At 37.0% G+C, this 60,948-nt stretch overlaps 2 protein-coding genes across 2 annotated transcripts; one reads left to right on the top strand and one right to left on the bottom strand.

Annotated features, from left to right (window-relative positions):
- The first annotated feature begins 37,315 nt into the window (after positions 1 to 37,315).
- On the top strand, positions 37,316 to 41,738 carry LOC149837310 (4-coumarate--CoA ligase 1-like). The gene is made up of 5 exons (XM_090005952.1): positions 37,316 to 38,417; positions 38,809 to 39,007; positions 39,657 to 39,870; positions 40,627 to 40,729; positions 41,283 to 41,738. The coding sequence occupies exons 1-5, from the start codon at positions 37,428 to 37,430 to the stop codon at positions 41,400 to 41,402; spliced, it is 1,626 nt and encodes a 541-aa protein (XP_089862078.1). The 5' UTR covers positions 37,316 to 37,427; the 3' UTR covers positions 41,403 to 41,738.
- A 10,748-nt stretch (positions 41,739 to 52,486) lies between these two features.
- On the bottom strand, positions 52,487 to 58,423 carry LOC149837311 (4-coumarate--CoA ligase 1-like). The gene is made up of 5 exons (XM_090005953.1): positions 57,303 to 58,423; positions 55,719 to 55,914; positions 54,507 to 54,720; positions 53,486 to 53,588; positions 52,487 to 52,755 (listed from the first exon to the last, which is right to left on the bottom strand). The coding sequence occupies exons 1-5, from the start codon at positions 58,323 to 58,325 to the stop codon at positions 52,636 to 52,638; spliced, it is 1,656 nt and encodes a 551-aa protein (XP_089862079.1). The 5' UTR covers positions 58,326 to 58,423; the 3' UTR covers positions 52,487 to 52,635.
- Positions 58,424 to 60,948: the final 2,525 nt, after the last annotated feature.

Consider the following 60,948-nt stretch of genomic DNA (forward strand, 5'->3'; position numbering starts at 1 on the left):
ATTTTTACTTGCTTTCACAAGAAAATAAAGTGCACTCTTAAAGTCCTCGGTTACTACTTGATGCATTATAGGCCAATTAAGACACTGCTAATGGATGACATGATGATGAATCCAAGAGAATAACAGAGTTTTTCTTAGAAAATTGTGCTTTATTTAATTATTTATGTAGGTCTATTGATCTCAAGTTCTTACAGTCTTAACTAGTGTTGGTAACCTCTTGTGGCCCACAGGCCCACCATCTCACCAAGCATGCATGGTTGTGCAATTTGTTTTCTAACATGCATGGTTGGCCAAGGTATTATTTTCCATTTCTTTTTTTTTTCTTTATTTTTCTTGAGTCTATATGGGTTGGTTTTAGAATTAAGAAATGTTAACATGCATACAGACATAATTGTTTTTTTCTTTCTTTCAAGATGTAGTTCTGCTCCAAAAGGAGCATGGGGGGTCACTTCTTCTCTTAATCTTGTAGTGACTTAGTTTCCATCTTATACATAACTCAGCCTTTTGGTAGTCTTGTGTTTAAGTGTTGAGATTCTCCAATAGCTACATTTATTAGTTTGCGTCTGTGCCCAAAATTATAAGCCTTCAAGAAGATGGCAAATGTGATGATCTTTTCTAAAACAAAAACAAAAAAGCTAAAAATTTGTATCATTCTCATGAATTTGAATCTCTTGCCAACACCTATTCTCTTCTGTATGTGTCTTTAATAATTTGAAACAGCTATCCAAGTTGTACACTTGGCCAATTTGTTGATTTTTTGCATTGGTACCAGATCACTTCAAGGGAAGAGATTGAGTGGAGACATCCCATCTGTGATTGGCTTGATGCAAGCTCTTGCTATTCTATGAACACCTCTGTTAGAAACTTGTGAAATTTTTACTTGCTTGATAAGATAGCATGCAACTCATATAGAGGATAGCCTTCATAGTTTTCAATTAAAGGCATGAAAGATTAAGTTTTCAGTCGTTAAATGTTTACTATTTTGAGTACAAGAAAGTACAACCTCATATATCAAATGTCATTTTTTTAGTGAAACTTTGTTGTGTTGAAATGTTCTTTCTTTTTTACTTTTATTTTCATGCCTTGATTATATGATGGATGACAGCCTTGAAATAACTTGTTTTTTTTGTTTCAGAGACTTGAGTTGCAACCTTTTGACTGGTCCTATACCCCCACTATTGGGAAATTTGACTTACACAGAGAAACTGTAAGTTGATGTTTCTAATCAGAGTCAGACTTTGCATCCTATTTTAGATTTAGATTGATTGTTATTGTCTAGAGGGTAATCAAGGCTACATTCTTTTTATTTTTATTTTTGCTTCAAAAATTTATATATTTTTGTTGCCAATAGAGAGGTATTATGCTTAGTGTACCTTAAGAATTTTCATGGAATTGAGAATGAGCTTCTTGGACATTTTGTTTGCCTTTTCTTTATGACAATTCCCATTTTGAAGTGGAGCAACAACAGGTGAAGGGCATATTCTTGAATTTCTTTGGGTTCAATGGAACTGCTGGTGTTTGGAGAAGAAAGGCCTTGGAAGAGTCTGGTGGATGCCTTTAGAGGACCACCGTAGAGGACTCGTGATGACTTATGGTGCCTGATTCAGAGTTTTTTTTCTTACAGGAGGGGGTTCCCCTCGGCACGGGTCCCTTACGGTGGAGGACCCGATTTCTTGGGCTTATGTTGAGACCCGATTTCTTATGAATCATACCCAAATTTTTATTAGCAGCTTAGTTAAAATTGCGTAAAAAAAACTTAATTTTTGCTCAAATGAGGACTTTGACCCTCATTTGATTAAAAAATTCAAGGCGTATGAGGCGCACGCCTCGGGGCTCTTTTTTTAAATTTTTTTAAAAATTTTGTGACAGATTAGCGACAGATAATATTCGTCGATAATATTCAATGATGAATTTTGGATGGTTTGCGACAGATTATATTATGTCATTATTTTAGCGACGAAATATAATCTGCTTCAAACCCAAATAAGTGCTTATTTAGCAACAGATCATGTTCATCGTTAATTCATCGCACATTAGCGACGGAAGTAGCGATGGATAAATTCTATCGCTAATTAGGGACTAGGATTATGCGACAAACACTATCCATCGCTAAATTGTTTAGCGACGGATAGCGTCCGTCGCTAATCCACATTTTTCTTGTAGTCTCTCTCTCTCTCTCTCTCTCTCTCTCTCTCTCTCTCTCTCTCTCTCTCTATATATATATATATATATATATATATATATATATATATATATATATATATATTGAGATGAGCGGCTGCAAGCTGCACATCAAACAAAATCAAGAATATGGGTTTTTGCAGCGGTTCTAGACCATTGCTAAAAACTGAAACTCTGAAATTTTTGTGTGCTGCTGATCGTGTGCACTATCAGTGGCGCAAAAGGCATCTGGTTTGCGTTGAACAACAGAACTGTTTGACGATACACGTTACTATATATATATGTGGTGGTTCTGTACTATAATACCCTACGGTGATACACACTTGTTTTAGTAGATCTAACCATCAAATGGTAGATCTAACCATGCTGATGAATTTAACATGGTTTGTTTACTATGTTAGAAGGTTTTATCACTTTTGACACACCATAAAATCTAATTTTCAAGATGGTGAAAAACCAATGGCTCACGATTCATCAAAATAGGTGTGGTTGAAAAACGACATAAAACAACATATTTCAGTTAACTTTAACACGTGAATATAGTAAAAAGGACATGCTAAGCATGATCCAAAGGTTAAAGTTTGCATTTTGAGCTAAGAATATAAAAATCAAGTGTGTACCTCCATATGCTATGGTAATACAGTACCACCATAGAAGAACCTCTATATATATATATGGTTTATATTTGGTACAAATGATTGTACGTAGTTTGAATCCCATGATGTTTGTTGTTTGACACAATCTAACCTCAAAGATGTGTTCATCATGCTTGATTTAGTAGGAATCGACTCTTGGATCATGTTTCTTCAACCAAAAAACATGTTTTTATTAGTTTGATGCCTTCATAGTTATTGATTTTTGGATCACTGAAAAAAACTGTATATAGGTTGGATTCTGGCAATCCAAAATGTGGTTCCCACTGAACAAAACATGTAGTTTATCTATGGTGTTAGATGTAAGAAAAAACTCAAACAAGGGGGGTTTTCTTCATTTGCTAGGTCATTTGCACCTACAAAAGATTGAAGCAAATATATATATATATATATATATATATATATATATATATATATATATATATATATATATATATAGGGAATTGGAAACCTACAAAATGGTCACGGTGCTGAATGTTCTGATCATACAAATGTGATCTATACATTTGTTTTTATAGTAATCACTTCTTGAAGCATTTGAATCTGATAAATGGATAGCTTTTAGAACATTTAAAATTCAACAACATACGATTTTCACAACTTTTTATTCTCTAAATACCATTTTTTTCATCCAAAAATGCATGATCCAAGTTCGAATTCTAGTAAATCAATCATGTTGAACACATCTATGGGGTTGGAATTTCGAAAAAAAATAGCAGAAATCCAATATCATATTTCATTTAACACTGTACCCATTTTGTAGGATTCAATTTTTCTATATATATATATATATATATATATATATATAAGCATAGCATTTGCTACTCTCAAGGGTAAGGAACCTCTAACTAGAACTCATACGGGAGGTTATTTTGACCAAATCTAGCCTCATGGATGTGTTCAGCATGGTCAAAATATTAGGAATCTGCCTTGGATCATAGTTTGTTGATGTAAAAATATGTTTTCTTTATGTTTAAATATTTACTACATTATAGGCCATTGATTTTTCAACCCTCATAAAATCTAACACATGTCAAAAAAACATGATCCAAAGGTCAATTTCTACTAAATTTAATATGTAGATCACATCTAGAGGGTCAGCTATAAAAATAAATGCTGAAAACGTAAAAATATTATAATTTTTCACTAAGGGGTTGCTTACCCACAATGTTAGCAAGCTTACAATATATATATATATATATATATATATATATATATATATATATATATATATATATATATATATATATATATATATATATATATGTGTGTGTGTGTGTGTGTGTGTGTGTGTGTGTGTTCTAAAAGAAACATGTTAAATGGGTTTTTTTGGGTTTTTTCAACTTATTTCAAAATTTTGACTATACAAATGTGATCTATGTACTTGATTTTAGAGGGATTAGCGCCTAAAGTATTTGATTCTGACACATGGGTGGGTTTTTTAAGGTTCAAAAATCTTTGTAAATTTTTTATGCTCCAAATATCATTTTTTTATCAAAAACAATTATCCAAGTATGGATTCCTAGTAAATTGACTGTGCCCAACACATTTATGGAGTTAGAACTACAAAAAAATACTGAAAAAAAACTGAAAAACTCATTTGTCATGTTTCATTTTAGCATATTATATTTAGCACGAATGTATTACCCTTTTAAAAAAACATATATTTGTTTTAGTTTAATATAAATCCAAAGATGTGATCTTTATACTTTATTTAATAGAAAAAATGTATTAGTTTAAACATTTTTTATGTTTAGATGTGTTTGCAGCTCAACAAAAAAATCAATGATTCATATTGCACCAACAACTTGATTAACTAAAAAATAAAATTCTTGTTAATTGATTTGATCAAAGATATAATTTTTAGTGAATAAGTAATGTTAAACACCTCTACAAGTTTTTTTTTTTTTTTTGGGGGGGGGGGGGATTTATAACCCGAAGAAACCTCATCTAGCATGAAGTCCTGGTCGTGCTGGCTCAACCTGCCATACGTATGGTTGTTGCACCTGAAGCATAAAACTCCATGGCAGCAACATTGCCTTAGAGGAGATTTTGGATCTCTTTTACGTTCTTTCGGTATTTCAGGAATTCTTTTTGGGGTTTAAGTTTTTGTTCGATGTTCGTTATTTTATTCTTCATATTCATAATAATGTACAGGATTTCTGTAATGCTCCAAAATTTCAACATAAAAATACAAGTAAATTTTTTTTAATATATAAAAATGCAACGGCTTTACCAACGGATATGTTTCAATCGCACCAAGTACTAGATAGCCCGCTTAAGTGCAAGCACGAGTATGTCTTATCCTCCTAGTATCAGATCCAATACGAAACCACTATTAACAAACTTATTGAACACATTACATACAAGGATCATTAACTCAAATGATTCATCAATAGCATTGCCTTAACTGAATTAAGCTCTAAAGAATATGCATGTGCATGCACTTGCATTTAATAGATTCTTAGAACAAAGTTTAAAAAATATATATCCAATTGACAAAAACTCATTTTTACTTATATTGAAAAAAACAACGAAAAATACTAATTTGAAATCAGTTAAACATTCTAGATTTTTTATTAAACATCTCGGATGGGTTACATTTATTAAGCACATACATTCAACCATTCAGAAAAGAAATTAGTTTGAATATTAAATGAATTAACATAATTATCAAACCATTCACATATATGTCTAAAATGTTGGAATTTAAAACATCAAATAATATTTAAATAAAGTTTGATAGATAGCCCTTTGCGATCTCAAAATTATCAGTCTCGCACACCACCCCCGCAACAACCTGCATCCGCTTTAATGGATCACATATTACCTGAAAATATTTTATTTTGAAAATGTGAGACTTTGAAGGGTCTCAATAAAATTCACACAGGTAATGCAATTATATTATACATTAAGCTTGCATACACATGCATCACTTTCAATGAACAAAAATTAGCATTAAATATTATACTGAATACTAAACACGAAAACATAAGAATTCATATTATCCGGATAAGTCACAACCATAATATCTTATCTCAGGCATACACAACAACAAGAAATTTCAAAATCAAGTCTTATTATATGTGGGCATCACATAAACGTATGAATAGATATAAGATTGCATAAACATAAAGTGAGCAGTTATTTTAATATTTCACGTGTTTACCAAATGCTTATTGGGAATAGGTAGGCCCTACGAAACAGACTAGACCACGCGGGTGTTTATTATGCTATGTATTTTCATTATTTGAGTGACTGATTGAGTCATCCCCCAGAAGTGATCCTAGATTGAGAGAGAGTTCTCTTGAGGCATGGCTTCAAGTCATAACAGATCGATAATTAACTTCTATAGAAGACTCCTAGATATACCGACGTAGGACAAATATTTGGTAGTCTTGGCCCCCTAACATATCTGGGTTTGGGACCACCAAGATATTGTCCCTCGAAGCAACAAAAAGGGTCTAGAGTGTTTATATTGCCTACTCTCTCTAAGGTAGACATGAAACCATTTTGTTTGAGCACACTTTGGTAAAGGCATTCCTAGAATCCCGCAATATGGTTATCTTTATTAAGTCATGGGACAATGCAGTTACCATTGAAGAATAGCTCATTGTAATATTCAGATCACGGTCTTCTTTAGAACTCTAGATCAAGATTTAAATTTGTTTAAACATCAATGTTCATGTAGCCTATAAGTATATATTTTCTTGTATTCACTTCATACTTATATATTGAGTGATATAGCATTGCATGCATTCATTATGACACATGTATAACATAATTATGTTATTCATCAATTAAACATATAGTATAATATAATCATCTTGAATACAATTTCTTAGAAACAGAGCATCTCTATACCGGATCTGATGATCATAAGTTAAGATTTATTATTGATTTTATCTCAATCATATACATTTACATCAGATCTAATATCATATACAAAATAGATTTAAGAAAACAAAAAACATAAATAAAGGTCATGTGAATCAATTTTTCTGAGAAATGCTCCCATAAACCCTAATCGAATTAATCCATATGAGCCAAAATTAATCCACATGAGCCAAATTATATATTGGGTTTCAACCATGTCAAATCTCCTCAAATCTAATATAAATATAAATATAAATGAATTCAGTCTAAACCATCAAACAAAATTAAACAATCACATAAATAAAATTATATAAGTTATTTTCCCGAAAAATGCTCTCATAAACCTTAATCGGGAGACTTACACAAGTTTATTTATGATTTCAATTTCAGCCAAGTATATACACTATAAACCCACATAATATACCTCAGTTTGTGTTGTACATGAACACAAAAAAACAGAATCTAATAGCATGTGCATCATAATTTATTTTCCAAAAAGTGACTCCAAAATCCTAAACCAATTTTTGTTTTTGGGGAAATTAGGATTTTGTTCCCCTTTTGAAAACCCATTCAATTTTTGTATCTCAAACATCCATATTCACAAGTTTAACATGAACAACATGTTGATCATAAGCGTTACATGCTGAAATTAACAAATATCAAATTAAACAAAGAAACAACACAATTTATGCTGAGTTTCCAAAAGAGACCTCAAAAATTCTAAGAACAATTTTGTAGTTTAGGTTTACCTTCCTCAATCAATTAGATAACCCAAAAAACATGATAATAATTCATAGCATAATGTTCATGACCAATTAAAACCATAAATAAAAAATTAAAAACATCTATCATGGATTTCAACATAAAAATTTAGATTATTAGGGTTTTTCTCAAACTGATTTTTGTAAAAACCTTTTTAAGGCTTTACCAAAAATCCCAGAACTTATATGGTTATAGTATGATTTTAGGAATGTTCTCAAGCCCTAATAACTTTTGGAAACATAGTAAATTCTTTTAGTATTATTTTCTTTAAGAACATGATTTATTTTTGAGGTTTTCTCAAAAAAGTTTCTTGTAAAAAACCTTTCAAGGTTTTAAATCATAAAAATCATATTATATGTGTTCCATTGAGGTCTAAGGACTGATTTCATAAGATAAAACATCTAAGAAACAACCCTAAACAGATCTATCATGATTTCCAAAACAAAAACCTCTATTTTGAGGTTTTCTTCAAAATCGTTTTTGGAAAGAAACCCTAAAAGTCTTTCTAAAATATTTTAAATCATATGGGATCAATTTCTAAATGATTTGGGGCTGATTCATACCTGATACCACATCTGGAATAGTTTCAGCATGAATATGCATGCTCAAGGCATGTAAAAAGTGAAAACTCCGTGTAAATTTTACCTTAGAAAAAACGGCTAGCTCGAAAACTCAAAAAAAAATGGTGTATTGGATGCTCTTCCTCCTCTTCTTTCTAAACTCTCTCAAAACGCAGGTATGATGGCTACAGGTCCTCCAAAACATTAATAGGGAAGAAAGAAGATAAAACCCAAAAATTATGGAAAAGGAGAGAAAGGAAGAGGGAGAGAGTTAGGAGAATTGGGCGTGTGGGAGGCTTTAAAAAACCTCTTACACCTCTTTCCTACTTGGAATGAGACTTTCTCTCCTAAAACCGTGTGGTTTGGGAGAGAGCTCAAAAAGTTTAAAAAAACTTGTTTTTTTTTTAACTCTTTCCACTAACCAATTAACAATTATTTAAGTTGAGTTAGGATTTTGAGAGGTGGAGGACCTCCCACCCTCTTTGAGCTTTTAATTAATTAAGTTTTCTAATTACCTCTTAATTAATTGGTTTCAAGTAGGGCCCACATAGGCCATCCCATATGAGGGTCCAATTCAATGATATTGGATCAACTCAAATGTCTATATCTAATATTTTATTAAATGGATCTCTAAAAATATTTAGTAAAATATCTAGATTCATTTTATCACAATCGGATCCCTTCATATTAGGTCTTTGTAAAAATTATCCAAGACCCAAATTAATTACATATTTAATTGCATATTATCAAATAACTTATTATTTATTTTACAATTATTTTCTAAATAATGTATCATTTATTTTCTCACTAAAATGCATAATTTAATTTAAATGAGATCCAAGTTTAAAGAAATAGGACATGCATATTCAAAACATCTAATTTTTTATTTTAGTCTTTAAATTTAAATTTTTATAATTTTTTGAATAATGTTATTCATACATTGAGACTAAATTTTACACTAATTCAAAAATCAAGAAAATCAAGAATATCAAGAAAATCAAGAATATCATGAATATTAAGAATATCAAGAATATTGAGAGTATCAAGAAAATCATGAATATTAAGAAAATTGAGAATTGTACTCGAGTCTTAAATGCACATCATTTCCTCTTTATTCAATATAATATCAAAGAAAAATATTGGGTTTTATAATTTCTATATTATTCAGCATGTTTAGGATTTAGTGTAGGTTGATCCATGCATGTAATCAAGTTCCTGCAATTCGATTTAGGTAGATTTTATTTTAGAAACCCTATTTCACTTTTATAATATTTGTTTTAATTCGTAGAAGGAATTTAACCCATTTTTTTAGTGAAAAACTATTTAGATTTGTGTTTAAATGCATGTTATCAGTTAGAGTTGATGTTTACAACATTTTAGATATATTTATGCCTAGATTTAATATGGTTTTAATGGATTGAAAATTTATTTGAAGGTTTTATAGACCAACGATCATTTTTCATGAATCAGTTTTGGGAAAACATATTATCTTATGTAAATGTGTTGAATATTATGTTTGATTCATGTTATGCATTAGATCTTTGTATTTACATCATGTTTTGGATGTGTGTATGTTTGTTTACTATCTATGGCTGATGAATAAAAATTATTGGATGCATGTTCTTGGTATTTTCAATGAAATATGTAAAAATTTTAAAGCATTTTTTTGAAAATAATATTTTGTCCTGTATTTTTATTCTGACCAAACTTAAAGCAAATTATGATCTTCAAAAAGGTGAACCTATAAATCTTAAAAGTTTAGAGTGATGTTTCAGACATATAGGAGCAATCCTAAAAAAAATTATGTTCATTTGAGTTCCTAATTGGGAGATATGACCTCGGCAAGTTGACACGAGATTTTTGTAATAACTGAAATTCTGTGCAGACTACATATTTTTGTAAAATTCTTAGCCCCCAATATATTAATGATTTATTATTAAAAAAATTATGTGTGTTATTTTGTATATTGAAGAACACATGATAAAAATCTTACATAGTGATTCATTACAGTTTTCGAACTAAAAATAATGCAATATCATTCCAGAATCTATAATTTTTTTAAAGTAGTCCGCCAAAGAACAGAAATAGACTACAGTGTATGACTTTTAATTCTCTATTGGCAAGAAGTTTAGTTATACTTTATTTAGAGCTTATGTTTGACACACCAAGCTAACTATAATAAAAATTATAGAATTTATTTTATTCTTTAAAATTGTTGGTTGATGTTTCTTTAGAAAATATGAACCAAGCAAGATTATTTTATGAACAAAAAACATTTGATGGTTCCGAAATTTTTATTTCCTGATTGGAATGAGTTTAGGTCAGGGTTTCTTTTTGTAGACAGCTAACATGTATATTTAACCACAATAAAAATTCTAAAATTTATTTTATTTGGTATGATGCATGACAAAATTTATATTGATAGACAAAAATTATATTTTACAGTTTTGTATATAAACTGTTTTGGCATAATTGCATATGATATGTTGAATTGCATTCATGTGATGGTTCTAGATTTGAACCATGTGTATTATGCGCAGCATGTTAATAATGTATAGTATGATATGATGACTTATGTGTTCATGATGACCATGTCCAACATGTTGTCATATTATATAACTTATAAGCATGATATGCCACATAATGTGAAATGCTTATTTGAATGCATGATACGGTTCGACGGGTGAATCAAATTGTATTGTGGCTTATGAGTAAGCTATGTATGGGTCAAATGATGGCAATGTGCTAGTGCAGTATAGATGTATGAATCGTTTAAATGCATTATTTATATTATATTATAATGCATATGATTAATTATACTTATTGGCACTCAATGATACAATGTTATAACCAAGCGGGGTGGTAGCCTAATCGAATGATGTGTTATGAGGTGCCTGTTGTGGATGTGTGAATCCATTTTGTTCTTATGGTAAGAACGTATGATAATTTAAAAAAGGTAAAAAGACTTGAACAGTATAGTCATTTTATTCCTTGGTTACCTGCTTATAATAGTGGGTCCTTGGATGGCAGTCATGGAAGACCATGAGGATACTGAATGTCATATGCATTATTTACCCCAAGAACCCAATAAAGAGGTTCATGTTCCTAGCTACGGTTATAGAGAACTTTTCACTATTCTATCTGAGGATGGTGAGGTTGGCTCAATTGTAGCTTATTGGTATAACAAAAAAGTGGTGTCAAAGGGTGAAGATGTCCTTGTCGTCTCAACATTGGGTAAGTATACCCATGTCGTACCAGCATTGGATGAGAATGCCTGATATTCTGATCTATGGTAAGGATGTTAGACGACAATCGAGAGATATGTGTCAGATAACAGTTAATAATAAAATATAATTATGTGTAATTAAGATACAATTGGGTTCTACCTTAGACCTTGGGGTTTACCCATTTCAGTATTCTTGAGAACTCATCGAGATGAGAACTTAAATTGGTTGGCATTAAAACATATACATGTATTCAAAAGCAATTGTCAATAAAGTAGTTAAAAGTTATTCAGGCATTATACATTAGTTCATAAATTATGTATGCATTGGTACATGCATGGTATATGCATTGATTCGTGTATCATGTGATATTGCAATAATCTTTAAAGTGGGTTATGTTGCAATCTTATCTGAATTATTATTTATGCATAAATATTTTTTAAACTTGATGTTTGGTTGACATGTTTTATTCTTTACTGTTGGATAATATGAGATTTCATAATGAAAGTATGAGTTTTCACCCATTAATTTAACATTTTTCTTATGGCGAAGCTTTAGCTTAACTGAGCTACATGATGGCAAAACTGGCATGCTGGAGATGGTGTGATTTATGATTGGTTGCTAAGTTCTACACATTGAGATTGATTTAAACTTTGTGAACTTAATGTTAGAGTTTATTAAGTTTAATCATGGTTTGAATTATTTCATTTTAAATATGGTTAGATATGAATGGTTAGTGTGTTGAAAAGTAATACTATAATGAACCTTAGATCTGTGGGATGTTTTTTGTATTAAAAAAAGTTGTATTTTGTTTTTGTTTTGATAAAGGGGTCATGTCTTTGGTATATCTTACTTGAACTTAGTTCTAGTGGGCTAATATACGCTTATGCTTCACTCAGGTAGGCCCTCTAGTGCTTAGTCCAGTTAGAACAGGATCATAAATCAGTCCAGCATCATTCACTTCCTTTAAAAAAAATATGTATTTTTTTTGGTGAATTTTGGATCATTACATAGTTGATATCAAAGCAAGTTTAGAACCAACAACATAAATCATAATTTTGTGATCCAGAAATAGTCGCAGCATCACCGACAAGAATTATTTTATGATTAGAATTATTTTCTTATGCTTGAAATTGTGTGTTTATTGATATGTTATATATAATATAATTTATTCATTGATTCAATGAGTATTGATGATGGAATTAAGCCTAATAGGGTAGGTTTGACTTAAAGGTATATTGTAATAGAATTTTTGTTGAGTTGATTTATAGATGTCTCGATGTATGAATAAGTGGGAACATCAGAGGAGTTTTGTTATGTATGTCCTTAACAATATATCTCAAGCCATGAACACCCATATTCAGAACTAGAATGGTCAACACTTGCCCACATGTGTTAACCATAATTAGGGTGTAGTGACCTATGAGAAGTTCCTAAAACTTGACCCGCTGACATTTTTTGGGAAGGTCGACCCTGAAGTCGTGCAAAGCTGGATCAAGGTGATTAAGCATACTTTCTGAGTGTTTCCCGTACTTGAGGAGAGGTAGACTGATTTTGGCACCTATTGCCTGAAAGGTGATGCCAAGAAGTGGTGAGATACAATCTGGGAGGTGAGATTCATTGGGCTTGTCCACATACCTTGGAAAACCTTTTAAGAAGTATTCTTGGAGATGTGTTTTCCTCTCTATGTCTGAGTGAGGGAGCAGTACGAGTTCCTAGAGTTGGTCCATGAGAATATTAGTCAGATGGATTATACCACCAAGTTTTGGAGTCTCAAGTGCTACTGTCTGAACCTGTTTGCTAACAACAAAGCAAGGCCATTGAAGTACATTCAGAGACTCAAGGATGGACTATGGATTCGTGTGATGACTAGCTGCTCATTGGAATTCAACGAGGCTATTGAGTCAGCTTATGTTTTGAATAAAGAATGAGAGAGGTTCAAAGTGGACCAATCCAAGAAGTCAGGCAATAGTGGTAGTGGTGAAATTCGAAAGCAATCATTCGTAGGTGTCAAGGTGCAGTGAACACAATCCAAGAAGTAGAAGACTCAGCAGGAGAACTTCCAATCCCGTCGGCAGCAGTAGAGATAGCTGGAGTAACCGAACGCCTAGTAGCACTATAGATGGTGCAATAGGGACCATCCTATCAGTGCTTGCCCTCTTTTTACGAGCAGATGTTTCAAATATGGGCAATAGAGACATGTCGGTCTAAATTGCCCTACTAACCAAGGAGCTCAGAGCAACCAGCAACAGCAACAACATAGACCTCCATAGCAGGCACATTGGAGGAACAACAGGCGTGTGTACACTACTACAGTCGCAAAGTTGAATGGTCATAACAGATTAATCGAAGGTATTATTGTTGTCGATGATCACTTTACATGAGTCATGTTTGATTTTGGTGCTACACATTCTTTTATCTCTACGTGATTCGCTAGATTTCTTGGTGTATTATAGTCTAAGCTAGAGATTGGGCTTAAAGTTATGTCTTTCTTGCGTATATCATCTTGATGTTTAGAGTATCTTTACTGGATTAAGGTAGTGATTAGTGGACATAAATTGTTTATTGATCTTATCCTAATCGATATAGTTGTCTACAAAATTATTTTGGGTATGGATTGGCTATCTCGGCATGATGTAATCCTTTAATGCTAGGGAAAGATAGTAATTTTAGAGTAACACAACTAATCAGTGTTGGAATTCTATGTGACAAAGCCTTTTGGTGAGGTAAAGACAGTGTCATCTATGAAGATTGCAAAGTACTGCATGTGGGGCTGTGTAATGTTCTTGGTGAGTGTGACGACTATCAATAGATATGTCTTGATGTAGAATGGTAAGGTGATTGCTTATGCGCTCAGACAACTGAAGGTGCAAGAGAGAAACTACCTGACACACGACTTAGAGTTGGCAGTAGTCATGTTTATATTGAAGATCTGGCATCATTATCTATATGATGAATAATTTAAGGTTTTCTCTAACCATAAGAGCTTCAAATACATCTTCTCGCAGAAGGGGTTAAACTTGAGATTGTGTAGGTGGCTGGAGTTCTTCAAGGACTACGAGCTTTCCATCTCTTACCATATGGGTAAGGAGAATATAGTGGCAGATACGCTTAGCAGAAAGACATCAGTTATAACTGCCTATTTGATTTATCATAATTAGAATCTACAAGAAGAGTTCATTGAATGGAAGTCATTTGCAGATGAGGATAAACAAATTTATTGCACAGGAATGAGTGCTCAACCCGAGTTCATGTAACATGTAGAGCAATAACAACGAGAGGATCCAAAGTTCCAAAAGATGTGTGAGATCGCACAAATGCCGAATGCACAGTTCTGACATGTAGAGGTTGAATCCATCAAGTTCAAGAAGAGATAGTGGGTTTCTAAATCCCTTACGGAGGAGTTGCTTGGTCAAGCCCATAGGTCTAAGTATTTCATTCATCTAGGAAGCACTAAGATGTTCAGGGACTTGCAGAGAACTTTATGGTGAAATAAGATGAAACGAGTTGTGGTAGATTTTATGGCCAAATGTCTTACCTGCCAGCAGGTTAAGTTTGAGCATCAGAGGTCAGGAAGACTGCTACAACCATTGAAGATTCTTGAGTAAAAGTATAATGACATCACAATGGACTTTATCATGAAACTACCGAAGACTCGTTGCTAGCATAATGCTATTTGGGTGGTAGTGGACTCTTTGAGAATGAGTGCACACTTTTTGTCGATCAGAACAAATTAGACTTTGGAGAGCCTGTCAAAATTGTATATTGATGAGATTGCATGGTGTACCACTTTCGATTATGTCCGATCAAGGTTCATGTTTTATGTCACATTTTTTAAACCAGTTATAGAAGGGTTTGGATATCAAGCTAAAGTTCAGCACAACATTCCATCCGCAGACTGATGGGCACTCTGAGAGAACTATTGAGACTCTTGAGGATATGCTTAGATCAATCGTGCTGGATTGGGTAAGAGAACGAGATAGACATGTGAAGCTTATAGAGTTCTCTTACAACAATAGCTATCAAGTCAGTATCGGTATATCAATGTAGATCTTCTGTGTGTTGAGATGATATTGGTGCTAGGATAGTGGATTCCCCAAAGGTAGTGCAACATTACTTGGATTAGGTGTGATTGATTCGCCAGCGTTTGATCGCAGCACAGAGCTGGCAGAAGAGTTACGCAGATCAGAGGCATAGAGACTTTGGTTTTGTAGTGGGAGATCATGTTGTCATTCAGATATCGCCAACAAAGAGTTTTTTAGGTTTGAGAAGAAGAGAATGTGTAGTCCTCGAGACCTTTTGTGATCTTCGAGCAAATTGGTTAGTCACATATTGAGTGGCACTTCCACCTCCGTTTTCTCACATTCATAATGTCTTTTATGTCTCGATGTTAAGAAAATATGTAGTAGATCCCCCGCATATAATTTAGTACAAGGTGGTCGATCTACAGGAGGACTTGACAGTAGATGAGAGGTCGGTGAAAATTGTAGATCGTCGAGAGAAGGTGCTTTGTGGTAAGACAATTTCGTTGGTGAAGGTACGTTAGCAACATCACGAATTTGAGAAGTGCACTTCGGAACCTGAGAACAACATGCACGAACGATATCCACATTTATTCGATACATTCTAATTTTATAAACATAATTTTTTTAAGGGAGTAGGAATGTAATACTTTATATTTTTTAAAATTTTAAAATATTAATGTAATTTAATGGTCATTTTTAATAAAAAAATTGTATAATATTTAATTAATTAATATTTTTTAATTAATAATATGGATTAGTGTATCACATTCAATCATTGACCCTTTTAGATAAAATCCATAGTTCATATAGGATTCTATTATTTATTATAATTAATAATTTATGTTTTTAGAAAAAAAAAACCTAATTTAAAATTTAACTAATTAAGATTAATATCATTATACATTGTATAGAGTCTTCTAAAGAGAGAGGGGCAGATGTCCCTTAGGGATCTCTATACAAGAGAGTGGGGCACCACCTAGGATTGAGATGAGAGAGTCCAAACCAATTAGGTAATTGATTTGGGATGCAATTAGGAAAGGTTAGAGGAGACTTAGTTGATTAGGTAAGAGACTCAATTGAAAAATCTTCTAAAGTGGTTTAGATAGAGTTTGAATCCAAGTATAAAATCTCAACGGTAGGACATCCTATAGAGGAATCCTCTAGAAAGGGAGATATAGTTGGATCTTAGTAGTAGACTCAAATCCCCCTCTATAAATAGAGGGTTTAGCCTCCTATCTCCTCACTAAGAGTTTTGAAAACAACATTCAGAGAGGGAGAGAAGAGAGAGAGAGAGAGAGAGAGAGAGAGAGAAGAAATGGAGAACCCCTACATGTTCTTGGAGAAGGAGAAGGAAACATGCCAACTCGATGTAAGTTTCTTCGTTATTTTTTTGGTGACTAACCATAAGAGTTTATCATACCCGTCTGTCCTTTTTTTATGTGTTTTGGTTTGATACAAGGTTTGTACCTTGACCTTGGATAATAACCTTGCCTTAGAGAAGATATTTTGGATCTCTTTTACGTTCTTTTTGTCTTTCGTAAATTCTTCGTAGTGTTTCAGTTTTCATTCATGTGTTCGGTGTTTTATTCTTTATATTTGTAACAAGGTACGAGATTTTATTATTCCGCATGTTTAGGATTTAGTATAGGTCAATCCAAGCATGGAATCATGTTTCTGCAATTCGATTTAGGTAGGTTTTATTTTAGAAGCCTTATTTCGCTTCTATAATATTTATTTTAATTTATAGGAGGAATTTAATCCATTTTCAGTGAAAAACTATTTAGATTTATTTTTAAATACATGTTATCAGTTAGAGTTGATGCTTGAATCATGTTAGATGTGTTCATGTCTAGATTTAATATGATTTTAATGGATTAAAAATTCATTTGAATGTTTTATAGACCTAAAATCCTCTTTCAAAAATTAGTTTTGGAAAAAACATATTATCTATTACTATTTATGATTGATGAATACAAATCATTGGATGCATGTTCTTGGCATTTTCAATGAAATACATAAAGTTTTTTAAGTGTTTTCGTGAAAACTATATTTTATCCTATATTTTTATTCCTACCAGACTTAAATAAAATTGTGGCTCTCCAAAACAATGAACCCATAAATCTTAAAAATTTAAAAGGATGTTTCAAACATATATGAGCAATCCAAAACAAAATGAGCTCATTTGAGTTCTTGGTTGGGAGATAAGATCTCTGCAAATTGATATGGAATTTTTGTCCTAACAAAAATTTTGTGTAGGTTACATGTTTTTGTAAAATTTATAGCTCTCAATATATTAAGAATTTATTAATAAAATTTTTATGTATGTTAGTTTGTATATTTAAGAAAACATGATAAAAATATTGTATATTGATTCATTGTGGTTTACGAATTATAAAACATGTAATATTGTACCAAAATCTATAATGTTTAGAAAGCAGTATGTCAAAGAACAAAAATAACTATTGGTAAGGAGTTTAGTTTTGATTTTTTTTTAGAGATTGTGTTAAGCTAACTATAATACAAATTACAGAATTTATTTCATTCTGCAAAATTTTTGTCTAATGTTTCTTTATAAAATCCAAACCGAGCAAAACTATTTTGTGAAGAGAAAATAGTCGGTGGTTCCAAAAATTTTATTTCTGATTCGAAATGAGTTTAGGTCAGTGTTTCTTTCTATTAATAGCTAACATGTATATATATTTACAGTAAAAAATCCAAAAATTGTTTTATTTAGTGTGATGCATGATAGGATTTACACTGACAGACAATTTTTTTTTTACAGTTTTGCATGTAAATTGTTTTGGCATAATTACATATGATATGTTGAATTGCATACATGTGATGGTGTGTATTATTTACAACATGTTAATAATGTATAGCATGATGTGATGATTTATATATTCATGATGATCATGTATAAAATGTTGTCATAGTATGTCTTGTAAGCATGATATGTCACATAATGTAAAATGCTTATTTGAATGTATGATATGGTTTGAGAGGTGAACTAGATTGTATTTTAGCTTATGAGTAAGATATGTATGGGTTTATTGATGGTTGTGTGCTAGTGCAGTATGGATGTATTAATCATGTGAATGCATTTTTATATTGTGTTATAATATATATGATTAATTACATTTGTTGGTACACAATAATACACTATTATAATCGAGCGGGGTGGTAGCTCAATCGGATGATACATGATAAGGTGCATGTATAAATTCATTTTTTTTATGGTAAGAACGTATGATAATTTAAAAGAGGTAAAAGAGACTTGAACAGTGTATTAATTTAATTATTTGGTTGCTTGCTTAAGATTGTAGGATCCTTTGATTGCAGTTATGGGGGACCATGAGGATATTAAACATCGTGTGCATTGTTTGCTGCAAAAATCCAAAATGGAGGTTTGTATTCTTAGCCATGATTGTAGAAAACTTTTTACCATTTTGTCTGAGGATGTTGAGATTGTCTCAGTTGTAATTTATTGGTATATCAAGAAAGTGGTGTTGGAGGGTGAGGATGCCCATGTTGTACCAGCATTAAGTGAAAATGCTCAATGTTTTGGCCTAGGGTAAAGATGTCGAATAGTGGTCAAGGGATATGTGTAGGATTCCAGTTAATAATAAAATATAATTGTATGTAATTAAGTTATAGCTAGGATCTACCTTGGACCTCGAGGTTTACCCATTTCAGTATTCTCGAGAACTGGTAGAGATGAGAACTTAAATCGGTCGGTATTAAACGTGTACATGTATTCTAAAGCAATTATCAATAAATAAGATAAAAGGCATTCATGCATTATGCATTAGTTCATAAATTATGTATGCATTGGTACATGCATGATATACGCATTGATTCCTATATTATATGATATTGTAATAATGTTTTAATTGAGTTATGTTGCAGGCTTATCTGAATTGTTATGTATGTATAAATGTTTTCTAAACTTGATGTTTTGTTGACTTGTGCTTTATTTTTTATTGTTATATAATGTGAGATCTCATATGGAAACTGTGAGGTCTCACTCTTTAATTTAATATTTTTCATATGATGAGGCTTAGGCTTAACTGAGCAACGTGTAGGCAAAACTGGCTTGTTGAAGATGGCATGATATATGATTGGTTGCATGGTCCTAAACATTGGGATTAATTTAAAATTTGTGAACTTAAAGTTTGAGTTTATTAAGTTTAATTCTGGTTTGGATTATTTTATTTCAAATATGGTTGAATATGAATGGTTAGTATGTTGGAAAATAAATCTGCAATGGACCTTAGATCTGTGGGATATTTTTCGTATTTGAAAAAAGTTGTATTTTTTTTTATTTTGATAGAGAGATCTTGTCTTTGGTGTTTCTTTCTTGAACTTAATTCTAGTGGGTTGATATACGCTCGTGCTTGTACTTAAGTGGATCCCTTAGTGCTTAGTCTGGTTGGAGCAGGACCATAGATCAGTCATCGCATCATTCACTTTTTTTAAATATTTGTATATTTTTTAGGGTGAATTTGAGGTCGTTACATATATATTTCTTCTATGACGGTAATGTACCACTATAGTTTACGGTACAATACAAACTTGATTTATATAGATCTAAGTTTCAAAAGCAAAATCTAACCATTGGATCATGCTTAGCATTTTTTGTTTATTATTTTCATGTGTTAAAATCAACTCAAATGTGATGTTTTATATCATTTTTAAACTACCCTTATTTTCATGAATTGTTGTTTTTTACTATCTCTAAATTGGAATCTTATGGTGTATTAAACATGATAAAGCCTTTTAATGTGCTAAATAAATCGTGCTAAATACATCAATAGGGTTAGATTTACCATTTAATGGCTACATCATGGCAAACAAGAGTGTGTACCACCATATGCCTTCATAGTCTAGAACCATTATATATATATATATATATATAGGGTTAATATTGGGTACTATTGAAGGTGTGGAACTAATGAGATAGAAATCATAAATGAAGGTTGTACAGACTCAATCTAACCACATAGATGTGTTTATCATGGTTTGTTTGTTGTGGATCAAGTCTTGGAATATGCTTTTCTGATATAAAAATGTGATATTTTGAGTTATGAAATTTTGGCACATTGTGGGCCATTGATTTTTGGACTTCTTTAAAAACATAATTACTTGTCATAATCCCATGACTCAAAACAAGTTTCTTATTAAAACAAACCATGTAGATCACGTATGTAATATTTGATCTACAAAAAATTAAAAAAATTTAAAGAAAAAAGTGATTTCTACTCATTAGTTTTGTATCTTCAATAGTAGCTAATATTTTTACTCCTTAGTTTTGTACCTTCATTAGTAGCCAATATTTCTACTCATTAGGTGTGTAGCTACCAATGCAACTTTTTTGGTCGTCCATCATGGCCGGGATGGACGACGAGCAAAAAAATTGTGGAAAAGTGAATTGTTTTGCTTTTTTAGAATTAGCACTTTTTGAGCACCTCTAAAACACTTAAAGGATGTGCTTGTCCATTTTAAAAAGTGTTTTAGGGTGCTAGAAAAGTGTCGCTAATGGTAAAAAATGTTGCTTTCAGCATTTTTTCTGTGCTAACCATCCATAAGGCCATGATGAGCATTTCCATGCTGGGTGACTCAGGAGGTCTTCGACAACCAACAAACTTGCGTTGGCTATCACTTTTTCTATATATAAAGAGAGAGAGTCACTAGAATATGAAAACCAAAAATATAAGAACTAATGTGTGAACCACAATTTTCATGGATGTTTGTTCTTTTCTCTTGAAACCAAAGGTACGGGTGTGATATACATGCTTGATTTTATAAGAAACCACTCTTGAATCATCTGATTTTGATGATAATCTTTATAAATATTCAAGCATTCAAATATTGCATTTTTCATCAAAAATAAACGATGGTTGATTTCTAGCAAATTCACCATGCCAAGCACATCCACATGGTCAGATTTGCAAAAAAAAAATATTAATAATGTTCATATATTTCTAGTTTTCATAGTCTTGTTCTCATATTCTAGTGATTGTATATATGAATCGCTAGAATATGATACCTGAAATATGAGCATTTTCAACATGTTTTTTTGTCAATCCAACCATGTGGATGTACTTGGTATGGTGAATTTGCTAGGAATCAACCCTGTGATCATGTATTTTCAATGAAAAAATATGATTTTTGAATGCTTGAAGATTTATGATGATTATGAGCCATTGGTTTTAAAGCCTTGAAAAATCTCATTTGTTCATCAAAATCAGATTATTCAAGAGCGGGTTCTTATAAAACCAAATATGTAGATCACATCAGTACCGTTAGACCCAAAAGAAAAGAACAAAAAATCTATAAAAATAAGCGTTCACACATTAGTTTTTATATTTTCAATATATATATATATATAATTGAATATTTTGAAGTCAATTTCATCGCCCTCATTGGCATTTAAGTGGAAGCTGACGGATACATAATTTTGATTCTTTTCAAACTAATAGAGGCCTTTAAAAGTTCCGGAAATTTTCTCATCTAATAGAATTCATAGCCGATAGATAATTGGCCAGGTGGTGAACTCTTATTGGACAACTTAGCCATTTCTGGTGGCAGAATACAGCCACAACTAGTAGGACCGATGGTAGGTAAGAAAAAGAACCAAAGTTTGATGTGACTCTATTCATTTAGAGGCCTTATTCATGATGCCTTGACCTTAAGGCTTTTGTCCTCTTTTTTCCACATTGGTTGCACCTAACTCTTTATGAATTTTATATGACATATGGTGCATCACTAAATGGGACTGCTTGACTTGCTTTGAGATGGGAATAAAGGCCTTTGAATTTTTTTTAAAGGCAAGCTGGGGTTAGTTAGACCACAACCAGATAAACAATGATCATCGGGATTCGAACCTACAACGTCCCAACACAATGTGACCTGCACTGTCTGCTCCAACCAGACAAGCTGAGCACCTGTCTCAGCCCCATGTCTTCTACCTTTGACATGGTAGGTTTGAATCGTAGCTGTTGATCACAAACTATGTCACAGTGACATTCCACTTTGTGGATATGCATGCGCGTGGGTGGATGCAGTGGTTCGACTCGGATCTCTAGGACACGAAGTGTCCTAGCAAAGGAGAACCCTTTCGCAAGACATCCACGTCTTGCATTTAATAAAGAATGCCTAGGGTTCCTGTCTAGGCATAATTATCTTCGAGGATCATTGTGTCCTAGGGTTCGTGTCTAGGCATGTACAGATATTATCATATTTTTTAATAGTTTTGGAAATATTTTAATAAAACAAGTAGTTTTATATATTAAAATGTCGAAGGCCAATTTTAATTGATTAAAAATTAAAAATACTGCCTTATGTCATATTTTGTTTATGTATGCACTCATGTCTCAAATTCATGTCAAGTGTCAGGTTGCACCCTTGCATGATCTGTATAGAATCTCAAATATACGAGACGTGGTTGTGTGTTCGGTCCGAACGTTCACACCAGAACGGGGCTGCGTACACACTGGATCCGCTTCGCTATTATAATGGCTAAATAATAACTATTTCTGACAAAACCCACAAAAATAGAAAATGCCTAATCCTCTTTATCTTTCGTTGGTTACATACTTACTCTCTTCACATCACCAAACCCAGCCAATTTTTTCTCTCACTATTTTCTCCCCTCCTGGCCCTTTTAGAAAATGTGGTTAACCAAAACCACTTTCTCACTTATCCATGCAACTCACTCTCTCTCTCATGGTACAACTTAGAGAGAATCGATGCAAGAGAGATAGAGGAAAACGACAAGTCAACAATTTATGTGGTACGATAAGTCAACAATTTATGTGGTTTGGTTAATGGATGACCCTACATTTACATAATAAAGAGCTCATATCACTCTATCTTTATTCAAAAAAGAGATGACAACAAATACAATACAATAGTGAGAAACATTAAAAGAGAGTACTAAAAGAAAAGTCACAATGATTTTATAAGAAGAAACAAAAAAAACAGAATTAAAATCTTTGTATGTTTTAAAAATAAGTAGATTTTTTTTCTTTTCTTCTTTGTTTCCAATACACTTTTCTTTGCATATGCTGATTTATGTCATTTTCATTCATCTCTTGACTTATACTTACCATTGGAAACCCACACGATCTTGAATAGCCTTCATTAGGGGTGGCAAAACCTGACCCGACCGCCAACCCGCCTCTTAGGCGGGTTCAGGTTGGGCTTAAGCCAACCCGTTTAATAAACGGGTTGACCCACTTAACCCGTTTATTAAACAGGTCGGGTTCGGGTTGGGGGTATGCCAACCCGCAAACCCGGCTGACATGTTTAATAAACGGGTTAGGCGGGCGGGTCAACCCGCCAACCCGTCTGCCAACCCGACCCGTCAACCTGCCAATCCGACCCGTCAACCTGACCCACGAACCTGAGAACCTGTTTACCCGACCCAACCCATTTATTAAATGGGTTGGCGGGTCGTGTCGGGTTACCCGTTTATTAAACGGGCCGGATTCATTTTTGCCACAACTGACCCGTTTAATAAACGGGTCAGGTTGGGGTTGAGGTATGCTGACCCGCCAACCCGACACGATTGCCACCCCTAGCCTTGATTCCTTATTGGAAATGATTTTAGATTGTTGCTTATCATAGCTGATACAGATTTGCTTTGCTAATTGCTTGCTTTTTTCACTTACCATAGCCGATTTACTGTAAGTGAATTGTCACTTACCATATATGATATGGATTTCCTTTGTTGATTGCTTGCATTGTCACTTACTACTTGATTAATTGAATTGTCACTCATCATAGACGATATGGATTTTCTTTGTTGATTGCATGCATTGTCACTTACCATAGCTGATATAGATTTGTTGTCTTGTTCGATTGATTGAATTGTCATTTGCCATAATTTGTTCATCACACCATTTTGGATTCCTTTTATGAAAATTGAAATTTTCCTTACTAAAACTTGTGTATTTTTGCAAACTTGGAGGCAAAAGCTAAGTTTATTTTTTAAAGAAGAAAATTGAACTTTGGTAAGTGGTTTAGTAAAAATACATGCAATTTGAAGGTGAGAAGGAACGAATTGAGCAACAAGAGCTTTATGTGTCACCTTTTCTCTAACATAATGAAAATCAATATGAATATGCTTAGTTTTCCTATAAAAAACACGATTAACAGTCATATAAAGAGCACTTATATTATCACAAAATAAGACAAGCAGATTTTTTAAAGGAATCCCAAGATCTCTTAAAATGAAAGAGATCCAAGTGAGTTTCAGTGGTTGTTGAAGCCATTAAATGATATTCAGCTTCAACACTAGACTTGGCTACAGTGTGTTGCATCTTAGCACTCCAAGATATACAATTACTACCAAGAAAGATCTAGAATTTAGTGGTAGATTGTCTGGTAATATTGTAACCTGATCAATCAGCATTAGAAAAGACATACAAATCAAGAGTACTTTTGCATGAATTTTCATCGCAAAATTAGTTGTATCATTCACATATCGTAAAATGCATTTGACAGTTTTATAATGTGCTACAATGTGATCATGCATAAACTGACTAACATAATTTATGCTAAAAGATAATTCAGGTCTCGTTATGGTGAGGCATTTTAATGCACCAACATGGCTTTTATAATATGTGGGATCTTGGAATTTATCACTACTATTTTCTTCTTGAAATCTATTTGAGACCATTGGTGTGGAAATAGATTTATAGTCCTGCACTTTGGCACGTTCAAGAAGATCTTTTGTATATTTGGATTGACAAAGAAAAATATCATCTCTAGTATGATGAACCTCTATTCTCAAAAAATAATAAATGTATCCCAATTCTTTCATAGAAAACTTATGGTTGAGTTTTAAAATAAAACTTTCTATAACCTTAGGATTATTCCTTGTGATAATAATATCATCTACATAAACAAGTAAAATGATAATTTTTTTTTTACGATAAACAAACATCGATGGATCAACAATACTATAATAAAATGTGTACCCTAATAAAAAGATACTAAGTATATCAAACCAAGCTTGTGAAGCTTGCTTAAGTCCATACAAGGCCTTTTTTAAATTACGAACTCAATCTGGATGTTTTTTATCTTTATATCCATGTGATTGTTTCATAAAAACCTTTTCTTTAAGGAAACCATGCAGAAAAGCATTTTTGATGTCTAATTGTCTAATTTCTCATTTTCTGACATTAGCAATACTAAGAACAACTCGAATACTAACCGGTCTAACAAAAAGGAAAAAGGTTTTCCAAAAATATATACCTTCAACTTGATTAAAACCCCTTGCAACTAATTATGCTTTTAAATGATCTAAGTTTCATCGGATTTAAGTTTTGTCATATAGACCCATTTTGACCCAACGATCTTTGTTTTAGGTTCTTTGGAAATGAGTTTCCAAGTGTTATTATCTTTTAGAGCTCTCATCTCTTCATTCATAGCCGCTTTTCACCCTTGGTGAGCAAGAGCAGCCTTTATGGACTTTGGTTCTTTAGGAATAAACCCTTTTTGTTTAAGAATCATAGCATATTTCAGGTTTGGCTTAAATATTTCTTGCATACCTTGTGTGACCATAGATATGTTTTGATCTTAAACTGCATCTTGGGAAGAACCTTGACTTGTAAAGTCATGTTCTTCACTATATGAATTACATACATTAGTATGATTCATGCATGTGTCTTGTTCAGTCTGTATATTTTCAATAATGCATTGTTGTTGTCTCACATGTTTGAGATGTACCTGAATTATTGTCATACATAGTTTCAAGAGAGACTTGTTGTTTTCTTTCATTTTCAGTGCCTCCTATATCATTTTCATGTAATTCACTCATTTCAATAATATTTTATTGTCCATACCTTGCACAAACATTTTCTTGTCCAACATTATTCATAAGAGAGATATCATTATCAAAACACAATGTATTCTATAATCACCACTATTATTTTCTGCACAAATATTCATATGAGAAAAAATATTATCGCTAATTGTTTCTCAATCAGAAAAAGTGATTGATTCAACTTCAACATTATTACTTTTAAATAAGAATGCAGGATTTACAAAAGGTAATGTTTTTTCATAAAAAATAACATGTCATTAAAAATAATTTTTTCTTGTAAGAGGATAGATACATTTATAGCCTTTATGAATCATACTATAACCAAGGAACACACAGGGCAATGACTTAAGATCAAATTTAGATTTACTTTGATCTTGTAAATATGAAAAATAACGAAAACCAAAAATTCTTAAGCATGAATAATCAAGATGCTTTCAGTAAAACTTAAAATAAGGAGATTGCATGTCTTAATATGTTGATGGTAGTCTATTAATTAAAAATATTACAGTAGACAATGTGTCTACCCATAATCTCTTAAAGAACATTAGCATGGATCATTATTGTTAACCCAAGTTCGGCAATGTTTTTATGTTTTCTTTTGGAGATCTTGTTTTGTTCTAGGGTATATGGACATGACACTTGACATTTTATCATAGAGTGATTCAAAAAATTTAAGAAATTTTCATTAAAAAATTCTCCACCTCTTTACTTTGAATTTTTTTAATTTTTTTATTAATTTGGCACTCAATAAATCTATGAAAATGTTTAAAAACTTTAAAAAAATCAAATTCCTTTTTAAAGGGTAAGCATGTGTGATCATCGATGAAGATAACATAAAACTTGAAATTATCCCTTGACAAGGTGGGAGCGGGTCCCCATAGGTCAGAATGAATTTTATAGAAAGGTTCATCAGAAATCTCATTGGAAGAAATAAAAGGCAATCTACATGCCTTCCCCATCTAACAACTAGCACAGATCAAATCTTTATTATGACTAACAATATTAATTAAATTGTTTTATGTAAAAAATCAATAGTTTTTTATTGAGGGTGACCCAATCTAGCATGCTACTTATTTGCAGAAGCTTTTCTAAAATGATTTAAAAAGAAAGCAACTGGTCTTTGATCAAGGGCATATAAGTCTCCATTTGTAGTTCATGTGGCTATTGTCTTGCTTGTCCTTTAATTAACTAATTGATAACGAGTCTTTTTTATGTTTGGCATATACAAAACATTTTTTAAATGTATAGGAGAGGGGAGAGGGCTTTGTCTCAATTTTAGCTTCACTGATAAGAGAAATGTGAAGTCTTTCTCTATTTTCAACCATAATAGAATCTTTCTCAAAATATGGTTTTAAGTTAGATAGTTTACCTGCATCACTAGTCATGTGAGAAGAGGCTTCTGTGTTTGAAAACCATTCTGAATCTTGGGAGTTAGCACCAACACATTTTCAGTATTACTTAATTACGAAAATACTATGATTTCGTTGTCATATTAACAATATAAACACATTTGAATTTTTTATTTTTTATACATTTAACTAAATCTTTAAAGTTTACCATGCAAAAATTTCTTGAAAAAACAAAATTTTTGTTTGCAACGTGATTCTTCCCCAAAGATAAAACCCAAAAAATACCAATACTTGACATTGGTTGGTAGGTAAAAGCAACTTTGCCAAGGGATCTTGGGCTATGAGCGTATGAAGAATGAAAAGAAAAGCCATCATGCATAACGTGTAACGTGAATGGTGTGGACACACTAGCCTTGCTTGCATGCATGCTAGTGCATGTGCATGATCCCCACAAATTGTAAGCCAAATTAAGGAGTTTGGGATGTGTGTGTGTGCATCCCTTGCAAAAGTTGCATGCTAAGCAATGATTTTTGTTTGTCTCCTTTGTGGCTTCCTTTAATCATAGCAATGTTATTAGTATCGGTATGTATCTTTCAATACAAATCATATGGGTCGATACGTATCATGTCAACCAATACGCATCATATCGGTAGAAATTTGATATGCTGCAAGCTTGAATCAGCTATTTTTTAATAAATATAAAAAATACCAAAAATTAAGTTTTAAATATTATTTTAATAGTTTTAACAAATGTCACGTTATGATTGACACGTAATAATTTTTTATTGTTTTTGGCCAATACAAAATGATTCAGTTGAGTATCGATATCGATCGATACAGCTGAATCAGTGGCTAAACAATTCAGGGTTGATACCGATACAGCTGAATCGGTGGCTAAACAATTCAGGGTCGATACCGATACTAACAATATTGCATCATAGTTCTCTAGAACTGGTACATGCCTGGGTTTATGAGGTAGGTCTAGGTTCTAAATTTAAGTAAGTTTACTAGGTTAGAAACAAGGTTAGGTTCTGGTAGGTTTTGAGAAAAAAAATAGTATGCCCAATTTACAGCAGATAAAATGCTTAAAATTTTGGGATAACCTTAGGATCTGTGCAAGTAAGTCTTAGCAATTTTTTTGGGTCAAACTCCACTTGGTTTGGAGTTTATGAGACTGGGATCATGTTGCTAAAAACTAGATTCAAATTAGGTCTGGACTGTGTTTTGGGTTTGGTAAGGTTTAGTAAAAAAATTCGATCTCTCTATTGGGTTAGGATAAAAGCCTGATGTTTGAAGGGTTGGTTAAGGACATGTGGGGGCACCTATAGTTAAAATTATAGCCCTAAATTAGGTCGAGTTTAAGAGATATGACTCAAGAAAGTTGGGTTAAATTCTGTCGTTCATAGCAAACAAAATATGTTGGGTTTCTTTGAATCGGTTTGGATCAAATGGGTGAAGACATGGGTTTGAGCTAAGGTGAGGGCTAATTTGACTTACTAAGACCTAGAGGGCACTCTTGGGATAGTATGCTATAGTGTTGCAGGTCAGAGGGGTCATCTGGGCGTTGGTTCGTTCAACAAAGGTTCGGCCACGTAGAGCTTGAGTCCACTTTCTAGACTTAGCTTAGGCCAAGGTTCTAAGGTCCAAACCTACCAGAGGTTTGAGCTTGGTGTAAGCACAAAATGTAGAGAGGGAGATGAGACAGAGAGAGTGTGTGAATCAATTTCAAGTTCATTCATATGCTTTTCAACACATTACAAGAGCAGTTTATATAGTTGGTAGAGAGAGTATTTATACCTCTACACAGGTTACAAAATAATAACATACTTTAAAATAAGAAAGAAGACTACTTGACCAAAACCTAAAACTAGGTAAACCCTTTCAAGACTTAGTCATTCTTAGGTAACACCTCTCAAGTGCCCAAGAATAGGTAATACCTCTTCCACAATTATGTATTATATATTTGACTTAGCTAGAATTAAAGAGACTCTAATTTCAGCCATTCTTTACTTTTCTCACACAACAACCAAGGCCCCCAATGAAAGGTTGACTTTTAGGTGGGCTCCACTAGCATCAGCTGATCCTTCCATGGTTGCCTTGGATCTAAGTCGTTTCAAGTGAGGTTCGGTTCCTTCTTGCTCCGCTCTATTCAATATCACTTTAGATTGAGGCAGAGCCTGTACCAATCATTGTCAATTCAGATTCGAGTTCAACTCGATCCATATATCAAGAACCTAGTTTTCTAATCTCCAACAAATCACAGGGCATTGGATCCAGCATCGTCATCATCATCACAAATCGTGATTCTTGTTTTCATTTTGTCAGTCAGAAAGTTGAAATCTCAAGAACTAATAGTGTCTTTGGTGGCATTCAATAATAAGAACGCCAAAAATGATCAATAGACAGCACTTTGATTTATATTATTAGCATCCAAACAATTCCTCAAGGGAAATTGCATCCCGCATTGACTCGTTAATCACATGGCTCAACCAAATTCTGTTGTCATATGATATCAGGTGTCAATGAGTCGTGTTTGAGGTGAACCAGACCTTATAGGGTCAGGGTTTGGTGACAAATAAAAAGGTTCGATTAATATATAAAAGCCAGGTATGGTTTTGTGAAATCTCGTACCAAATTCAGACCCTACCCGTGTTCTGACTAAGATCTGTCATTTTTTAATGTAAAAAAGATTTAAAAAAAAGGATATCACTTTTTTGGTTATGGTCAGGGTCTGGTTCATATAATCCTTATAGGATCTGGGTGTGGTTTCTCTTATGGTGGGTCTGATTGAACCTAGGTCCAAACTTAGTATCATCATCTTAAATCAGGTTTGGGTCTGAACCAAATCCGACCCGTTGACACCCCTAGAAAGCACACATTCCAAAGAAATAAGAGTCTTGAATTTCACAAGTATGACAGCAAACCCTCATATTGAGGGCTTTTTTTTCAAATCCCAAAGACTTGGCCGCTCTTATGTTTGAGAAATCCATGGCTTAAAATTTTTGTAAGTTTTGGCGGCTCCAAGTATCTTTTTTTTTTTTTTCAATAATGCTCTAAATATCGATTCCTCTATGCCAAACACTTATGGTGTCAGAATTGTGAAAAAAATACTGAAAACCCCATTTAACATGTTTGACTTATCCCCATGAATGCATTCAGCATGGAATTGAATAAAAAAGCATTTGTTTTTTGGATGACAAAATGATTTTAGGTTCCTAAAATTAGGTCAGGTTATCGGAACTAGAGATTCAGATCCAAACTCTACCAGGGTTGAAAACGCATGACTCAACCAATTTGTATTCGTGTTTGAGTTGTTTGGAAAAGTATTTTCTAGATATAACGTTTTGTATTATAAACATTTCTCTCAAAGACACCAGTTTTTTTTTCCTAAAGATGAATTTTTATTTTATTTTTGAAGTTTTATAAAAAAATATATAATTTTACACAATGTTGCTAACTATATGTCGAGGAGCAGTTTGGTCAGATTGAGTACAACCACCACAGCGCGTAGAAGCATATTTGATTATCATGTGTTGAGACATTGACCAAGAGGTTTGGTAGAGCTCTCGGCCTAACTTACACATGTATTCCAAGGCACGATCACAAGCATGAATCGATGTCTTGAAAATATCGCTCTTTTATTATGACATCTTTTAGAATACGCTAAAAATCACAATTTCCAAAATATTATTTATTCTCAAGGAACTATGTTTTTTTTTATTAACGCAATTTTTGAAATTTTGAAGGTTTTTTCTTCATGTTTTTACATGCTTTCCTAGTCCTTGATAAATCATATATAAGGTGGTAATTTTTTCTGAAACTTTTTGAAAAAAAAAAACATTTATTTCTAGATTTTCCCATAAGCAAAAGATCGCCTTAGTTTCTTTGCAAAGAGAGCGGTACCACTGTAAATTCTTGCACATACTCTAGATCTGATGCCACGACGTCAGCGGGTCGTCACACGCACGGATGATGACCGAGTGGGACATCACGGGCACGAACGAAAAGGACGGAGAAAATATAAAATATATTAAATAAAAAAATAAATAACAAGGAAGACGAGGGAAAAGGAAAGGAGACCGCGTCACGGTCCCAAGTAGTAGGTAGGAAGGTTCCCGGCGACCGGAAAAATTAGTTCGGCCGGTATCGGTGGTAGGTGAGACCGACGTGACGTATGTGGTTGGTGGAATGAGAGGGAACCATGTCATATGCTGGAACAGGGATGGACGAAAGTGCCCTTCCTCTTTCCCTTTGTTTACTTCAGTTGATTAATCGGTGATCAAACTCAATTGTAAGAAAACCAAAGCTGGACGGCTTTAAAAATACGGGCAATGTATACGCTCGTTTTAGGGCTGTTTCTGTTTGGAAACTGATAGCTGGGATGGGAAGTGGCATTGTATTTACACTAAAGCATGGAATTGACAGCTACCACTTCTAGGAGGGCCGATGTCGCAAACCTCGGTTGGTTGGCAGGATTTTTCTAATCTAGGAAAAATCTCGCTGCGATAAATTAAACATTTTGCTTTCTGAAAAAACTTCGTGAAAACATCAAATTTTCTCGAAGGGATTTTCTATTTTCTGGAATTTTCTTGGAAAAGGGAAATGTTGGAATGTATTAAAATTTTTGTTTTTTTGAAAAATAAATCTTGGGAAGATAATAAGCCTGTTTGGTAGAAGCTGTTAGTGCACAAGTTCAAAACCCAATGGTGTGTTTTGTAACTGGTGGGGGTCTGCCTAATTAACCCCTAGCCCCTTTAAAAAAAAAGAAGAAATGATTGACAAGAACAGCAAATGTGAAATATCAAAAAAATATTAATGAAAAAATACTTCATTCGAAAATATCCTAAAATGTTTCGTTGTATTGATATTGTGATATGATCAAAATAAGTGATAGTTTGAAAACATTAATGCGTGACATTGAGAGGTTCTCTGTTTGGTACGTACTATTGTAATTAAGAATGAGGACGTGGTTTTAGTTTTTTTTGTTTTAAGAAACGAAGCCGTGAATATTAGTGAATTAACCTTTATGATTACTGAAAATCACCATGTTAAGTTCCAAAACTGTTACGGTACCTCACCGGTGGTAGAGCCAGAAATTTTTAGTTGGCTAGGCAGACTTCGGGTCTTGGGGACAATGCTATGGTCTTGAAGGACGATCCATTTATTCGGATCATTGGGGGAGCTAAAAAATTTTTGCTGGAGGAACGGTAGTTTGTGAAGAGATAAAACTTAAACAAGCTTTTAAATTAAAATAACAATTATTACAAATACAAACAACTAAATTTATGAACATAATAAGATAAAACCTTAAATTATACTTTTAAACTAAAATAAAGATTATTCACTTAAGAAATAAAAACAACTAAATTCATGAAAATTTTACAACGAGCATCTTCTATTTTTCATATTTTGAAAATAATTCATAATTGCATCATCACTGATAGTATCAAATGTCGCCTTCTCTATATAAGTAACCAAAGCATCATTGATCCATTCATATCCCATTCTATTACGTAGACGACTTTTGATATTGTTCATAGTTGAAAATGCTCTTTTAACACTTATTGTTGTAACTGACAAAGTTAATGACAACTTAATCAATAGATACACATAAGAAAATACAATGTACTTTTGAGTTGCTATCATCATCTCTGCTAGCTCTGTTAAAGATTTTAAACTTGAAAACTGATCACTGTTTCGCATTTCTACAAAATATATATCCAACTAATTTTCAAGTCTAATTATGTTTACTCTAAAAAATTTCTTAGGGTAAAGCTCAACAAGACGAATCAACTTATCTTTATCAAAAGGAAAAAAAGAATTTTTTGGACTCAAGCATGTCATTGAAAGGAAGAGCTTTGTATTTGCTTTAGTGAAACGATCATTCAACTCTTGAAGTTGCAAATCAATAATAGCATAAAACACATCAATACGATAATGATCAATGTGGTGATCTTTTCAACCTTACATCTTGGTCGTCCTTGAGGTATATATGAGTCTCCTAAATCAGGAATCAGAATATCAAATCTCTTACAAAATATAGACACTTTATTTATGAGAGAGTTTCATCCATTGTCTCTCAGACCTTGAAGGCACTATTTTGATGTAGTGACTAAACTCATAGCATTCACAATGTCTTGATCTTTTCGCTGAAGTGCTTGTAACAGGTCATTAGTTATTCTCAAAACTTTATACATCAATTGTAAGCAAAAAACAAATTCAAAATCTTACAACTGATGATATAAAATAATTGCATCTGAACTTTTTCCTGAATATGTATCTTCTGCAATGAAATTTAACACTTGAATAACAGAAGAATACATACTGAGTAAATTAACCAAAGCATCATAATGAGAACCCCACCGAGTATCACCAGGTCATTTGAAACTTATTTCTTGATTTAATCATCATCCTATTTCAAGTTCACCTAATGCAAGTGCTTCAGCAATTTGCATAAATTTTGCTTCTCGAATAAGCTCAGATCCTTTGCATAAAGTGGAGAAAAAAGTTGACAATCTGCCTAATATATTGAAAAACATATCAAGCAATGAATTTTTTTTAGCAACACCAACTAATGCCAATTGAAATTGATGTGCAAAATAATGAATATAATATGCATATGCATTTTCATGTAATATAAGACATTTCAATCCATTAAACTCCCCTCTCATATTACTTGCTCCATCATAATCTTGTCTACACAAACTTGATATGCTTAATTTATTCTTACAAAATGCTTCTTCAACTGCTTGTTTGAGTGACATAGGACTTGTTTCAAGAACATGCACAAGAGTAAGAAATCGTTCAACCACTCGACCTTTTTCATTAACAAACCGTAAAACAATAGTCATTTGTTCTTTAGTTGATACATCACGAGAATCATAAAGTAAAATAGAAAAAAAAATACCTTCAAGTTCCATGATAATAACATTTGTGGTTTGTATAGAAGCAGCCTTGACAATATCCTTTTGTATATCAGAAGATATCAATTTGTTATTTTCTGAAATACTTTTCAATACAACTTTATTTATGTCATCATTAATCTTTGCAAATATCTTCAAAAACTCAAAAAAAAAATCTATTAAAAGATTATTCAGCTTCATCATGCCTTCAAAATGCCAATCCTTGACTTAACAAGTATCTGATTACATTAACAGTTGCCCAAAGGCGAAGTCTATATTCATCTTTCTGTCGAATACTTTGTTTATAAAGTATACCATCAATATGTTGCTTTTGTTGCATCAAATTTTGCTACTTCATTCATGCTGAATTGTGAAAACTGCTAGAGCTTTCAACATGTTTAATTATCAAACATCTTCTTGTCTTTTCAGTTATCAAATCCTTCAGATATGAATGCCTCTGTACTAATCTTCTCTGTGCTTTTTGGCCTAAAAAGATAACACTGCAAACAATATACTTTATGGTTACTTATACTATACTCCAACCAATCATTATACTCATCATATCAAGTTGGAATGAACCTTCATTTTGGTAGTTTAGTTGAAACATACAATCTCGAGGTTGACAAGGACCTCATATCATATATGCTCTACGAACATTATCTTAGATATTATGATGATAACTAAAAATAGAATGACGAAGTGCAGGGTCTGCAGGTAACTCTGATTCATCAATTTTTGTTTTGCTTATTTTCTGACTTGGTTCTCCTTTTCGAGTTACAAAAGATTTATCAAAGATTGGTCTTTTCATTATAAACTTATTCATTCCTATGCAACAAAAAAAAACAAGACAATGTTCTATGAGCCAAATCTCATTGCAAAAAAGATCGAGCAAAATAAAAATGACAATCTTCTATGAGGCTAGGCATCAAACTATGTTTTGTAACTAAGCAATGAGTATCAACAGCATGATATGAACTGAATCTAAAGCTCTCAATCATCAAGTGAAAGTACAATTCTAGAAAAGGTGGCAGCAGGTACCATAAAATTCTCCAAAGTCCAAACCCGATGTGATCTCTGAATCTTCCTCTTACATGAAATAATCAGTTTACCTCATCTGAAGTAATGCCAAGTCCAAACCCGATTTTCAGTTCGCAAGTTCTAGCAAGTAATGCCAAATCATTAAAAAGATAAAAAAATTATTCAAGTTCTGCACATTTCAAGAAAATCACATAAGAGAAGCATTCAGCTTGTGACTACAGAGGCTTTGCCCCTGTCGACGATCAAAACGACAGGGGGTGGAGCCCCCTGTTTTGCCGAAAAGATCAAAGAAGCAAGGGGCAAAGCCCCTTGCCGGCAGGCTCGAGGACAGGGGCAAGGCCCCCTATCCTGTCAGAAAGATAAAAGGGGCAGGGGGCTTTCAACAGGCACGAGGACAAGGGTGGAGCCCCCCCCCCCCCCATCCTGCCAAAGAGACCAAAGGGGCAGGGGAGGTCTGTCAGAGGTGGTCAAGACCTCTGCTAGCCCCCCCACTGACCTTAGATGGGTGGGGAGGGCCCGACAGAGGCAGTCAGGCCTTGTCGTTCCTCCGACAACCACCAAAAGAAAAGGGGGAGGCTTCAACAGAGGCCACCTGGTCCTCTGTCGGACTTTCAATGGCCTCAGGGGAAGGGGGATGCTCTGACAGAGGCCATCGACCCTCTGCCAGACCTCCAACGGTACGGGGGAAGGCTTCGGCAGATGACACTGACCCTCTACTGGTCCTTCAGCGATCCCGATCAAACGAGAAAAGAAAAATAGAAGTTGGGGTTTACCTGCGGGAGGCACTGGTGCTCGTTGTGGGAAATCGGCTCGTCGAAAATCGCAGAGGGAGAAACAAAGAGAACGAGAGGGAGCCAACGACGTTGGGGCTGTCGAAAGCTGCAACGAGACAGAGAGAGACGAGAGTTGCGAGGAGAGGGAATGAGAGGGGAGGGAGCAGGCGCAGAGCTCTGTCCCTTCCCTCTGATGATAAAGAACCCCTCAGGGGTTTGAATAAGGAAACCCCGAAGGGTTTCCTTTCACGGAGTAACGCAACGGCCGACGATGGTCGTTACGGGAGGTGAGGAGGAAGGCGGAGGGTGGCGTAGGGAAAGGCGTTGTGAGTCCTTCTCCGTGACCCTACTCACTTAACTCTATTGGGTTCTTAGATTCGGGTCGGGTCTAGACCCAACCCGGATCAGATAATTTTTTTTTTCTCACGATTATTATAGTTGGGCACTGAGTCAAGTTGACTCGGTTTCTAATTCTGGGGTGGGCGATCACCTCACCATTTTTTTTTTATAAACCAAGAGAAAAAACCGATCACCGACCCCCTGCTCATCAGGGAGTACACCTTGAATAGAAGGATGCCAACCATGGGTTTAGAACTCGTGTCGTCTTGTATACTTGGTGACATTGACGCAAGTGAACCCTCAGATGAGCAAACACCTTCTGGGTCATACCTCACCATTTAACTTTATCGTATCTCTGTTGCCAAACCAAACAATCAGTTTTTTTATTCTCATGAAGTGCGGGAAAACCACCCTCGGTATCGCGGTATCAGATATCTAATGACGCTGGCTAAGTCTACTGGACCCTTACTTTCATGAAGATGCCAAGCTGAGCAAGGGCTTAATTCAAACCAAACAGTCGGTTGACATGATTATCTTAAACTTCGCCATCTTTTTCCCAAAATCACCAACTAAGGTGCATTTTCGTCATTTGCTTGGTAGCTGGAGTCGCAAATGATGGCTGGTCAGCTCGATAACGACATCTCTCTTTCACCCCGTTCACCAGCCCCACCACCAACCATCCATGTCCACGAAAACGCCCTCATAAACCCCACAATCCCAACCGTCTCCCTGTCCCCACCATCACCACCCTCTTCCTTCCCACCAGTATATTACCACCATTCTCTTCCCCTCCGAAAACTCAGCACCCATCTTCCTCCGAGTGCTCTCTTCCTAACTAGCTGGTTCATCCCTTCCCACAAAAAAAGACATAGAGAGAGAGAGAGAGAGAGTTATCACATACAGTAGTGAAAGAAATGGAGAAATCTCAGACTCAGGAGTTCATCTTCCGCTCGAAGCTCCCTGACATCGACATACCGAACCACCTCCCTCTCCACACCTACTGCTTCCAGAAGCTGGACGCTCTGCGAGACAAGCCCTGCATCATCGACGGAGCCAAGGATAGAATCTACACCTATGCCGAGGTCGAGCTCACATCCCGTCGGGTAGCCGCGGGGCTCGCGAAGCTCGGCATCCAGCAGCGCGACGTGATCATGATGCTGCTTCCCAACTCTCCCGAGTTCGTGTTCGTCTTCTTTGGCGCGAGCTTCCGCGGGGCGACCACGACGACGGCCAACCCGTTCTACACGCCGCAGGAGATCGCGAAGCAGGCTCGGGCGTGCAAGGCGAAGCTGGTGGTGACTCAGTCAGCGTACGCGGAGAAGCTGGGCGAGCTGAGGGAGAAGGACGGGGTGAAGGTGGTGTGCGTGGACGAGGGGTACCCGGAGGGTTGCCTGCACGTGTCGTGCCTGACGGAGGCGGACGAGGGGGAGATGCCGGAGGTGGAGGTTCTGCCGGAGGACGTGGTGGCGCTGCCGTACTCGTCGGGGACGACGGGGATGCCCAAGGGCGTGATGCTCACGCACAGGGGGCTCGTCACAGACGCCGCGCAGCACGTCGACGGGGAGAACCCGACGATCTACATGAGGAGGGAGGACGTGGTGCTGTGCGTGCTGCCGCTGTTCCACATATACTCGCTGTCGATACTGCTGGCGGGTTTGAGGGCGGGGTCGGCCATGCTGGTGATGGGGAAGTTCGAGATCGGGACGCTCATGGAGCTGGTGCAGCGGCACAGGGTGACGATCGCGCCCATCGTGCCGCCCATCGTTCTGGCCATGGTGAAGAGCCCGCTCATCGACAGCTACGATCTCTCCTCCATCAAGACCCTCATGTCGGGAGCCGCGCCCATGGGCAAGGAGCTCGAGGACGCCCTCCGCACCAGGATCCCCAACGCCAGGCTCGGCCAGGTGAGTTTCTTGTTTCCCATTTCTCTACCTCTCGTGAAACCCCGTTTTTACGTAAAATTGTTACTCGAAAACGTCACACCAGCACAGTATTAGCAGAGTACTCGGGCCCTTAAAATCCAACACGTTTCTTTGACGCATGGATGAACGGACAGCATGAGGGTTACCTTTGGTCATAAGGGATCAACTCACCTAGTCCTTTCGTGCTCAATCTCAGCTAGGCCTTGTCAAATAGGGTTCACTCACCTGGGCTTGTCCTGGTCTGTCTGTGTCACGTTGTGCGTGTGTGTGTGTGCATATGCGCAAGTGCGATACATGTATGTGCATGCATACTTTTTGGGTGTATGTTAAAGGCCTAACACTAATTTAAGATGATTTTTTTTTTTTTTGACAGGGTTATGGAATGACTGAGGCAGGTCCGGTTATTTCAATGTGCTTGGCCTTCGCAAAGGAGCCATTCGAGATCAAATCGGGCTCTTGCGGCACAGTTGTGAGGAATGCAGAGTTGAAGATTGTTGATCCGGACACCGGCGCATCCCTACCCCGCAATCAAGCAGGAGAGATCTGCATTAGAGGAGCACAAATAATGAAAGGTGCATAATTTTCTCGCATCACCATTAATTAGCACTAATGATACATAAGGCTAATTCTTTAAATCTCACCTATTTACAATATATCACCATATTATCATGATTAAATAGTCAGTATCTTGCCATGAACTCGTTTAAATTCGAGCTGAGCCCAACTGGGCGCTAGCTGATCTACTTGACCAAGCCCACTTGGCCAAGTGGACTGATCACCACTCAAGCCCACTTGGCCAAGTGGACTGATCACCACTCAAGCCCATGCTAGTTAAAATGTATGTCATTATCATTGCTACATAAGGTTTAATTAACAGTGGCCTCTATTATATATGAGACCCTGTACCTTATTTTAACAACTTTATATAGTCCCTATAAAAAACAAAGAAACCATTTGTTTAGGAAAAAGACATGAACAAGATTATTGAAATTGCACAATAAGCTACCTAATCTAGCTCCCTAAATGGGGATGTTAACTGGGTTGGAGTTTAGTCTATCAGACCCAGATGATCGGACTTTGACTTTTCAAACCCCGTTTGGTGACCAAATCGGGTCATACCTGTAAACGCTAGCTAGATGGACCCGGGTCAGTTGGTTTTTATATATAAAACAGAACCTGATCTGGGACTAATTAACCAACCTGCTCTTGCTCATTGGCCAGGTTATCTCAATGATCCGGAGGCAACAGCAACGACAATAGACAAGGATGGATGGCTGCACACAGGAGACATTGGGTTTGTTGATGATGATGATGAGCTCTTCATAGTGGACCGGCTCAAGGAGCTGATCAAGTACAAAGGGTTTCAGGTGGCCCCTGCCGAGCTCGAAGCAATGCTCCTTACCCACCCGGCCATCGCCGATGCTGCCGTTGTCCCGTAAGTATCCCGAAAACCTGATGAACATGAAATTAGGAATGTAAATTAATATATTAACATCATTTTATATGTAAAGGTTCAGGTTTGGGTCAGATACAAGACCAATCCAAGTTCATAATTACTTCGAAAATTCCGTAAACAAAAGTCATACCATTTGATCCAATCAAGTTGAGTGAATGTGACCTAATGAGATCCGGATTCAGTATATGCGTTTTCATCTAGTCCAAATCTGAATCTAAACCCAATTAATTTACATCTGATTATATATATATATATATATATATATATATATATATATATATATATATATATATATATATATATATATATATATATATATATATATATATATATCCCACTACTTGAGACCGACCAATTTACATCCCTAGTGGCAGAATTGAAGTTAATTGGGCATGGATACTCCGTCCAAATCTCATGGGGACCCACTTCAATGAGATGCCCGCCCATCTGATGTCCAGAACTGACACGAAATTGGCCATGAATATTCAGCTTAGAATATTCGGATCTGGTCCAATCAGATATCCAATTCTTTTCGCATCCCTATTTTGCCCTTGCCCTGTAGATGAGGATAGGCTGGTTAACTTTTAAACGGATCACGGATTTCTCGGTCATTATTATCCACCGAAGCCTGCCGTTTTCCTTTGGAGAGAATATTTTAAATTCATTAAAAGTCATGTTTATATGTAGAGTGTGGACTCTCACATCGGATCCCCGTTTATCCTCTTCTACTTGCAGGATGAAGGATGAAGCAGCTGGTGAGATTCCGGTGGCCTTTGTCGTCAAATCGAACGGCTCAGAGATCACGGAAGATGACGTCAAGAAGTTCATCGCTAAGCAGGTGAGATCAAATGACCCGAAACTGATTGTCGGATCATGTAGCTCCAAAAGGGTCTCATCCAGAAGGGTTATCTCAACTTCACTCTGGGCCCTTATTGGATCCAGATATGGATCCAAATGATCATGGGTCTATCATCATAGTCCTCTATAAAAAAAAATCATGTAGAACTAGTACCATCTTATTATACATAATCAGATCCAAACGGGAATGAAAGTGCAATCACATTGCACATTTGCAATGTGCCGCTGGACCTGTTCATCGTCCATCTTTTGTTGGGCCCCACTCTGACAGGCTGTACAACAGAAGCTGGAGGGTGATCAAGTGTAGCGGCACATTGCATTTGTGCAATGTGATTGCACCTGATCTAGGTATGGTTAAATCCAACCAGTACTAACCAAAAAAGTTGAATTTATTAACCCATTTTAGTGATCCAGAACAGGTCTGATGCATTCATAGCCCTAGATTTTAAGAGGGCAATGGCACACATGTCATTTACATGAAAGACAATGATGAAGTTGGTACTTCAAATTAACTAAGCTGCTTTACTTTGCAGGTGGTGTTCTACAAAAAACTACAAAAGGTCTTCTTCCAAGAGGCTATCCCAAAGGCACCTTCGGGCAAGATACTAAGGAGAGAATTAAGGGCAAGGTTAGCAGCAGGGTGCCCACAGTGAGAGGGAGAGAGAGTGTGTGTGTGTGTGTGTGTGATCTACCTGTGACTCCCAATGCAGGAGTTCATCTGATTAATCTTGTGAATGATGATGATGAGGATGGGAGTAAATGTAATTGGTAATGTGTAGGTGATAGGGGGTAATTGCCATGCAGTTGGAGGAGGAGACCCCTTTGACTACTTAGGGATCAAGCAATTACCCCCAATTGTTGAGATGTTTGATTTTTTCTTCTCTCTTTTTTTTTATTGTTCTTTTCATGTTTATGCGAATGAATCGATATGTTTTGTAAGAATAACAATTGAAAGACACTTCTATATTTTACATTTTACCCATGATGCACAACTCTCTCTCTCTCTCTCATACAGATGAACATATCAGCGGTGATCAAGGGCCCTCCATGCTTCATCTCCTAACATTTTGTTCACGAAGTAGAGTTCATGAACTGCCTAGCATCATATATCTGTGGTTTCTAAATAAGTAGATGAAAATTATTCAGTTCATAAGGGTTCCACCTTCCCGGCTAGGGGCGACCATTGTTTGTCACCTGACTTGGGAAGACCACGGTTCAAAACGCATAGGGGCCATCTCTTGCCACTAGGTCGCTGGGTGTACTCCTTGGTGAGTGGAGAGATCTCAGTAGTTTTTTTACCAACCAGAGGTCTAACCAATGTACAGTTGGTGATCGGGTTTTTCCTTGGCCTGACAAAAAAGATGGAAATTACTCGATAGAAGAATTAGTATTTGCTTCTTCTTTTTTTTGTAAAAGAGAGAACATTTGTTGCACTACTGGCATCGTATTAACTAGTAAAATGCAATGGATAGATGTGATTAAAATCAAAACATGCTTTCGATCATTTATGTCAGTTTATAGCTGACCTACTCTGAACATGTTGATGTAAATCCCCCACTGGATTTACAAAGAAAACTACCAAAACTACAATATAGCTAAGGAAAAATGAGAAATTGAAGGAAATAAGAAAATTGTAAAATTAACTAAAACTTAAAAGAAAGAGAATAACTGATTTCAAGTCCAATTGAACTGCTTACGCTACAAGATTTCTCATCTACTTATAGATGAGAAATTTCCAATTTTGATAAACTCTAAATATTATAAGTCTCTTAATCAGGGATGGCAGTGGAACAGGGGGGACGGTGCCCTGCCCTGCCTCGCCCTGTTTGGACCGGGAATGAAGGATATGAAATGGGGGAATGGATTGGGGATGGAGGTTAAAATCAAAACTCATGCGAGGATGAACTTACTTTTACCCACGCCCCGTCTCATCCCATCCTCGATCCTTGTTAAAAAATTTACTATCATACCCTTATATTAACCCTAACATAAAACCCTTTCTCAAATCTCTCCTCTCCTTCCTCTAACAAGCTGCCTGAACTCTAATTTCTCTCATCTTCTTCCTCCAAGGCCAGAATGCGACAACGGTGGAACGACAGAGAAAACAGGACTCCTCTCTGCCTTGTCCCATTTGTAATGGGGATTGAGGAAATGAAAGTAAAAATGGATCGAGGATGGAGGTTCAAATCAAAACCCGTGCGGGAATGAAGGTGGGAATGGAGGGCAAAATTTAGAGATGGGGGCGGGGAAGGAGACCTTGTCCCCTGCCCCCGCCCCGGTCCACTGCCATCCCTGCAACTAATATAAATAAGCATCTTAATTAGATATTAATCCAATGTAGATCCAATATCCAAATACAATCTTTAAAAAAAATAAATTAAAATATGGATCCAAAATTATCCAATGGACCAGGTCACTGGGCTCCGCTCCTGCATCAGCAATGGATCAATTTTCTTGAAACCGCTGTCTAGCAATCATTTTTAATATTAAGGTAATTTACATTTAGGCACCTAATATATGGAAAGTTTATGTTGAGCCACCTCCCTTTTCAAATACTTAGATGAATTCCTATCTTTTTAAAAAAATTGTTGAGATGACTACTTGACTTACTTTTTTTTATAGCACAAATGACTCTTCTAACATTTTCCTTTCCTTAAATGGTTGAAAGTCATTTTTGTAGCTACAATTAAGGGCAAGTATATATATAAAAAAAAAAGTTGGTGTTAATGCAAGTTAAAACACTTTTTTGAAGTATTATTGAAGCCCAAAAATAGAGAGCCTTGACAAGCAAGACTGCACATTTTTGAACTCTTTGGGCGCATTTGCTTTGCCTAGTGAAAGTGCAAGAATCGCAGCTACTTGACCTTCACAGGACTTGCCAACATGGGAATGTTTGCCCTGTGATTAAGAACCCAGTTGTGATCCTGAATGCCTTTTAACCTGTGAAACTTGGTCAGAACTCTAACCCCGTGGCACTTTCACAGAAAATTGATTATCAGCAGAGAATCCAAAAAAGGCGATATGCGAATTTGATTGATTTACAAATTTATTACATATAAAAAAAAGTGGATTTTCACCATCTCAGTGCGAATAGGAATCCGAATCCTGACTTCGCTTCTGTGATTCCTAATCATATCCCAATTAGGACAATGGAAAATAGGACAAAGTAAGTCCAAACTATAGTGTATTCTTATATATATATACCAACCAAAATTGGGCAAATTAAGTCCAAACTAGAATATGTTTACAAATCAAATATGTTTGCTGGTGTGAATCCAGATTTTTATATTTTTTTTTTTTTTTGCAAATCTAACCTTGAAGATGCATTCAACATGGTCCATTTGCTAGGAACTGACTGTTGGATCATCGTAATCGAATCAACAAATGTTATTTTTTATTCTTAAATATTTATGAAAATTCTAAGCCGTTGATTTTCAACCCTTAAAGGATCTTTCTTATACATCGTAATTGGGATGATCCAAAAGTCGTAAATAGGGATGGCAGTGGACCGGGGGAAAGCGGGGCCCCGCCCCGCCCCGTTTGGACCGGGGATGGAGGGTATGTAACGGGGATGGAGGCGGGGACGAAGGTTAAAATCCATCCCCGTCCGGGGGTGGAGGCGGGGATGGACTAGCACGTTCCCCCGCCCCGCCCCATCCCCGCACCGGCCCCACCCCGCCCCGCCCCCGGCCCATCCCCGTCCCGGCCCCGCCCCATCCCCACCCCCCAGCCCTTTATATTTTTCTACATGTTTACTAACCCTAACTCCCTTCCCTAATTTCCTAACCCTGGAGCCACCGAGCCGGGTCGTCGCCTCTTCCCCTTCCCCATCCACATTATCATTGGAGCCGGGCCGTCGCCGACCACCGTTTGCCGTCGCCGATCACCGTTTGCCGACACCGACCACCGTTGGCCGACACGATCGATTCTCTCCCTCCTTCCATCTCTGCCGCTGCCTTGTGCCACTGCCGTGAGCCTCCTCTGTGGTGCCATCTCCTCCCTCTTTTCTTTTTCCTTTCCCCGTCTGTAGCCTTGCATCGTCGGAGCAGCGTTGTCGCCGACCCCTCTCCTCACCGTCTTCCTGTTTCTTTGCTTCTCTTCTCTTAGTCTTGTGATATCGTTTCGTTCTCCATGCATTTTTTTGATTTCTGAAGAGTCGTTTGATGTGGATGAAGGCAAGGGGGGCGGACAGTGATGCTATCATCCTGCGGTTTGCTGGGAACATCAAGGACTCGGGTTCAAAAGTCACTCTAAGAAGGTCAACATTTGGGACGGGGATGGTTTCTCTAGAGCCCGTCATCTTGAGAGCATCCTGCTCTGACCTGAACATGTTGAAGCCGAGATTGCCCCCTTCACCTCCGATGAACTAGAACACAGGGGAGGGGAACAACTGCTTTCTGCCGGACCAGTCGGTGTCCTTGCCCACCCTGACATCGAACATATGGCCGGGCCTAAACCTCTTCCATGGGTCGGTTCTATAGAGAGCTGCAGCAGCTCTGACCAAGGACTTGATGAAACTTGGGTTTATTCCTTCCACCTTGAGAAGGCAAGTTCCAGAGCTTGGACCGAGGCCTGGCCCTGATCCGAACTGTTCTTGGAATCTTGCATCATTGGTATTACCCGCTATCAATGGTTGCCCATTCTTAAAGAGAAAATAAACTCAAGCAGAGAATTCTCCGTCACCAATGTAGCATCTGTGCCTTGATGGTGCCGTGAATTTTCGTCATCTGAAATTTGTACAAGTTTCTCAATGAAAAACACATGAAGAAGTATAAACTGGGGGAAAGGAGAAGAAGGGAGGAAGGGCACACATTTCTCATGGATGAATCAAAACACTAACTCATGTTTTGATTTATCATTTTTTTGTCTGATGGATGGATGAATCAATCTTGGAATTCTATGTTAAGATTGAAAATTCGGCTGATTTCCATTGTTTTATGATTGTTGGTTTGTTGTGTATTTGGTTGTCTTCGTGCATAATATTTATGGCATATGTCATGATGGTGTGACTCAAAGCGATTTGAATGGGTTGCTTTGAGCAGGAGATTTATTTCCCTTGCAGACAAAGAATTTTTCAATAGTACTTTTTTTGTGTGTGATTTCATCCGTTGGTTGTTGGGTAGCTATGGAAATCTTTGCACTTGCAATCTTGTAGGTGAAAAAAAGAGCTTACTGGAATAGAATGGTTCTTGTTCTTTTTTTTTAAATGACAATTTCATCAATGATATTGCTTTGTTCAGAATCTTAGTTCAGGCTATTCTTTCAATTGGATGGGGAGTGGGGTGTGTGTTGCAGGCTGGTATAACCGGATTAATTTTGCAAGTAGACATGCATATAATTCAATGCCATATTGATGTCTAACAGTGCCATATTGGATTATCAAATTACTATTTTCTTTTCCATATTGGTCATATTTGTTCAAGTTGTTACTGTTTCTGTTTGTTTCTTGCATTTCAATTTTGGTTGGTTTCGGTTGGTTCAAGTTGTTTCTGTTTCTGTATAAAATGCTCAATTAAAGTTCATATCAATCTGAAAATTTGTTGATAGTCTCTTTTTTGTGAATGTTTTGTAGATCTATAAGTTGGTGGCCAGTAATTTGATATGGAAGAGGAAGAACCATTAACCAATAAATTAAGTTCTCAACCTTCCAGTTCACATAGTATGTCTCAAGCTCTGGTTACACCAGTTGATAGCAACCATGTTTCAATGGAAGATAATGAAGATCAATCAACTGATTCAGGTAGATTTGCACTTGAACAGACAAGTAGGCATAAATCAGTTGTATGGAAACATTTCACTAGGAAAAAGATTAGTGGAAAGGATAAGTCAGAGTGCAATCATTGTCATAAATGTCTTGCTGGTGGTGCCAAGGCTGGAACTACTCATTTGCATGATCATATTAAGATCTGTCCTAGGCTTAAGCATAAAAATATGAAGCAATATATTTTGGCTACAAACAATGCTACAGTGAATGCCGAAAAAACTATAGAGAATTGGCAATTTGTTCAAGATGCTGGAAGAAGGGATCTTGCTATGATGATTATTCTACATGAATATCCTCTTAGTATGGTTGATCATTATGGGTTTAGAAAATATTCTAATACTCTTCAACCCTTGTTCAAAATGATTACTCGAAACACTGTAAAGAAAGATATTCACAAAATTTATAATGTGGAACGAGACAAGACAATAAAATTGTTGGAAAAAACTAAGAGTAGAATTGCCATCACTACAGACATGTGGACATCTTCCAATCAAAAGAAGGGATACATGGCTATCACTGCACACTTCATTGATAATTCTTGGAGATTGCAAAGTCGAATCATAAGGTACTTGTCAAATGTCAATCATTTTTTTTTAATTCTTACTAACATGTTTTTGCAATATCAATATTTAATCACCTTATTAAATTATGTTCAGGTTTTTATATGTACCTTATCGACATACCAAAGAAGTTCTTGTTGAGTGTTTGATGAATTGTTTGTTTGAGTGGAACCTTGATAGAAAGTTGATAAGTTTGACGATGGATAATTGCACCACTAATGATGCAGTTGTAGATATTTTATTGGATAAACTTCCATTTGGTTCATTAATATTACATGGACGGTTGTTTCATATGCGTTGTTGTGCCCATATTCTCAACTTGATTGTCCAAGATGGTTTGACTGTGATTGGGGAAAGAATTGAAAGAATTCGTGATAGTGTTGCTTATTGGACATCATCTCCCATGAGAATACAAAGATTTGAAGAGTCTGCTCATCAAATGCATATTTCAATTACCAAAAAACTTGCTCTTGATGTTAAAACTCGATGGAACTCAACTTTTATCATGCTTCAAACTGCTTTGCTTTATAAAGATGTTTTTACTCGTTTGACATATCGAGATCTCCACTACAAGCATTGTCTGACGAAAGAGGATTGGGAGGTGGCACAAGACAATTGTGAGAAATTAGAGTTATTTCATCGTGCAATAGAATTATTTTCAGGTACAAAGTATCCTACAGCAAATGCCTACTTTCCAACTATTTGTGGGATTAGAGTTGAGATGACTAAGTGGCTAATTGATCCAAAAGATGTGGTGAAAAACATGGCGCTTAGAATGCTAGAAAAATTTAATAAGTATTGGAGTGTGATCCATGGTATTATGGGAGTGGCCACTGTTTTAGATCCAAGATACAAGTTGAGCATGTTGGAATATTATTACAAGAAGATTTATGGAGACAATGAGGCTTTAAATGAAATTATGAGGATTAAGAATCTTTGTGTGGAGTTGATTAGTGAATATGAAAAACAAGAAAACAACTCCAATGAACCTGAACTTTTTCCTCCTCCTCCTCAATCAAGTATTGGATCCAAATGTCCACTAATTGATGATCTTTCTGACTTTGATAAGTTTATACAATCTAAAGATATTGAAAAAGCATGTGGGAGATCAGAATTGGAACATTACTTAGAAGATGGGATGATGCCAAGAACTCCAGATTTTGATATACTATCATTTTGGAAGTCAAGTGGTCCCAAGTATCCTCTTCTATAAATGATTGCAAAGGATATATTTGCCATTCCTGTCTCCTCAGTTGCTTCAGAGTCTGCTTTTAGTACAGGTGGAAGGGTGATCAGTCCACATCGTAGTAAACTTCTTCCAACTATAATAGAGGCTTTGATGTGCTCTCAAAATTGGTTGTGGGCTGAAGCACGAGGTAATGAAAGTTCATTTTTTTATAATTAGTGAATGCTTATGTTATAATGTATAACTAATGCATTATTTTTTTATTTATAGGTTCATCATCATCGAAGGATCCACAATGTTACACATTCTTAGAAGATATGGATGTGGTAAATTTTATTCTTTTACTCACTTCTTTTATCTGCTACTATTACTTGTTAACAAAATCTATTTTGTTTGGTTCATAGGAAAGTGAAGTAGAAGATACAAATGCTATCAATGCTGATGATATTTAGAGTTTAATGAGCTAATGGTAATTCTTTGATGTTCAACAAAATCACTTAATGTTGTATTGCAGCTAATGATATAGTGCATTTGACTATTCCACAGGTCTTGGTTGTAAGAAATGACTTGAAGATGGGGAAAGGGAAGATTGTTGCTCAATGCAGGTAATGTAATACTTGATCACACTCGTTCATGTAATTCTGTTGCAACATTCTAATAAATTGAAAATATATTTATTACAAGAATCATTCTATCTACTGTTGTTCCTAGGTTCAAAATATAGCAATATAGATTGTAGAACACCGTCCAGTGTAGGATCATTTTTTTTATTTTACTTCCTACTCACTCTCACTTTTTGCTAGTCGCTTCACGCTTCAAGCTTCATGCATTAAGCATTTCTTAAACAGTTGCTGCTGGTTTCATTCTTCATGCATCGTTTTGTACTCACTTCTTTGGTAACTATGGCCACAACATGGTCTTGGGGGTGTATCATCAGAATTTTGCTGATACATTAGGTTTGCAGCCACTTTGGCCGATTTTGAAAATGGATGGCACATTTGGGGAGTTTCCATTTACCTTGGGGTGACGGGGGGATTGAAGGAAAGAAACTTAATTTGGAAGTGATAACAATGGTTCAATCAAGCCACTCAAAATCATGTGAGTTTTTCTAGGTTGTGCTGCTTTCAGATGAGTTTTCCTTGCTATATTTATATTTTGATATGGCTTGCACTATTTTGAATTCTGTCTTTTTGTCTTGTTATTGCTTTCGAGGAGGAAATGTTTCTTAATTGATGTCTATTGCATAAGGTTTGTTTGATGTTCATCTTATTATTTTTAAAAAGGGAAATAACCCAAATATCCAAAAATATTAAAAAATCGTAAGTATATCCTCAAATATCTCAAAGTGACTAGCATCCTTTTGTACAAAAATGCTCCATAATTGATGTGTTGAACTACTACCAAATGCTGAAAATCCAACTACAAACTGGCCATTAGTGCTGCAGTATTCACCCTCAGTCACCAGAAAGTAATTTCACTTGCATAGCATTATTTTTACTATTGCTCTTTTTTCGTGCTGGCAATTTTCTCCATCTAAATCCAAATCCAACTCACATTAGCCAATGCCTGGTTAGTTGGATCTGGCATTGGCTACATCCGACCCGAATCTGAACTATTTACATCCCAATTTCTAAGACTTGCTGTATACTTGTCAGCCTCCTGCTGTTTGTTTTTCAATGAAAGTTTTTCTTTCCTTTTGGTCTATTTTTTGAAAGAAGCAATGTAACATTGTGGGCCTGTGGCACACTGAATACTTGCAGTCTTGCACTTGCCTTCTCTCTAACCTACCAAAACAAAAACTTGATTGCATGTACCTACAGGTGGTGCACATATTGCAGCTTTTTATATTGTGACAGATATTTAGTCTTAGGATGAGTCACATACCTAGTTCAATTTCTTCATACTGTTTTCTGCAACTCTCTCTCTCTCTCTCCATATATATATATATATATATATGTGTGTGTGTGTGTGTGTGTGTGTGTGTGGTGCTGCTGCTGTATTTTTTGTATTGATTTGTATATTCATTTACTTGTTCATAGGATGAATCCTTTCACTACTACAAGTCTACAAGAAGCAACAATTGAGAGAACTGGCTTTGCTGAATGGCACTCTTAGAGAGGAGAGCCCGCACATGAGTCCCAGTGTCTCTCCCTTTAACAGCTCTGGGATGAAGCGTGCTAAAACTGGGCGTTAACCATATACACTAATGCTTCAGTAGCATCTGCTTATTCTCTATCGTGTTTGCTATTCAATGGGAGGCATGGTTTGACATAGGAATAACTGAATAAGATAGTCATTGTGGTGCTGACGTGCATGAATTGGAAGTTCACATACACCAGAAAATGTGCTGAAAATGTACTAGATATTATTGGGAAAGTTTCACTTGGTACTCCCTTTATTAACATTAGTTTTTCTGAGCTGGTTACAGACTTGCATCTTATTAAATTAATGTTTATTCTTAGTTTGGCCTATCTTTTTAGAGCATTAAGATCATAATCAGAATTCTGGTTCTGTTTATCATGGTGCAATTATTTCAGTAAAATGTTGTTTATGCTTTATATTTTCGAAGTCTGTTGTTTTATATGCTGGATAACCATCTTGGGGCACAACCTTGCAAATGGTTCAATCAGCTGGGTTCAGATTCCAGAAACACTTTGGTTTTTTCTATTCCAGTATACATATATTTTCACGTATTGCCCCTTATTCTGATACTGCATCATAAGGGTCATTTCCCTTTTAACCAGATATCCGAGTTGTTGTGATAACAGCTTGATGAGATGCAATTTGACAAACGGGGAAGGGACGGGACGGGACGGGATGGGGATGGGACGGGGACAGGGACGGGGACGGGGCGGGGGTGGGGATTAGAATGTTGAGACGGGGCGGGGGTGGAGCTCCAAAGTCTCCCCCGTCACGGGGGTGGACCGGGGATGAAGGTTACATTTTAGAGGCGGGGCGGGGGTGGAGACCTTGTCCCCCGCCCCGCCCCGGTCCACTGCCATCCCTAGTCGTAAAAAAACCTATGAAAAACTTGGTTCATACCAATAAACATATTTGGTTGATAAACATATTTTAGTTACCATTTACATATATATATATATATATATACCTTCTCTTTATATATTACACAAAATATATATACCTATACACTCTGAGACGAATAGCATGTGTTCAGCTTTGACTCATTTAAGCTAAAGGAGCTGCACATGGTTATATGAACCAATAATGAATGAGTTTGTGATGAGCCAACCAAACCGAGTCACAAGCTGATCGGTTACATCATCAACTCTATTTCATTTAGAGGGCAAACACTCTCAATGGCTCATCAAATGCATTTACTTTTTCTTATGTTTATGCCCACGCCTAGAGGAATGTTGTCAGTATCGGTATGGGCTGTGTATCGTTTGTCCAACGATTCAGCTGAATCAGCTGATATCGATACTCAAGTGAATCATCCTGAATTGACCAAATAATAATAAAAAAATACTAAGTGACAATCAGAAGTGACACATGTTAAAGCTATTAAAATAGTATTAAAAAAATAATTTTAAGTATTTTTAAAATTTATTAACAAATAGCCGATTCAGGGTGATGTGTATCGATTTTCTGCCGATACACTAGGTAGATACCAACCGATACTGACAACATTGGCCTTGGTCTTGGTCGAGTACTCTCATTTGTCATCATTTAAGGCATATCAGTTGTTTCCATGCATCATGAATTTATGCTTTGGAAGGTTGTGTGAACCAATTGTATCCCTAAGATAGGCCTATATATGCACTAAACAATTGTTATCTAAAAAAATGAGCACCGTTGAAAAGGTTATTATTACCCCACAATTGTCAGTTTTTTTTTTCTTAGAGAATATGTGGATAAGCCCTTTCAGGGCGCATTTGATTGTGCAGATGGTGGTGTCCACCGTCGGCGCAATGCGTGGATGCGCCCATGCAAACACACGACACACGAACTAGCGGGACACTGAAAAAAAAACATCCCTCTGAGACGATTTTTCGTGTTAAGGAGAGTTTTGCCCATCCCCTGGAATAGAGGAGGAAATGACACCCCGAACGCTTTTGAAAAAAAAAACAAAACAAAGAAAAAGAAAAAAAAGTGATGTCTGCGGACAAGACAGGACATGGTGTCCTTGTCCAGGCCTGTCCGTGAATCAAATGCCCACTCGATAACCACACTTCTCAATCCCCTAAACCCTCCCATGCCAAATCACACTGCATAAATAAAAGCTCTTATTTCATATAAAAACTTATGGATAATTACACTAAATTTGCAGTCAATTGCATCCTCATCATGAATCACAAATTTAGCAGATGACCTCCTGGCTTCAGATCACAGGGTGACATTAGCAGTAAATGAGCCACTCATTGTGGGCTTGCGGTTGCTAATTTTGCTCGCAAATCTTTCCTTAGAATTTTCCCTGATGGAGCCTTCGGGATAGCTTGTAGGAAGAAAACCTTATGTATCTTTTTGTAGAACACCACCTGCATCCACAACAGAGTTGTTTAACTAAACACACACACACACACACACACACACACACACATATACATGCACGAGAGCATGCGCCCACACACACATATACACCCCTTTTTTTGTCATTTTTCTGCGTGATTTTCTGCCTGGGCTTCTCAAATGCTAATAACTTTTGGGCCATGGTCTACTGAGACATAATCAGACCAATCTTTCAGGAACATGACCAGGATGCAGGTACATTTAAATTTATACGTCAAGTTATCAACATATATTATTATTATTTCACTGCACAGTGATTTTAGAGTTGATCATGAATCCTAATGCTACCTTGTCAAATGGATAGTGAGAGTTAGATCCGGACCCAGTGACCTGATTCGAAACTTAGTCACTTGGAGTTTGGGACAAATCCAGGAGCTCTTTGCCACAACAAAGCTTTGATCCGATTGTACATCATGCTCTTTTGAGCAAACTTGAACCAGTGTCGTAGTTCAATGATCCAAGGTTGACTCAAAGCGGCCATGTCCGATAAGCGTGGATTGTAGATAGGGATGCAATGGATTGGATATGGATCGGATCCTATTCGGTCCCAGGTCAGAACGCTGGCCGAATTGCATCCAAATCCATAGACGTCCCCGTATATTGGGGAAGGGAGAGATGGTATATGTGCATATTTCAGGACACGGGCAAGGGCATAATTGTCGACATCTTACAAAATTTTCTGGTCGTTAGATCTCTCACCTGCTTAGCCACGAATGCCTTGACGTCATCCTCGGTGATATCTGAGCCGTTGGATTTCACAACGAAGGCCACCGGAATCTCTCCCGCTAATTCGTCTTCCATCCTGCAAAAAATCAAAACGGACGTGAAATTTAAATGATCATAATACCCCCATAAAAAGCCTCTCTCAAAGCCCTCCAGCTTCCAATAATGACCAACATGCCCCCAATTCCATATGTGGACTCCTTCTAGGCTGGGTCCGACCTGTAACCGTCGATCTGAGCCCATATCCAACTCTATACCTTTTAAGAACCACCTTACTAATCTGGATTTAGCTATAATCATGATCTTGTTGGATTTAGAAGTACTCAAATTAAAAATTCTATTTCGGATGTAAATGAGGAAAACCTGGATCCGAATCCCATTGGTTATAATCAGATGTAGCTTCCTTTACTGAATTGGACGATACAGATTTCGGTTCAGTCAGATACCCAATCAGGATCTGAACAGTTGACATTCCAATTGGACCTACATCTGTAGGTGTAACTGGACCAGATCTTGTTTGGCCTTTGATCCACATCCAAAACACTATCTTCAGATGTGGATCTTAAAATATCATCCCAATTTGAATTTCTGTAGTGATTGGATTTTAGGGTTCAAGCACAGACTTGGATTTAAATTTTGCATCTGATCTGTGCTAAGGTCCAGATCAAATCTGAACCGTTTGTCCTTTCTACTTGTAAAACCCATGCTTCTCACAAATTTGTACTGGATCCAGTTTCCACAGATATAAATAGATCCGTATTCTACTCATCTTTATCAGATCTAGTTTGGATTCAGATTCAGATTAACCAAGACCTGACTCTATCCAACCTCTCTGCCCTCCAGCACGGATCGATTTCAAATACCTTACTCAATCTGGATCTGGGTCAGTTGTTGCACTGACTTAAGGCAGAATGTGTGCATGAACCTGTATCCAATTAAGTTCCGGTCCACACAATGAGGGGCATGTTAGTAATTTGTACTTTTCCAGGATACTTACTGGACGACGGCAGCATCGGCGATGGCCGGATGCGTGATGAGCAGAGCTTCGAGCTCGGCAGGGGCAACCTGAAACCCTTTGTACTTGATGAGCTCCTTGAGCCGGTCCACAATGAATAGCTCCTCATCATCATCAATGTATCCAATGTCACCTGTGTGTAGCCATCCGTCTTTGTCTATCGTTCTCGCTGTTGCCTCCGGATCATTGAGATAACCTAGCCAGTCAGACCAAAGTGAGCCAAGTCAGATCCACATTCTGAGCCATGCTTTGCTACTAAGGGAATGTTTAGTTGAGTCTCTACAGATTTGGACTTAAAAAAAAAAAATTGTTTTTTAGAAAATATGATGCAAAAATGGGGTACTTCTTTTAAAAGATTAAAAGCACTGATACTTATTGCTTGAGCCTTGAATTAATATATTGTGTGATATACAATTTTTTTTAGTCGTGATATATATATATATATATATATATATATTCTTTTGTTTATATATAATCTTTTCAAACTTTTATATACACCCTTCTATGTTTACTTTCACCAGGTTTTTGTCCAAAAAATCAGGACAAAACATCAGTTTTCAACTTCCATCCAATAATAGGCCCATGTGGCAATAATTATGGTTCCCTCTTTTTGCAGCAACTTCACATGAACCTTATCCTTTAATTTGATCCAACCGATTACAATCATGCCTTCAAAATGTATGGCACACATTAAAAGGCAAAGGGCCTCTAACAACGCTTTATAAGTGCTGTTAAAGATTTTTTTTAGCTTTACATACTTTTGCATATACTAAGTAAGAGGCCCGCAACATTGGCAACCATTAGTTGCGATGGTGCCCAAAATGTGGGGGTTTCCATTTATTAAAGTCACATAAAGCATAGATAAGAAGATGTTGGTAAATGTGAAGACATTTTAGTTAAAAGAGGTATCTACATTTTGAGGACATTCACAAATACAGTACTACCTTCCCAATACCATGGGTTGTAAGGGTTGTACTGTATTTGTGAATGTCCTCCTACCTATGCCAGACATTCATGGTTTAAGAGTTGTGACGGTGGTGCTATATTTATAGATGGGTAAAAATATCCTAAAAATTTAAAAATCAAAATTTTGAATATGAGAAAATTTCTTTCTAAGTATTTCAAAAAGCACACCACCATTTTAGGACAGTATTATTATTTTTTAAATTAAAAATGGCTTGTTTGAATTATTACCTTTCATTATTTGGGCACCTCTGATGCAAATCTCCCCTGCTTGATTATGAGGTAGGGATGCTCCGGTTTCTGTGTCAATTATCTTCATCTCCGCGTTCCTTATGACCGTCCCACACGAACCAGACTTGATGTTGAAGGGCTCCTTTGCAAAGGCCAAGCACATTGACAGTGCACCTGCCTCCGTCATTCCGTACCCCTGCCCATGTATTTTCTCTCATCAATTTACATCATCATCATCATACAGGTGTGCGCACACACGCACTCGGACCAAACGTTAGGTGTTAAGCTTAATTGTAATAAATATTTGGTCTTGTTTAGGAATGTAAACAGAAAGGGTTTGGATCAGGTAATCCATTTACTCGGGTTTGGTAGGAAATGTAGTAACCCATTCATAATCGGATTCAGATTTGGTTTTGAGTTTTACATTCAAACCCGAACCAGAATCCCACAAAACCCAGAACCTCATTAAAAACCCCATCCCAATTAAGTGTAAATGTTGGGTTTTAAGCTAGTCAGTTCCGAGTTTGGTTTTATCTAATTTCATCTCATCCCAAACCGATTAGGACCTGATTACATCCCTAGTCTTATTGATAGTGCCTTGCTGTCCAGTAGAAAGACATAGTTGAGGTGTTTGTTATACACCTAATTACTTCCTAAATATGTGTTTCAGATTTTTTTTTAACTAAAAACATGCTTTAGATTCAGTTGTTACTGGAAAAAATGTCTAAAACTTCCAAATATCATTATCTAAAAAGCAATCAATAGGCTGTTAAAAACCACCACCCATGTGGTAAGCGGTGTTCTGTGTCAAGCTGAAGCCCAGGATCGAACCCCACTGCTACATAGGGCTGCTGTTACTTTTACATGGTTGGCAAGTAAGGCTTGGTGGTTGTGTCCTCAACCCGGAGTTTTGCCTTGCAGGGAGGCAGGCCCGACCCCGGTTCTCGGTGAGGTTCCTATATATAACCTTAAAGGGTTGTTTGTTTCACTCCCAAATGTTTCGCCGTGAAAATGGTTCTCTTATCCATGGTCGCTGAAACGAACACTGTGGATGAAAAGTAGAGACTGGTCCCATGCTTTTTGATGAGAAACGTTCATTTAGTGTGGAAACCGGGTCCGCTCCAAATGGAGAAGCACAGGAAAGTGTGTTTCGCATGAAACGCCTTTTCTGGAGGCTCTTGCGTAAAAACCGCGTTATAAAAGTCTTTGAAATAACTAATAAGACTCCGCGTAGTTGGCGGGGGAGATTTGTGAACGGCTCTGTCCTGAAAGAACAGCACAAGTTCAAAACCAACCAACGGATGCACATTCTTTAGTGCAAAGCTAGCTTCAGTCTCGCACTAAAGATAGATTTAGATGTGGTTTTCAAAACCCAGCATCGCAACCCCCGAACACGCACTGTAGCTACAGTGCGTGTTCGGGGGGTGCACATATAAACTGCCCCGCAGTATGACCTCTCATCGCATAGCTATACAGGAGATGATCTATCTCGCAGCCACTTCCTCGTGGACTCGTGTCCGTGTCACTGTATTAGTAACCATGAGAGAAAGCGAGAGAAAGTAGGTTTCATTCAGCAAAACTGACCTGGCCGAGTGTGATGTTGGGGATCCTGGCGCGGAGGGCGTCCTCGAGCTTCTTCCCCATGGGCGCCGCCCCGGACACCACCCTCCGTATGGACGACAAGTCGTAGCGATCGACGTCGGGGCTCTTGACGAGCGCCAGCACGATGGGTGGCACCAGAGACGCCACCGTCACCCGGTGCCTCTCCACCAGCCCCATCAGCGCCCCTACCTCGAACCTCCTCATCACAAGCACCGCCGCCCCCGACCTCACCGTACCCAGAAGCACCGACGTCAGCGCGTAGATGTGGAATAGCGGCAGCACGCACAGCACCACGTCCCCCTCCCTCAGGTGCATGTTCGGGTTCTCCCCGTCCACGTGCTGCGCCACGCTCGTCACCATCCCCCGGTGTGTCAGCATCACCCCCTTCGGCAGCCCCATCGTCCCCGAAGAGTACGGCAGCGCCACCACGTCCTCCTCCGGCACCACCTCCACCTCCGGCATCTCCCCCTCGTTCGCCTCCGTCAGACACGACACGTGCAGGCACCCCTCCGGCATTTCCCCCTCGTCCACACACACCACCCTTACCCCGTCCTTCTCCCTCAGCTCCCTCAGCTTCTCCGCGTGCGCCGACTGCGTCACCACCAGCCGAGCCCTGCTCGCCCGCGCCTGCCTTGCGATCTCCTCAGCCGTGTAGAACGGGTTCGCCGTCGTGGCGGTGGCGCCGCGGAAGCTCGCGCCCAAGAAGACGAACGCGAACTCGGGAGAGTTGGGAAGCAGCAGCATGATCACGTCGCGCTGCTGGATGCCGAGCTTGTCGAGCCCCGCAGCGACGCGGCGGGCCGTGAGCTCGACCTCTCCGTGGGTGTAGATTCGTTCCGTGGCTCCGTCGATGATGCAGGGTCTGTCGCGGACGGCTTCGAGGTTCTGGAAGCAGTAAGTGTGGAGGGGGAGGTGGTTCGGTATGTCGATATCGGGGAGTTTCGAGCGGTAGATGTACTCTTGAGCCTCAGAATTCTCCATTTCTATGGTGGTGCTGGTGGTCATGGGTTCTTTGTTTTTTTCTTTTTGATGATGGTACAGCAGGAGGAGGAGGAGGAGGAGCAGTATGAAGATAGAAAAGAGTGGTGGTGGGTTGTGTGAGAGGAGGAGAAAGGGGAGGTGATATAATTAGTGGGAGGAGTGGAGGGTGGTTGAGTGATGTGAGAGGAATTGGACAAGGTGGGGCAGGAAGGAAGGAGGGTGACTTGGAATTCTGAAGGCTTTGAGACATTGTTTCTGGACGATAATGGTTTGGTGGTGACCGGTGTTCAACTCGACAGGGTGGTCGCTATCTGGTTGACTAGACACCATTTGCGACTTGCTCGGATTTAGACTTTTAGTTCCCATTTAGCTTGACCAACTCAAGTTAGAGTTTCTTATCGATGATGAATTGATAATGGTGTTTCGTTGTCAAAAGACTCGGTCCACCAATGGGAATGTTGCGTTAATCAAGAGGGCTATTTTGCGTGTGGTGCGGCCACGACTTTCTTTCACGCTAGTTGGGAACCGGCCAGTTCACCTTTTGGACTCTATGGTTGGTGATGATAAAAGCAACTTTAGCTTTTACTTCCACATCCTAAGAAAATGGTACACCAACGTTGATACGTTTGGTTGATCTTTACAAATGCGAAAGTAAATCTCATGTGATTCCACTTATCATGTTTAGTTGAGAGGGTGGTGTATGTTCTCCCTGGAACACGTGTTCGGGGTCCGAATGAGTGCCACGTGGCACTCATTCGGCTGGTTATGTATGGAGGAAGATCTTGGGTTTTGCAATATTCCTTCCTCCGTACATAACCAGCCGAATGAGTGCCACGTGGCACTCATTCGGACCCCTGAACACGCGGCCCCGTGTTTAGGGGGTAACATACAACCTGCTCGTTGTTTAGTTGGTTTGCCAAAATGAATCTCATTTATATGAGTTTCATTTTTTTTTGTTTGATAAGTTGACCATAAACCATCTTCTTTTGAGGCTCTTTCCTTCTTTCCCTTCCCCCTTCTTCGGTTTCACACACACATAGAGAGACCTCACCACCCACCCCCGGCTTCCCCTTCCTCTGGTTCAAGACCCGCCAGCTCGCCACCCATTCTTGCTTTCCCTCCTCCTCCATTCACTTCTCCCCCGCCCCTTCCCACTACTCTGTCCTCGCCTCCCTCACCGTCTTCTCCTCTACCACCTTCCTCCTCCGCTCCTCCATCCCCAAATGTTGCCTTCTTCGATGCCTTTCGCACTGACATCCAGCTCATCATCGTTGGCTGCCAGTCTAATGTCCTCCACCGCCACTCTCGCCACCCGCCTTTTCTATATGCCCGCCTTTTCTATATGCTCTTCTTCTTCATATAGAAGAGAGCAAAAGACGAGGGAGATGAACATTTGGGGGAACCCCAACATTTACCCATGAAATACGAGGGTGATTTTGAATTATGAGATTGATCAAAATCACACCTATACCCATGAGATTCAAGATCTCACATGTTAACATGATTTTGAATCACACGTGGCCCAAATCTCATGCTTGCTGTGAGATTCACTCTCATGTGATCCGACCAAACATGAGACACTTGGCTAAGGCATGCAACCGATGTCTTAATTCCACAAAACACCTGCTTAAGAGCTTTGGCCGACGCATGCAGCTACTTGCTTGCTTGTAGTCGAATATGATATTTTGTTGTTAAATTCATTTATTTACTAACATTTTTTTTCTTTAAGAACTTAAAAATAAACGAATACATCTTTTCTACGAAGAATTTGAAAAGGAACAATCTCACTCAACAAGTTCGTTGGTTGCAAAACTTCAAGTATCTTTTTTCTGTATAGTGTACGTACTCTAAGAAAAACATTAATTAGCGACGAACATTTGCAACAGAAATAATTCGTCGCAATTTTGCGACGGATTAGAGAGAGAAAATTAGTCGTCCCTAAAATTAGAATTAGTTGCAAAATTTACGACGAAAAAATTGTGTCTCAAAATTCATCGCTAATTAGCGATGACTTAGCAACGTGGTGGTGGTTGCTTGTTAATTAAGAGGAGTGGGATGGAGGGGGTCTTGAGGAGCAAGTATGGTCATCAAGGATGGCCTTAGAGTTGGGTTGAAAATTTAAAGTGGAAGATTGGGTTTGGCTTTTGGAATGGGATCTTGAAGGTCTTTGATATTTTTATATCAAGTGCAGGTGGTGGTAGGTGAGGGGGAAAACATCTTTTTTTAGGGATGTTTGGGCAGTGAAGAAGCCACTACGACATGGACACCCATAACTCTTTTGTATCAACATAGAAATGGCAGGCAAGGTGAGGGACAGTTGGTCAGATACGTGGCAATGGTAGATCAAGATAGTCTGCCAACATAGTTCAATTACCACACAGCAGTTGCAGGATCTGTTGTTCTCATTGGTCGGTGTGTGGCTTGAGAATAGTGAAGACAAGATATGATGGGAGCATGAGAATGATGAAGAGTACATTGCGGCGTTTTGTTTCTTAGTGCAAGGCACACTTTCAGTTACCTAGCTACTCGAGTGTAGCCTATGAGAGGATGATCTACCTCCAAGGGCGAAGCTGTTTAGATGGCAAGTGATCCACGGCAGGGAAAGAATGGATGACAACCTATAAAGGATAGCGATTTGATTGGCTAG

Source organism: Nuphar pumila, chromosome 5 (genome assembly GCF_984573655.1).
Source record: "Nuphar pumila chromosome 5, dmNupPumi1.hap1.1, whole genome shotgun sequence".
Lineage (NCBI taxonomy): Eukaryota > Viridiplantae > Streptophyta > Magnoliopsida > Nymphaeales > Nymphaeaceae > Nuphar > Nuphar pumila.

Coding starts and splice junctions, on each gene's coding strand:
- LOC149837311 (XM_090005953.1), bottom strand. CDS start 58,325: ATGACCACCAGCACCACCATAGAAATGGAGAATTCTGAGGCTCAAGAG. Junction 55,915..57,302: donor CCAACATCACACTCGGCCAG/GTCAGTTTTGCT, acceptor ATACATGGGCAG/GGGTACGGAATGACGGAGGC. Junction 54,721..55,718: donor AGGTGCCCAAATAATGAAAG/GTAATAATTCAA, acceptor CTGACTGGCTAG/GTTATCTCAATGATCCGGAG.
- LOC149837310 (XM_090005952.1), top strand. CDS start 37,428: ATGGAGAAATCTCAGACTCAGGAGTTCATCTTCCGCTCGAAGCTCCCT. Junction 39,008..39,656: donor AGGAGCACAAATAATGAAAG/GTGCATAATTTT, acceptor CTCATTGGCCAG/GTTATCTCAATGATCCGGAG. Junction 39,871..40,626: donor GCCGATGCTGCCGTTGTCCC/GTAAGTATCCCG, acceptor TTCTACTTGCAG/GATGAAGGATGAAGCAGCTG.